General features: G+C 59.0%; 4 protein-coding genes across 4 annotated transcripts; all 4 read right to left on the reverse strand.

The window, feature by feature from the left end:
- Positions 1–5,587: 5,587 nt before the first annotated feature.
- Positions 5,588–11,999, reverse strand: OPRD1 (opioid receptor delta 1; the record flags this gene model as incomplete). Its single annotated transcript, XM_080632406.1, has 3 exons — positions 11,809–11,999; positions 6,776–7,125; positions 5,588–6,120 (listed from the first exon to the last, which is right to left on the reverse strand). The coding sequence occupies exons 1-3, from the start codon at positions 11,823–11,825 to the stop codon at positions 5,588–5,590; spliced, it is 900 nt and encodes a 299-aa protein (XP_080488532.1). The 5' UTR covers positions 11,826–11,999.
- A 10,891-nt stretch (positions 12,000–22,890) lies between these two features.
- Positions 22,891–29,219, reverse strand: TCEA3 (transcription elongation factor A3; the record flags this gene model as incomplete). Its single annotated transcript, XM_080632341.1, has 14 exons — positions 22,891–23,232; positions 24,000–24,071; positions 24,352–24,498; positions 25,002–25,145; positions 25,728–25,795; positions 26,150–26,301; positions 26,387–26,464; positions 26,679–26,759; positions 26,877–26,941; positions 27,074–27,146; positions 27,287–27,434; positions 27,642–27,747; positions 27,888–27,950; positions 29,151–29,219. 14 exons carry the CDS (start codon positions 29,217–29,219, stop codon positions 22,891–22,893), a joined length of 1,608 nt encoding a protein of 535 aa, XP_080488467.1.
- A 1,775-nt stretch (positions 29,220–30,994) lies between these two features.
- ASAP3 (ArfGAP with SH3 domain, ankyrin repeat and PH domain 3) lies at positions 30,995–46,654 on the reverse strand (the record flags this gene model as incomplete). The annotated part of the gene is made up of 26 exons (XM_080632479.1): positions 30,995–31,069; positions 31,525–31,647; positions 32,017–32,146; positions 32,575–32,785; positions 32,877–33,099; positions 33,210–33,317; positions 33,451–33,518; positions 33,593–33,708; positions 33,787–33,872; positions 35,084–35,264; positions 35,538–35,632; positions 36,101–36,234; positions 36,336–36,523; positions 36,613–36,661; positions 37,182–37,269; positions 37,476–37,545; positions 38,071–38,180; positions 38,396–38,482; positions 38,726–38,801; positions 39,460–39,545; positions 41,205–41,331; positions 41,549–41,598; positions 41,849–41,923; positions 43,065–43,210; positions 43,551–43,623; positions 46,529–46,654. 26 exons carry the CDS (start codon positions 46,652–46,654, stop codon positions 30,995–30,997), a joined length of 2,901 nt encoding a protein of 966 aa, XP_080488605.1.
- Positions 46,655–49,299: 2,645 nt separating this feature from the next.
- On the reverse strand, positions 49,300–56,108 carry E2F2 (E2F transcription factor 2; the record flags this gene model as incomplete). Its single annotated transcript, XM_080632497.1, has 6 exons — positions 49,300–49,785; positions 50,505–50,634; positions 50,788–50,946; positions 51,049–51,268; positions 51,502–51,589; positions 55,818–56,108. 6 exons carry the CDS (start codon positions 56,106–56,108, stop codon positions 49,300–49,302), a joined length of 1,374 nt encoding a protein of 457 aa, XP_080488623.1.
- Positions 56,109–61,412: the final 5,304 nt, after the last annotated feature.

A 61,412-nucleotide genomic window follows, 5' to 3' on the forward strand; every position in this document is an offset into this window, starting at 1 on the left:
GCCGGGTGTCTGGGAGCCTGTGAGGGGGAATGCTGCCGGACAATGCCCAATCCACACTGTACACCGTGACTGCTGAAAAGGGAAAGGGAACTCCTGCCTCCCACCCATCACCGCTGACACAGCTGAGCCAACCCCCAGGCAGTGAGGCCGGGAGCAGGTTCCCCCTCTCCCTCCTGCCTGGAGCAGCCACCTCCAGCGCTGCTGTTTGCAGTCCCACTCTTTCCCATTCCCTTTGGAAACCCAACAAAATCCATCCTACGGGTGGGGATTTGGTTATTTTAACTTGTTTTCCTCTGTCCTCTGCTGAGGAAGGAGCTGGATTTGCTGTTAGGGCCTTGCTGAGAAGACAGCCAAAGCACAGCTATGCATCGAGTCACTTGAAGCAGGCGGGCTCCCTCCCCATTGCCTCCAGTCTCCATCCAGCTGGTCTCGCTCCCTGTGCCCGGCCTGCCCCATCTTCTCTTTCCACGCTGCATTCCAGGTACCTGGACTGAGAAGAGGGCTCTGCAGAGTTTTGATTTTATATGTTAAGTTATAGCAATAGGAGGAAGCTGGGGGGGGGGGGGGGGCTGGTCCAGTGCTTCAGAATAGGTTGGGTTTTTTAAAGCAAGTGTATTTTGGTTGATTGAGGAAGAGAGGGGAAAGGCACGTGTAATCTTTTAACATTTGGAATAAACTGAGTTTTGATAAGCCTGGGGCTCCCTGTGCCTTGGGGGGGAGCTAGGGCCACCCTTTGGGTGCTGCGGTGCTCACAGCCCGAGCCAGTGCTGAGCACGGGTGTGCGGTTGTGGGACGCGGCCGCGGGATGGCAGCAGCAGAAGGCGATGGGGATTCCGGATCGCTGCCCTGGGAGGACCAGAGCAGGGATTGTCCCCCTGCGCTGGGCCCTGGAGAGCCTGCACCTTGAACGCTGTGTTCAGCTCTGGGAGAGACATGGAGGAGCTGGAGCGGGGCCGGAGCAGGGCAATGGAGCTGGTGCAGGGCCTGGAGCACTGTGATGGGGAAGGGCTGAGGGACCTGGGGGGTTCAGATGGAGAAGAGAAGGCTCAGGGGGGACCTGATCGCTCCCTACAAGTGCCTGAGAGGAGGATGGAGCCAGGAGGGGCTGGGCTCTGCTGCCAAGGAACAAGGGATGGGACAAGAGGAACCGGCCTCAAGCTGCACCAGGGCAGGTTTAGATGGAGCTGAGGACCAATTCCTGCCCCAGAGGGTGCTCAGGCATTGGAACAGGCTGCCCAGGGCAGGGCTGCAGGCACCGTCCCTGCAAGTGTTCACAGCCCGTGGAGACAAGGCCTCAGTGCCATGGGTTAGGGGTGGCCTTGGCAGTGCTGGGGTAAGGGTTGCACTGGATGAGCTTGAAGGGCTTTTCCAACCTGGGTGATTCTATGGTTCTGTGCTTGCCCCATCACCCTCCCTGTCTGAGGGGCCATCCCCGGTGTCTCTGGGCTTCCAGCACCACAAAAGGCCGGGTTTGTGTTTGGTGGCTGCAGTGCTGGACTCCAAAGGGCTCTTCTTTTCCTATGTGAACATGAAGCTGGGGTGTGGGCCCATGGGAAATGTTTTAATGCCAAGGATGGAGCCTGGAATTTGCCATCACTTAATATCACGGCTAATGCTGCTCTCCAGGGACCATCACCCTCTGTTTGATGCCCTGCTATCAAAAGTGATCTGCTGGTGCTGGCTACCTGATGGGGAAGTTGCTCGTTGTCCCGGGCCTGATTCCCAACAACAAGCTGGGAATGTCTTGTTTCCAAAACCAGCACTGGTGGTTTCATATCCCTTCCAGGGGGAAAAAACCCACCCTGAGTTGGTTTGCCACCCTTTTCCCATCAATGTCATTGCGATGCAGTCGGCTTTGTGGAGCTCTGCTGCTTTTCATGTGTCTTTGAACCTCACCAACCTATTTATAGCTAAGAAATGCAGAGAGAGACTTGATCAAGGGGGATGTGGGACTCCTCTGGCACTGGGGCAATGCTGACAAGAGCTGCTGCGAGCCAGGAGCCCCCATCCCAGTGCTCCCACTCCACCCCATCTCCTTTTGCATCCATCCCCCAGGTGCGGACAGTAAGGGTGGATGGAGCTGGTGGTACCATCCTGCGTGGTCACCCCAGCGCTGGATCCTACCAGGAGCTGATGCAGATCCCTCCTCCATCTCCTGCAGGGATCGTTCCCATCCACCCATCCTTGAGGGGCTGCTCCTGGGAAGGGGAAAACATCCCCTTGGGAGTTGGTATTTTCAGGAAAGAAGAGGAAAAAAAGGGGCTGAGGAGAACAATAGGGTTGAAACTATTGGAAGCTGATGAATCAGCTGTCATTGTCTTGGAGCTGGAGTGACACTTCAATGGGAAGTTGCTGGGAATTGGGGGAAGGATGAGCCCCTGCACGGGGGGAGAGGGTGGCTGAAGGAAAACAGCTCAATTGAGGAAAGGGAAGCGTCTCATTAATGGGGTTTTGCACCAACAGAGCGAGGTGGGGGCGTTTTGGGGGTGAGGAGGAGGGATTGGGGTCCTGTGGCGGGGCTGGGGGGGGACCTTGGTGCACAGCTGAGGTTCTCCATCACCAGACCCTTTGTCATTGCCAGGGGGGTCTTTGATCGGCGGCTCCAATCCCGCATTCCTGGTCCCCATCTGTTGCTATTGAAAGTGTCTAAAAGGCTTTTAATTTACAGACAAAAGATGGGAACGTGGGATTTGAGGCTTTTAGCATCTACAGAGGATGAGCCCTGGTGCTGGGAGGCTCTGTTGTCTCTGGAATGAAAGCGTTTTGTGTGATGCGAGTGGGGATGCAAAGGAAATCCACCTCTGCACTGCTCCTGCGGGATCTGCCGGGAGGGAATTGCGTCTCCCAGAGGGTCTGGGGGATGCTGAGTTGACAGCTGTAAAACCCCAGCCTGGTTTGGGTTGGAAGGGACCTTAAAGCTCCTCCAGCTCCAACCCCTGCCACGGGCAGGGACCCCTTCCACTGGAGCAGCTTGCTCCAAGCCCCATCCAAATTCCTGTCCTTAAGGCTGGGAATCTGGGCCAGTATATTCCAAAAGGCCAAAAATAGGGACAACTTCTCAGGACATCCCTTGGGGAGCAGGATCCTCGGGACACCAACCACCCCCTGGCTCTGCATGTTCCCCCCGGTCCCATTTGGCAGAATTTAGGCCTATGAAAGGAGGGAAGAAAAGGCCTAGAAATGATTCCTGGTGTTGGGTTTCCCTTTTCCATGAGGAGGTCTGAGCCAAGCAGCGGCTCCTCAGCGCTGAGAGCCTGAATCCAGCCCCGGCTGCTGGGAGCTCCCACCAGGAAAGCCGGCTTCCTTCATTTCCATGTGCATAATAATGCACGTACGAAGTCAGCCTCAACCTGCAGAGCAGACAAAGGAGCACGCAGCTTCCGAGTCCATCTCCCGTGTGGGGATGGAGCCTGCGATGCTCGGGTGGATCCATGGGAAACAGAAGGAAAAGAACGCTTGCTGCAAGAGCAAACGTGGTGTTAGACTGTGAAGATGTCCCTGGTGTAGCTTAGTACAGAAGAAATACCTTGAACTCCCACGGGTTGTGAATGAGGAGCAGCGTTACCGGCTCCTGCCACATCCTCACTAACCCCTCCTTACAGACCTCATCTGAGCCACAGCTGGAGCTGCTGGGCCATGAGAATACAACCGCATCTCCCCTCCAGGGCCAGCGGGGTGGTGCAAGGGCTCGTGGCCACCGGGGCTTGCAAAATAACCTCGGCTTGAGGGGCTCCGGCTTTCCCGGAGCTGGGTTTTCCCAATCCGAGCCATGAAGTGGGAGGGAGTTCCTCCCCCATCACCCCCCAGAACACCACCCTGCGGTGGGTCCTGCTCATTGCCAGTGCCCCAGGGCCAAAGGAGAGCTGAAGGTGCTTGCTAGCTCTGATTTTATTGATTTCTTGCTGTAGAAAGCACAGTTCCTGGGCAGAAATGACACCGAAAACCCAAAATCACAAGGGCTGGAGCTGCAAATATTGGCTGAAGCACTCAATGAGGTCCCAGCTGTGCTGGGGACCTGGCAGATCCCAAGCTCCATCACACACCAGGTGATCTGGCATCACTTCAATTCAGACAGCTACAGACACAGATACACAGGTACACACACACAGAGTGCCCTCCAAGCTGCAGCACGGAGGGAGATGCCCTATCCGTGGGTGATGGGGTTCACCTCTCCCTGGCTCCCAGTGTCCCTCAGCACCGCTGCTGCTGTGGTTGCAGGCATTGCTTTCCCGGCCTTCATTTGGGGTCGGTATTCCCGGGGGCACTGAGGTGGGTGAAAGCAATGATCCGGGGCCATCGCATCGAGAGTTAGAATCATAGGAACTAGGGATTTAAATGGAGAATTCCAGCTGGGACGCAGCTTCGTGCTGCTGAGGGGTTTGCCTCCAGGTGGAAGTGAAGAGCTGAAGGGAGGTCTCCACATCCCTCCCGACACCTTGGGCTCTCTTCTCCTGGGTTATGCCCCAGCCCTGGAGCCGATCCTGCCTTGTCTCTTCCATCCAGGGAAGTGCTGAGCATAAACCCCCCAAACCTCTGCCTCCTGCGGGCTGTGGGTCCTCCCTCAGTGCTTCCATGACCTCTGTCCCTGCTTGGGGCGTTATGGAATGACGGTGATGTTGTTTCCCCCCATCTTCTACATCCTGTCCCTCCTGGCCCTGCTAAAGGGGACCCAGGCAGTGCTGTTGTCCATCCCTCAGCCAACGGGCTGGGGAGTCCTCTTGGTCCTTCCTCATTCCTCACGTCCCCCCAGCTTGCTCCCTTCATGAGATCTTCCGCAGCCTTAACAGCTTTGGAGGCAGATGGGTGAGGAGCAGTTCCCTGTCATCCCGATGGATGCTGGGCATGGAGAACTTGGCATCAGCCAAGATGTGCTCTGCTTTGTGCCCTGCCCTTATCCATGTTCCCAGCACCACATCTGTGTCTAGGGCTGCCCTGGCTGCAGTTGGAGGTCTCTAAATAATACAGTGATGACAGCAACAGCACAAGGCTGTCCTCTGGGGACAGTCCCAACGTGGAGAACTCCAGTAATGGTTTTCCTATGGATGTGGAGCTCTTTGATAAGGGTCTCTGAGGTGGCATCATTTTCTCCTCCTGTCTCTGGCTTGGTTTTGGACCCAGGGGGATGGAGCGAGGCCTCACGATGTGGCATCACCCCCCGGCACAGCCCCCTTCAGCCATGGAAGCGTTTCCCCTCTTGCCAGGGGCTGTGGTGCCATCGTGGGCCATGCAGGAGAAGAAACTCATGGGCATCCAATCATGGTGTCCCAATGCTTGGGCCATGCCTTGGACCCTTGTTGTGTCTATGGGGCTGGCGCATTGTCCCTGGCAGCAGTGGGAGCAGCTCTGCCCGGGTTGCGTCTCCTGTTGGTCCTCTCCATCTCTCGGTGAGTCCTGACTCCCTCATCCCTGCTTCTCCGGGATGGAAAAAGCCTTTCCAGTCGCTCGCCCTCAGTGTGAGCACAAACCCAGCGGCAGGGCCCGGGCCACCGCTCTGCTACAGCTCCGTGGTGGTGACCTGGGTCACTTCTGAGCGCAGGTCATCCCCTCCGTGGCCCCGGCAGCCCCGCTGGAGGCTGCCCACGTCTAGTCATGCCGGCTTGGAGCGGGCTTCCGAAGGGGTGCACGTGGAGACGCGCTCCCGCGTGGTGTTCCTGGCCCGGGAGAAGCTGCTCTGGTCGAGCCGGGCTCGGAAAGGCAGGCAGAACTCTCGGAAGCACCTCTTGAAGTTCTCATCCAGGAAAGCGTAAAGGACGGGGTTGAGGCTGCTGTTGGTGTAACCCAGGGCGATGCAGAAGTGCAGGCTGGCCACCACGTAGGGATTCTTCTTGTCGATGTCCACCAGCGTCCAGACAATGACGAAGATGTGGATGGGCGTCCAGCAGATGATGAAGGCTGCCACCACCACCAGCACCATGCGCGTGATGCGCCGCAGGTTGCGGTCCTTCTCCTTGGAGCCCGAAAGGAGGCGGACGCTCTTGAGGCGGAGAATCATCAGCCCATAGCAGATGGTGATGACCAAGATGGGGACCATGAAGGCAAAGATGAAGACGCAGATCTTGGTCACGGTGTCCCAGTAGATGGGAGGGTCGGGAAACTGGAGCGTGCACAGCACCATTCCGTCTGTGGAGGAGAGAACGATCAAAGGAGGAACCAGTGGAGTGTCTGGTTTGCCTTCGGCTCAGTCGTGGCTGGGCATTGCCCATGCTTGTCATACACCTGCAGAGATACTCAGGACCTTGGTGCCAAGGGGATGTAGAGGGTGCAGTGACCCAGGGACTTGTTCCCTGCAGGGTTTCCTGGGCCATCCCCAAACTGGCTTCTCCCAGCCCCCGTGGTGGACGTGTCCCCATCGTACCTTCCACTGAATCATGTCTGCCCAGAGCTTTCCCAGCAGCCAAGGGTGTCTTTCCTAGCCCCTGGTGTCTTTCCTAGCCCCTGGTGTCTTCGCACAGGATCTCAGTGTGGGCCAGGCTGGGGACTTTGCAATAACACTCGGGATGGGTTTAGGCACCTGATTTGCACCCCAGGAGCTGGGGAGAGGCATTGGTTGCACTGGAGATGGGGAAGGGGTAGGACAATTTCTGGGACAGTTGCCAACCTCTGCAGCTAAGATGGGCAATAAAACCAAGCCAGTTTTCCATGGCTTATGGTCCCATGAAGGGGTGTCCATCGCTAAGCTCAAACCTGCTACAAGACCAGGTTGCTTGTGTATGATAGTTCACGCCTGGGGTGGACAGATGGGACAAGAGGGGACCTTGTCCCAGAAGCCACTTGCCTTTTGACTTGGTGACAGCCATGGCCATGATGGGCACCCCGATGAGGGAAGAGAGCACCCAGATGCAGACATTGATGATCTTGGCCTTGGCTGGCGTGCGGAAATCCAAGGCCTTGACCGGGTGGCACACGGCGACGTAGCGGTCCACACTCATCATGGTGAGGGTGAAGATGCTGGTGAACATGTTGTAGTAGTCAATGGAGAGCACGACTTTGCAGAGCAGCTTCCCAAAGGGCCAGGTCTCCATCAGGTACTTGGCGCTCTGGAAGGGCAGGGTGCTGGTGGCCAGCGCGTCTGCCAGGGCCAGGTTGAAGATGTAGATGTTGGTGGCTGTCTTCATCTTGGTGTACCTGGGGGTGGCAGAGAAGGGTGGTCAGGGCAGCATCACCTTGCCCAAGGACGTGTGTGCACCCTCAGTGTGATGAGGAGTGGGCACAGCCTGGCTTTGCTGGCTGCTTTCAAGGTGCCATCACCCTTAGTGAGGTGGCGATGTGCCCTTCTGCAGCACCGATATGCTCGTGGATGGTTTGAGTTGGAAGGGACCTTAAAGCTCCTCCAGCTCCAACCCCTGCCATGGGCAGGGACACCTTCCACTGGAGCAGCTTGCTCCAAGCCCCATCCAACGCTCATTGCCTTTATTTAAAAGCAATCTGAATTCATTTCAGGGAAGTCACTTCTCCAATGACATCAATTCACCCCATTTCCGGGCAGGAGTTGCACAATGTCCTTTACCTCCCAAAATATCCTTTATCTGATTTTCCAGGCAGTAAATCCTGATTCTCTCCCTTGCTTCCCTGTCGAGTTGACTTGCAGAAATTGGATGGATTACACCTGGAAAGAGGCCATCTGGAAGCAGCCCAATTAGCCAGGCTATTGCTCCAGAGCCTTTGGAGAAGCCTGCCTGCCTTGGCCATTGCATGGAGCACGCTGGTTCTGCTTGCTGTCACATCGTGGTGAGAGGAACACCAAGTCCTGAGTGCCAAAACCCTTCCTGAAGGGAGGAGGCAGTTCTGGTGAGGACCAGGGCCGGTGGGCACGGGTCTGTGTCCTCAGAGCACCCAGCCCTGCTCAAGGTGATGCTTTGAATGTCGTGGCTGGTTGGAAGTGGATGCACATCCCTGCTGCTGAGGGGGGGTTTGAGGGTCCCCAAAGGGCAGCGTGTTGGGGTTGGGGCAGCTCAAACCCTTCCCTTGTGCTCCCTTCCAGCAAGTTCTTGTTGCTCAGAGCAGCCTCCACAGCTCCAAGCTCATTCAGATGCACCCTAATTGAGCAACGAAAGTGTTCGTTTGAACACAACCATCTCCCTGCATGGATAAACCTGCCTGGAGCATCCCCAGACCCAAGGCAGAGAGGAGACAAGGCCTTGGTTGCTGGATGAGAGGATAATTGACAGAGCTCATGGAAGAACCCTATCGTGTGATGGGTGCATGGAGTAAACTGGGGTGAGTAGCTCCTATCTCGGATGGTTGTTGCTCTGCTGCCCTGGCCAGAGACCAGGAGAGCAGGTTGGTGTAGGAAAGATGTTCCTAGGCTTGGTGGTACCATCCACTCCCTTCATTTTAGCCTTTCCTCCATCAGAGGACAGAGACTCTTTGGGTTACACTGGTAATAGCACCAGGGGCTGCAAAATCTATTCCTCACTGGAAGAGCAGCACCCAGGCCCCTTCTCATTTGCCTTGGCTGCAAATGGCAGCCTCTTGCCCAAGGGTGGAAATATTAGAGTTGAACTTGGTCTTATTTGAAATACGGCATTAAAAAAAGAATTAAGAATGTCTTTTCCTTGAAAAGTCCTTTTCACTTCTCTCTGGTGTCATTTTCATTTCTCTTTTGTGTTATTTTCACTTCCCTTTGGTCTTATTGCCAGGTTTTGCCTCGCCTAGATGAAAAGCTAGTCATTTTGGGTAGATTCACACTTCTTTGATCTCTGCTTTGTGAGTACAGTGGGAAAAACATCAGTTATTCACACTGTGCTCTGCCAGGCGTGTTTGGCTTCTCCAACCCCAGCCACATGTGCCAGCAGCGGGGGGACAGGGCTGGATTCCCCTCCCCAGGCTGTGCTGGTGAGGGGAAAGCAGCAATGGGAATGAGTGGGGTGATGGAGATGACAGGGGATGACTGAGGTGATGGAGATGGTGAAGATGACTGGGCTGATGGGAACGATGGGGATGACAGGGTGATGGGGATGACTGGGGTGATGGGGATGGTCAAAGTGACTGGGATGATGGAGAGGATGGGGGTGATGGGGATAACTGGGGTGATGGGGATGATAAAGATGACGGGGGTGATGGGGGTGATAAAGGTGAGTGGAGTGCTGGGGATGATGGGGATGACAATTGAGCCCCCGGAGTTGGGGGTTCAGGACAGGGTCCAGCCCCTTTCAGGATTAGGCTTCAGGTCAAACCCACTGCACGGGGGGGGGGGTCCTTCCATCCTGGTGACTCCCCCAACGCTGCAAACAAAGCTGCCGCTCCAGAGAAGAGGTTTCTCACCCGCAGCAGAGCTGATGGAGCTCCGCAGGCTGCCAAACCCATCGCAATTAAACAAGTGCCTTGATTGGGAACTGACACACTTGAACGAAACAATCTGGAAGGTGCTGATGGAGAGATGAGGCTGGAGGGGATGGGGCCAACTCAGGGCAGCTCAGATTCCACCTGGGCTCCCAGCTCTTAACCCTCCGAACCTCTTGTCAAATAAAGAAGTGACAGAAACCACGTGGAAAACCCCTGGAGCAGCGCTGGGTGCAGCAGCGCTGCTGTGGGAATCTCAGTGCTGCATCCCCAGGCACCCAGGGCCACCCCTGGCAGCAAGATCTGAACCCGAACTGATCCCGTTTCAGAGCCTTATCCTGCATGGACACGGCTTTCCTGTCCTAAACCTTGCCAACAGACCCCTGCGGAACCGCATAAGGGTCAAAGGCACGTGCTGGGCTCTGTGTGTCCGCAGCCCCTCCTATCCCAGGGGCATTTATTCATTCCTTGGGAAATGCGTTTCATTCCAGAGAATGAGAGGGCGGTGAGGCACTGGAATGGGTTGCCCAGGGAAGTTGTGAATGCTCCATCCCTGGCGGTGTTCAAGGCCAGGTTGGACAGAGCCTTGGGTGCCCTGGTTTAGTGTGGGGTGTCCCTGCCCATGGCAGGGGGTTGGAACTGGATGATCTCAAGGTCCTTTCCAACCCAAACCATTCTATGAGTCTATGATTCTATGATCTGTTGGTGGGTGGGAAATGGGGGGAGCTAGAAGCCCTGACGATGGGATCTGTGGATGCTCTAGAGCCAGGCTTTCTAAAGCGTGGGTACCATTAGGTTACTCAGTGAGCTCAGTCAGGGAGATGTTGTTTGCACATGAAAGCTTTCTCTGTTAAAACGCCCCCCCTCAGAGAGCAGAGCCAGCTGGAGGGGGCTAAGGACTCTCACCCTTCACAGTGACAGCAGACCTGGTGGATGTCTCTGCAAGAATCACCTTCATTTGCTTTTTCAGACCAGGACTGGCTTTGAAAGCTACGTGTAGTGGATGACAAATCCCATTTGGTGTCAGGTAGGGGCAGTGAGTGACACCCCCATCCCATCACATCCCATCCCATTCTACCCCACTTCATTCCATCCCACCCCATCCCATGCCCATTGGCCACCCTCTTGGATGGTTATGAATAGGCTGCTGGGCAGCCTGGCGTGCCTCATGGGCACGTTTGAGGCTGGTTTCCTTCTCCCTGGTGAGTCACCACATCCATCTCGTGCGCAGGCAGTGCAGGGCTGCGCTGACCTCCTGCGAGCGTCGCTCTGGACTGAAAGTGCTGGGGGGGAAATGGTTCTAAATGGGCATTTGGTGGTTGCCTGAATCCAGCCGCAAGCACCAGCGGGGTTCAGCCCTCACTGGGGCTACAGCAAGCCCTGAGGTGATGGGAATTGGGGTTAACCCCATGGATCCTGGGCCCCTTCTGGTGTGGGTGCTGTGAAGCCCATTGCTGACAGTGGTGTGATGGGGAGCACGGCTCCTGCCTCTGCTGCTGCAGGGGCCATGGCGGTTCTGTGCTCTGCGAGGCTTGGCTTTACCATCATGTATTAACCACGGCCTCGGCCGTGTCAACCCGTCTCACCCAGACAGGGGCAATCACTGCTTTGGACAAAGGGGCTGTTCGTACAGGCAGGAAATGTTGCACCCCAGGACAAGCATATTCTGGGTACAGCAGCATCTCCCTACTGAAAAGGGGGGCATCGAGGGGTCCTGTTGCCTGTTTTGGGGTGCTGAGACTCAGAAGACCCCTCTCCCTGTGCAGGGAAAGCCTTGGCAGAGGCGCCTCTGCAAGCCAAGGTCCTGCACTGGTACCTGGTTTGCCCCTGCAAAGCTGGATGGAGTCAAAGCAGGGTTCAGGGTCCCCCAGGACCTGCTGCTGGAGGCGGTGGGGCTGTTGGGGGGCCGGGGGGCAGCTTGGCAGTGGTGCGAGCTGGGCTGGGCGATGCGGGCTCCTGCTCTTTGTTAGAGAAAAGCCGGCGTCAGCGGCTGCAGCAGCAGGAACAGGAGCTCCCAGCGGAGCCGGGAATGGGCTGGGTGGTTAATTCCTGCCGTGTGCATCTCAGGTGCCAGTGATGGAGCGGGCAGGCACCAGCGGAGCCTCTGCCCGGCTGCGGGGCTTGGGAGGCTCCCTGTGCATGGGGCAGCTCTTGGTGGTGCCGTTCGTGTGCTACCTGCTCCCAAGCACCCGGTGCACGGTCGCTCCCGCTGCCGCCTCAGTCACAGCACGCACTCAGTCCCGGTGCACCCTCGCTCCTGCTGCTGGTTCCTACCTGGAGGACGCTCAGCCCCGGCGCACACTTGCTGCTATCGCTCTCACACTCTGCACACTCACCCCTGGTGCACGCTCACTTCTGCTGCTGCCTCGCACACGGCGCACACCCGCTCCTGGGGCACGCTCACTTCTGCCTTGTCTCTTGCACGTGGCGCACGCTCACCCCCATCTCACCCAAGGTGCCCCGTTCACCCCATGCGGGCTCCCCGTGCCCCTCACTCGCCCCTTTCGCACCCTCCGGGGCTCTCACCTGACGATGCCGTACATGACCAGGACGTTGCCCAGCAGCCCCACCACGCACACCACGGAGTAGAGCGCGGTGATGACGATGGCGATGAGGATGGAGGTGGCGTTCTTGGCTTGCGCTGTCTCCGTGTCGTTGGCTCCGGGCAGGGGGCCCCAGGCGGTGCCGTTGCCCCAGGCGGTGCCGGCAGCCGTGGGCAGCTCCATGGCCCGCAGCCGGGGGACGCGGGTTCGAGTCCCGCTCCCGGCCGCAGCCGCCGCCTCTCTCACGGCGCGGCGGACGGGGACGCTTTATACACCCGGCGTGTCCCCCGAGCCACGTGCCCGGCGCTGCCCCCACCCCTGCCTGCCTCTTCCTCCTCCTCCTCCCTGCCTGCACCCCCTGCCTGCTCCCCACGCTTCCTGCCGGCTATTTCTCCCCCCCCCCCCCCGCTCCTTACCTGTCTCCCCCCGTCCCTGCCTGATGCCTTCCTCCCTTCTCCCTCCGTGCGTGCGACAGGTCCTTGTCTCCCTCCCTGGTCTCTATTTCCCCCATCCCTGCCTGCCTTCTCCGCCCTAATCCCTGTGTTCCCCCTCACCCCACTCTTCCTGCCTGCCTTTTTCCACACAGATCCCTACCTGCACCTCTCACCCCCTCATCCTTGCCTCCCCCCCATTCCTGCCTGCCTTCCTCGCCATCCCTGCTTTATCCTCCTCATCCCACCGTTCCTGCCTGCCTTCCTCGCCCCATCCCCTGTCTGTGTCCCCACCACCCTGGTCGCTGTCCCTCTCTCGCACCCCTGCCTGCCTTACCCCCCCCCCCCCCGCCCCCCATTCGCTGTCCCTGTGCCCTCCATCCTTGCCTGCAGCCCCGAGCATCCCGGAGGGCTCCGAGCTTGATGGGGGGGTTGGGGGTGTGCGATGGATCTCGGCGCTGTGGCTGGATCGGGATTTCTTTGTCTGGAAGGGGGGAGCACAAAGAGCCCCCCTCTTGTCCGCAAAGCAAAGCTGCGCTCTCCCTGACGCCCACCCTCCCACTGCCTTTTTTCTGCCTCCTTCTGTCCCCCCATATACCGGGGGGGGGTCTGGATGGGTTGGGGGGATGCTGAGGGGGTTTGGGGGAATTTGGGAGGGATTTGAAGGATTGAGGGATTGGGAGAGGGAACTGAAGGGATGCGGTTGGTGGGGGGGCTTTGGAGGGATGGGGGGAGATCCGGGGGGGAACATGGGGGGTTGCTGTGGGGTGAGGGGTTTGGAGGGATGCTGAAGAGGAAGTGGGGGAACAATTCTAGGTGTATGGAGGGGGGCTGGGGGTGTTAGGAGGGATGCTGGGGATGCTCCCCATCCTCGGGGACCCAATGGAGGTGGGGGCCCTCATTTGGGGTGTCTCCATCACCTCTGTGCTTTGGGGCTGGATTCATTCCTTGCCTCGTGTGCTGGGCTTGGCTGGGGAGGGCGGTGTGCTGCAGTCTGAGGTGCTTCGGGCTGGGGAGAGATGGAGCAGGGGACAGGGACCATGGAGCTGGGTCAAGCCTGGAGCTGGGCTTTGCAGTCTGCGCAGCTCCTGCAGTGTCAAAGCATCCAAACCGCTCATCAAGAGCCTCATCAGAAGGCCCGGGAGGGAATTAGCAGCTTCTCATTCATCGGCTGGTTCAGATGCTGAACAGCTCCTTGGCCGCTGCCGAAGGAGGCAGCGATGACGTGCGAAGGTTTCTGCTGTTTGGCTTTGGTGGTGATGCTCCTGGAGGGCTCATGGGATGGGGACAGACAGGGACTGGGAGCACAGAGGTGGCTTTGATGTGTTAGAACAGCTCGAGGTCCTGCACGTTGTTCCTCGTGGGATGCATCAGCCTCTGCCTGGAGGGTGTTTCCATCCATCCATGCGATGGCATGGCAGGGCAGAGACACGTGTGTGACACCCAGGACATGGGCTTTAGACACCTTCCCAAGCTGACACCAGGCTCCAGGCCTGGAGCAAGGAGCTGAGTCTCTGCTGTGCACATCTCTGACGCAGTCCTGCTGCCCAGCGCTCCCAGCGGGAAGGAAACATCAGGTAGGGAAGTGCAAAACAGCTTTTAAGTATGGATGAGGAGGGTTCATCCCTTTGCTTGGCTCCCGGCACAGGCAGAGACCCCCCCGTGCCCCTTTAACAAAGGGTTATCCACTAAAGACTCATCGTCCTGGCAGGTTCCAGCAAACGCATCCCCTCGGCTCAGCTCCGGTGTTTGAGTTCCCTCTTTCCAGCTGGAATGTTAAAAATAAAGCCGGTGGGTGCATCAGATACATGGGAGGCCTTTAAAGGGCTTTGCTGTCCATCCAGTTGTTGCTGTTCTATGGAGGGAGGTGCCAAACTTGGGGAAACTGAGGCAGAGAGGGCACGCTGGATGGGAGAGCATCACCCATGCCCAAGGACTGCACATGCAGGAGGTGAAGTGATGGCTCCTGCAAGCCCTGAGCCCCATCTCTGACACTGCTCAAGAACAAGGGAATTCTCTTTATACCCTGAGTTTTATCCATGCCCCTTTGTTGTGGGTCAAGTTCTGCTTTCCTCCTCCTCTTAGGAAGCTCTCTCTGGCATCAACGTAGCTCGTATTTCCTCCTCCACTCCCTGGATAGCAGTGGCATGCTGCTTCTCCCACCGCATCCAAACAGGAGGAAAGGAGTTAAATCAAACCGAGGTGATGAGAGTGATGCTGAGGCTGTCAAAGAGGAAACTTCATCCTTGACATGAGTTCCATCCGGGGGGATATAGAACTGGAGCGGCTCATGGCAGTGCTGTGATTTAGCTGAGGCTGTAAATGCCACAGGGCATATTTCGCCATGGTAAGACCCTCTTCCCCTCTGGAATTGATCATTAAAATGGCACCAGCATTGGCTCCATGGCTTTGGGTGCTGCTTGCTCTCCTTCCTCCCCATACTACACAAGCAGGTATTTCACTTGCCCAGGGTTTTGCTTTTAAGGACAATCCTGCTCAGACCAGGAGCTGAGCACCAGTGATCGGTCCTGCGGGGATGGGCACTGACTGAAATGCCACCGTGGGTGCTGCATCCTGGTTCCATCACTGTCCATGACCTTTCCTAACACCCTGGATGCTACCTGCAGGCAGGAACACATCACATGTGCAGGCACCTTTTATCTCCATCCTTTTGCCTGCTTTTCCACGTTCTCCCCCAAAGCAATGTCAATGGAGCGCCACATCCCCGGATGCTCAAGAGGAGCCAAAATAACTCCTAAAAAGTATTTTTTAGGCTTTAGGAAAAGCCTAAAAAGAGCAGGATGCATAAGAGGAGCTGGGATTTTCCCAGTGGAAGATGGGAAGTAGGAGACGGGATCTAGGCTGGATATCCAATAAACCACACACAAAAAGAGCAGGGCTGTGTTTGCACCTATGGGTGCTGCAGGGGGGCTTCCCCCCATCCTAACCTCATGGTTGTGCTCAGAGGCTTTCTGACCACTTGGGTTTCTCCTTGCATCCTGCTTTGCTTTCTGTAGGTCTGAGATGCTTTGGGGATGGCAAGAAAGGGAAAGAAAGGACCAGATGCTCTGCAAGCAGCAGCCCAACCACACTGGAACCCACCGAGCTGTGGGTCCAGGCTGCTCCCCAACCCCCGGCTCCCTGGGGCTCATCTCTTCCCTTCCCTCCACTGACAGCTCCAGGTAAATCAGCCTTGAAGAGCAAAAGGGCTGATGTGTGTGGTTTGTGCTTTCCCCACATCAACACATCCCCGTGTTTTCATACCTTGCAGGAAAGAACAAAGCCCATCCCTCAGGGGAGCTCAAATTAGATGAGGCTCTTCTCTGCCTCCCCATTATGCATGATTGAACAGCGAGAAGGGGGGTGAGGGGGGTGTTTGCAGCATCAGTTCTTTGCTGTTGTGTGCAGGGTACTTGCGAGATAGCTGGGCTGGGAGCTGGGGCAGGAGGTGGGGTGGGAAATCTCTGCTCTGCACTTTACAGCCATCCCTTCCCTGCAGGAATGATGCCACCAAGATGTTTTCCATGTCTCCAGGACACGAGGGAGACTGTTCCCTCACTGGGCTTAAGCTGGTGATGGTGCCCCGAGCCCCCTGCTCCCACTCAGGACTGAGCCCCTTACAGATACAGGGTGGGAGATCAGCTGGTTCATGCTGTTGTCTTTTCATCCCTAATTATCCTATTTGAGGGGTTTCAAAACCCTTTTCCTTTGTTCCTGGCTGGAACAGCAAACGTCTCTACCATGCCCCATCCCTGAGGGACTCGATCCCAAGGGAGCCTTCTTTTGTCCTGATGCTTGTTTATTTAGGTATTTTCACCACCGCCTCCTGGTCTTTGGCTGGCCATGGAGCATTGATTGGGAACTGGCAGCATCCCCCTGGATTTCAGGGAGCTGTGAGCCTGGATGTGTCCCCCCTCCCTTTCCCAGCTGGCTCTTAAAGGTGGCATCACTGCTTTCCATCAGGAGCATTAACAACCTGTGAGTCATCCTGTAAATGAACCATCTTGGAGAGGGGGGAGCATCAAAGCTGGATGCTGCTGCTCCCAGCTGGAGCTGTGCTGGAAAACGAAAGCTTTGAGCTGCTGGTAGAGGGAATTGATGTGAATATGAGCCCGGGGCTCCACAAAGGCGCTGGGAGTGGGTTTTCCCAGGCAGGGAGAAGGTTCCTTCAGGCTGGGACATGAGGACCATGTGTCCTTGGGTCTGGGGCTGGTTGTGACATGCTGGAGGGACAAGGTCCCCATCCATATGTGTGTGTATAAACACACATATTGCACCACCGAGGGACAGGGAGGAGGCTTACGGCTGGGTTTCCTAAGGGAATAACGTTCATTTGTCCATCTCCCATGAGTGACAGGGGATTTCATAGAATCCCAACCTGATTTGGGTTGGAGGGGACCTTAAACCTCATCCAATTCCAAGCTCCTGCTATGGGCAGGGACACCTTCCACTAGAGCAGCTTGCCCCAAGCCCCATCCCTTTGCCAGTGCCTGTTGCTGTACCAGCAGGACAGAGGTCAGTTAGAGCCAGGCCATGCTTATGGAGCAGGGGGGGATGCTCCTGCCATGCCCCACAGTCCCCACAGCCACGGATGTCCCATCACTGGCACATCCACCATGGAGCCAGTGCCAGGAAGGGATGGACACATGGATTCATCTCCTCCAAGGGCTCCAGGGCTGCCGGGCAGGAAGCTGGCGTTCTCTTTGATGCTGTGAATCCAGGTCAGTGCTGACCCAGTTGCAATCCCTGCGGCTCTCTGTGCCCGGTCCTGGCGCGCAGTCCGGCTCTTCTCCCCTCTGGTGCCTTTTGCTCCAGGCACGGAGCTCAGGTCTCCTCCCTACTTGTTCATGCTCCTCCTTCGGGATGGGGGAGGAGATGAAACCTCCTCTGGCTGGGAAAGCACAGGCTTGTGTTGGGGCTGAGGGATGGAGGTGGGGGGGGCTGAGCCGTGGGGCAGAGCTGCTGCCACCTTCCCGATCCATTGACCAGCACTGGGAGCATCCAGAGACCACGGGGATAGCACAGCTCTTCTGTGGCCATGGGGTTATCCAGGGAAAAGTAAGCGGCACTGGGGAAAGGAGTGGGAATACCAGTGAGGGCTGGGCTGGGGGGGCTTTGGAGAGGTGATTCTGTCTTTACTAGCAAAGAGGAGATACCCAGGCACATCCGAGCTGCAAAGGCTTAAACTGCAGCTTGAATCCCATCAGTAATGGGTCTTGGAGGAAACCTCCGGTGCTTGTGAAAGGCTGGTGAATGAGCACCCACCAAGGCCCTGAGGCGATGCTGAAGCACCCCTAAATGGGTGCTTTGGCCCTCCTGAGGGTGGGCTGGCAGCACCGTCTGAAAGGCACAAGAATTCCCCCTTTATCCCCCTGCCTGCTCCCATCTGGAGCCAACTCAGCCCAGAGCCAAGCTGCGAGGCACATCCCTGTCCCCTTCCTGCACACCACAGCCTTGGGAGGACCTTTACAGGGCAGGTTTCTCCTCTGGTTATCAGCTTGGGCCTCGTTTTCTTCCTGGAGAGCCCGTTCATGGCTGCAAACCTGCAGGTCTCAGCTGGCCTGGCCCTGGGGAGCTGCTGCCCAGCCAGCGGTTAAAGGAAGAATGATGGAGGCTGAACTGAGAGCAGTGGTTTAATGACTGGAAGAGCTCTTCCATGTCTGCCTGCCTGGCTAAATATAGAGATGTGTTTGCTAAACACAAGATGCTGGCATCCCTGCTCCGAGCCCGGCGGAGCGGCTGAGCCAGACACAAGGATTTAGAAGCAATATTGAATGACCAATGCGTATGGAAGCCTTTGGGCTGAAGGAAGCGCTCTGCTGACAGGAGCTGATTTACAGGGAAGAGGAAAACAGGCTGGAAACGGAGGTGGGGGTCCCTCTTCGCAAGGTTTGGGCTGCAGCAGTGTGGGGGGAAGGATGTGTTTGATGTGTAAATCCCTTCTCGCTCCCTGGTTCCAGAAGCAGCCCTCTTTGGGTCCTGTGCAAACATGGTTGTGCCTCTCCCACAGCACAGGTGGGCACAGAGCTTGGTCAGGAGTCCCTGTGGACCCTCCTGTCCCCATCAAGGCAGCGATACGCACGTGTCCATATGGATGGGTGACTGGGAGCAGCATCACAAAGGGTGAAGGGAGGCAACATTTGCACATAACCACCCTTGTGACGTTGCCCCAATGTGCTTCCCAATCCCAGAATGGCTTTTTCCCATCCTCCTCCTGCCCACAAAGAGATACCAGCGATGAGGGGGAAGAAAACTAATTAATAATTATGCTCTGTTAATGACTTGGGATGTTCCGAGGCTCAGTGCTCTCATTTCTCTCCTAAATGAGCATCTCTCCTTGTCCACCCTACAGCAAACCTCCATCCCCAAGGCTATGGGATGAAGCTGTGGGTGGATGGCAAAGGAACGCACTCTTTGTCACTTGCTGTAGCCAAGGCATCTTAGGAGCAAAGCAATTTTCCCTCTCCCTTTGTGCTTCTACCTTCCTCTGTATCCAAGCGCAGCCGGGATCCTCCGAGGGCCTGGATGACTCACCACGGCTGCAGGGGGGGGGCATTAGCACGATTCCTCCCAGGGCTCTGCGTCTCCTGTCACCAAGAGCTTTCCTCTTCCATTGAAGGAAATATCACCTTTGTACCTGCAAAACAGTGGGGCAGAGGGAGCACAGCCCCTTGCTGGGCAGGACAGCCTGATGGAGACGGGTGCTGGACCAGCGCGGGGATGCAGGGACTGAAGGGATGCCGAGCACCACAGCGATGTGACATTCACATCCCCAACACCAAGTTCTTGCTCTCCCCCTGAGCTCTTGCTCAACTGAAGCAGGTCCCTCCTTAGAGTGACCAAAGCAGCTTGGTCACCCCTTTAGCTGCAATCCCAGCCCGGTGGCGTTGCGGCTGAACACTCACTGCCTGCGCTGCAGGGTGCAGTGAGCATTTGCTTCCCTGACGGTGTCTGTCCCTGCCACACTGTGTGCAATGCGGTGGCACCGCTCCTGGGTCACCCCTTCCTTCCAGGACAAGCTATTTATACTTTCACTTTGGAAAGCCAAGGAGGCTTCTTGGGAGGACGTGGCCTTTGGTGCCAGCTGCTTCCCAAACGCAGGACACAGGGACCTTGGAGAAAGGAGGTGAGGCAGAGCCAGGGCACAACCCAACCTCCCATCCTGCGCATGTTTTGCCTAAGGAGCTCATCAAACAGGGTCCGCATTTGGCTGGGAAATGTTGGGATGGTGGGAAGGGGATGGAAAAACACTTCGGGGATGTTGCAGATGCACAAAGAGCATTTCCATGCAGGATGCACAGGGACATCCTCAGCCCATGCTGGCTGCTCTGCCCACACCTAAACCTAACCTAAGCCATGCTAACCCAGACAACAAAGGGCTCCTGCTCACCAGCCCTTTCCCCCAGGCACATGGCACTTCATTTTATCACTCCAGATTAAGCTGCTGCTCTTAATTGCCGAGTGCTCCTGGGCAGGGAGAACAAGAAGCGTCAGGGGAAAAGCCAATGTGGCATTTCTTATCATCTCCATAGCATTCAGGTCACCTTCCTGATGCGGATGGGAATCTGTGCGGTCTGGATGGAACAGGGAGTGATTTGATAGCGTTCCATGGGGTGTTTTCCCTGGCATCTCCTCCATTCTTGACCCTGCGAGGGAAGAGCACGATGGTTCCAGCTGAAAGTCAAGAAACACTGGTTTGGAGCGGGGGGTTATGCTTTTAATGGGGGATCTTTGCCCAGTTCTTCCTCCCCTATCTATTCAAAGCCTGCTGAGTGCTGTGGCTTTAGGAAGGCTGAGACCAAAGTGCTCTGCAGATTCAGCACACCTCTTTGGCCAGGAAACCAAAGGGCACAAGGCTTTTTCTTTAGGAAAAGTATATCCTGTCCTTTCCCATGCTTTAGAAGCAAAGGCCTGGGTCCACTTTAGGCTCATTTGGCGCATTTAAGTATCAGAAAGCCCAAGGAGGAGAGGTTGGGGGATGCTTTAGGGCACTGAATTGCACCCCTACAACTAATGGATATCTTGCAAATATTGCAGGTGATCAATGACTTTTCCCAGTTATTTTGCCAACAAACATCCCATCAGCTCTAATCCGTGGCTTTGCTCTGAGTATTCCAGCGGGCAGGTGGGGCTGGCTTGGGCAATCACTGTATTGTGTTCAGAGCTGTTCCGAAGCAGCTGATTCACTCCCATCAACGCAGAACAATGGAGGAGAAAGGAAATTGCTCCCTTTGCATCCCTGCCTGCAGCTGGAGCCAGCACTCAGAGGCTCAGCAGGTTTGTTCTCCCCCTATTTTAGTGATGTCTGTGTGGGTTTCAGTCCCTGGGGTGTCCTGCTGGGATCACCCAGCTCTTCCAGGCATTCAGGGACCCATCACCGCACCTCCGCATCCTTCAACGCCTGGTACCCATGGGATACAGCTCCAAGCAGAGGCAGCACCTTGTGCTCAGGGAAACCAAAGTTTTGGGGTGGAATTCAAGCAAAAAGGCAACTCAAAAGCCCTGCTGCAGAGGAGCTGAGTGCTCGAAAGGCTCTGATGCAGCAGATGTGGTGCCCCTAAAAGACACAGGCTGTCTATAGCTCTGGCTTCCATCTAGCATCAAATCCCCAGCTGGAGCCGGGCCTGCTCAGCTTTGGGGCTTTCAACCGCAAAATCCCTTTGGGATTTGGGGAGTGGCTGCTGGTTCCCTGAGCTCAGCACTGCTCTGATGCATCCCTGTATTGGGGGCATGGTGGGTGTTACCTGGCCTCCCCTCAGCATCCTCAGCACCATTCCTGCCCTCCCCAAACAACCGCAGCGCTGCATTGTCCTGCTTTTAAAAGCAAAGCAACTCAGCTCCTCGCAGGGATGGCCCCTTCCCGTGTTCCCCGTGCTGGGAATGCCAAGCATCACCTCGGGGATGTGACCCATAGGAGCAGCCCCATGGTGGTTTTCCCAAGAGGAAACTAGGAATGATGACGATGGCAAAGGTGAGCAGATAGATACTGCATGTGGGGTTTGAGGTCTGGAGAAGGCAGCGGGTGCTTGAGCTTGGTGGACAACTACCTATGACCTTAAGGGCCTTTCCAACTCCAACCATTCCATTCCATTCCGTTCCATTGATTGCTGAGCTTGCAAAGGACGGATCTCTCAATGGGGACAGGCAGGGTGGGATCTGCCCCAGCCCTGGCAAAGGGACATCAACACTGAGAGAGGAACTGGAGATAACATCTCTGAGTCCTTCTGGTTACAGGAGTGGTGACATTCCTTTGGGAAGAGAAGGGACATGGCTGCAAACAGGAGCTCAGGTCTCCAGGATGGGCTGTTGTACACCCTGGGGTCTGCTCTACACCTTGTGCATCCTCTAGCTTTAAAGCATTTCATGCACGTTTTTACCCCCAATGCACATTTTAGCAGCCCTGAAGTGAAGGGAGACAAAGCAGGAACATCCAAGGCTAAAAGCTGGGTGTATGGATGGCTCCGATGATGCTGGGGTAGATGCTGCCCCCCACCATCCCCTGCTGCCCCCAGTTCCTCACCCCAGACACAACCCTGCTCCCACCCGTCCTGACACACACTACATGGTGATGCCGCAGCTCAAGGTTGGGTTTAATGCCCAATGGGAGATGCTCCCATAGGCCAGAAGTAGCCCCCAAAACACTGCCAGCCTCCTGGGGGGCTGCGCAGCCACAGAATCACCCCAGAGAGGGTTCAGAGGGGTCCAAGAGCTCCCTGGTGCTGAGGGGGTCCCACTGTGCTGGGGAGCACAGGATGCGTGAAGATGAGCTCCAGACTCAGTTGCGTTCCAACACAATTCCCACCAGCCACTTCATCCCCTTTCCAAGTGCTTGGAGAGCCCTGGCCAAGGGTCCAGAGCCCACTTGGGATGGGGCTCAGGACTCACAACACCCCACTCCATCCTCGTCACTGTGCTTTGGGGACCAGGGGGTTTAGCGAGGCATTGAGCAAGAGGATGGGGAAATGGGGTTGCCAAGGAAACAAAGCAGCCAAAGTGATGGGTTTTTCTTTGTTAAGGCTGGAAAAATGCGGGGGAGAAGGGCAGCGGCGGCGGGAGGCTGGAAAACAGGGGGAGAACCCTGGGATTGGAATGGAAAAGAGGGATGCGGCCGTGCCTGTGTGCTGGATTCTGCCCCTGCGGGACAGGGCGGCCTGGCCATCGCTCCAGGCTGGTCCCCCCTGCCCACAGAGGCTGCGCAGGCACGGAGGGATCCAACATTTGCTGTTTGAAGGCTGGGGAGGGGACAGCAGGATCTCAGCCAGACCCAAAATGCCATCAACCATCCCAGTCTGTGTCCTCCCCATAGAGCAGGTCAGAGCCTCAGCCCTAGGAACAGTCTCCAAGAGCCACCCATATTCTGTTTCAACCCCTGGAAACAGCTGTATTGCCCTTGCTGTGCCCTAGGGATGGATCCTGCATCCCCACCTGGAGCATCCTCCCTGGGGGGACCCTTACGTTGATGGCAGAGGAGCCTCCAGGGGCACCCAGCTCTCCAGTTTGCCTTCTCTGGTCCCTTTCCTCCTCTGGGATTTCTTAGGGGAGCCATAGGGTGTGCAGACCAAGAGTAAAACATGAATGATCGCTTAATCCAACAGCTCTTCCATCCTCCTCCTCTCTGCCCATCATCAGCGCCCTTATCCCCCACCCATGGTCACCATGGGCACTGTGACCTCCCCTGTGTCCCCATCACATCCCACTGCTGCTGGTTGATTCTGGTGGTGGTGAGGGATGAGCTGGGTACCATGAGGCTCCATCCCGCACCTCTTGTAGCCAAGGGCTGTGTCTCCCAATCCCTTTCCCTGGAAAACCCTCCCATTGGTGGAGTTCCTGCCCTGCCGCGGGATACAGGGCACAGCTCCAGCCTTAAGTAAAGGTTTTTCATCACCAGGTGGGTGGTGGATGAGCATCAAGCCACTGTTATAGCCCGAGCTGGAGGCTGGTGGATCAAAGCCATGTTCTGGAGCTGGCTGGGGGCTCTTGGAGGACCATGAGTGAATGGATACACAGGTCCAAACACCCTTCAGAAAGCAGTCTGTGCCACAGAGGCAGTTCACACCTTTATTGCTTTAGCTGGAGGATTTTGCCCCACTCCTCTTGCCCCCCACATCCCTTCCTTCTTCCTCCTTTTAGTGCCCTTAAACCAGGATGGATGGTCCATGTGTCACAGAGCGCAGGGACATGGTGACATCCCACCAGCATCCAGGCACCCTACAACCACCCCATCTCCCTCTGTGTCCTCCCATTGTAGAGGAAGAAGGTATTTGGGTTAAAACCTGGCTATTTCCCACTCCTGATTTCCCAGGACGGTGCCATAACCCCACATCCATAGGGAATGTCCCTCCTGTCTGCAAACAGACCAGTCTCCCTTACTGAGGATGTGTCTGTTGGCAGTGGGATCCCAGCGCACCCCAAGCAAAAGGATGAACCCCTTGGATTCACCAGGGTCTTCCCAAGCAAACCCATCTGTTGCCAGAGCCCAGCTTCCTGGGGTGCAAGAAAACAGGGAGCTGGGGTGCAGGGACCGGAGCCACCGCATCACCTTCCTCCGCACCCCGAGGTGGCTGTCACAGCATCTTTGTCTCACACCGCATCCCTCCAGCCCCATGGCCGGGTACCATCAGCAGAACTGCAGGAGAAGCAGAGGGTGAGCCCTCACCCAGCCCCCTGGCACCATTCGGGGGGGCTCTGACACCTCCCCAGTAGGGATGGGGATGGGTTGGGGCGCCCGGGGTCAGGCACAGACCTTCCAGCGGTTCCCACACTCGTTGCACAGCACAAACGTGGTCATGGGCTCGTCGGCGCTGCGCGTCTGCACCTAGGATGGATGGGGCAGGAGGTGGTCAGAGGAGAGCCCCCCCTGCAGTCCTGATCCAGCTCCGGGGCAACAGCACAACAGGGACGTGGAGCTAGTGAGGCCATGGAGATGCTGTAAGGGCTGGAACAGCTCTAGTGGAAGGTGTCCCTGCCCGTGGCAGGGGGTTGGAACTGGATGAGCTTTAAGCTCTGTTCCAACCCAAACCATTCCAGGATGCTGTGATTCTATAAGCTGGGTCCCCTGGGAGCAGCAGGGACCCCGGGGGCTTCGCAGGGCTCACCTGGTTGTATGTGCAGTTCTTCTTCTTGCACTTGCCGCACTGGAACAGGTCGGTGACGGTGCCGCCCGTCTTGGCCATCTGGTGCTCCCGGATGGCCTCCTGGGTCATGGCGTTCCGCAGCTCCTTCAGCTCATCGCTGGCCATCTCCTGCCACCGGCATCGGGTCAGTGCTGCTGCCCAGGGCCTTGCAGCTCAGCCAGCACAGGGCAAAAGCCATCGTGGTCCAGCACCCTCCCCATCCTCTCCAGGATCAGCACTGGTCCTGCTCTGTGCTTTGCTGGAGGGCTCATGCCCATCCAGATCACCCCATCCTCAATCTGAAACTCCTGCCTGCATGGTCCCGTGGCTCCCCACGGAGGGAGCTGCGCTCCTACAAGCTGGATGTGGGGAACATCCTTCCATAAGGAATGGAGACCCTCAAATGTGACTGGTGGCATTCCACACTGTGATGGGCTGAGGGCTGCAGTGCCTCCTGCTTCCTCCCTGTGCCTGATGCTCCACAACCAGCACTAAGGTGGGACAGGGAGATGCTGGGACAAGCATCACCAAGCCAAAACCCTGCCAGCCCTTGGGCACCAACACAGCCGCCAAGAGCAGAGGCTGGGGAGGCAGCACGGATGTGGTCCATGAGATCCAGCCCCGTGTCCCACCTCGGCCGTCATGCGGGCGATGAGGCTGGGCAGGATGGCCCCGCACAGCACGTTCCTCCGCAGGCTGGGGTTCTTGGGGTCCTTCAGGTTGCTGATCCTGCTCCGCACTCGGTTGCGGTACTTCATATCCGTGCCCTTCAGCTCCTGGAAGATATGTGGGGTGCGTCAAGGAACTGAAGGGGGTGAGGTGGAGGGATGCTCCCTGGGGTACCACATGGCGGGGTCTTCCCCTCCTTGGGCTTTGGAGGGTGAAGCACAGTTTGGGATGTGGGGAGGGAAACAACCACATCGCCTTGCACCCTCTGACAGCCACAGTTGGGGTTGCACCAGAGAAGAGGAGGGGAAAGCACTTTGGGGTTGGTCCTGGTCTTGGGGGGCTGCCAGGAGACCCCCAAGCCTTGAGCTGGGGGTGAATGGAGGTGGCACCGTGATGAACCGGGGCTGGCAAGAAACATGGGTACCCACAGCAGGGTCACAGAAGAAGCCTTGGCTGGGGGTGGGTTTTATTGCCCCAGGGATGAAGGCAGATCCCTGAGCAGAGGGGTTTGGGGGAATGCACTGGACCAGTGCAGGTGCCCAGGGGATGCTCTGCTCAGCATCATCCTCTAACCGGGCTCTGGGCTCCCTCTGCAGGCAACGGGGCCAGCAGAGCCCATCACCTTGTCCCCGTCACCCTCTGTCCTGTCCCCAGCACCACTCTGGGGCCCAGTGTGTGGCCCCAGCGCTGTAAAGGATATGGTCTTCGATCTCCGATGCCATCTTCTCGCAGTTGACACCAAACTCCTTGTAGTCATCTAAAGGGCAGAGAAGCCAAGGGGTGACTTTGAGATGTGAAACCAGCGCCATCTCCCATGCACCGAGAAACCCCCCTGAAAGATGTCACTTCTCCCTCTCAACTTGTGCCAGGCACCCATCTCTAAGCAGCCTATTTTAACCCATCCCGAACCTCACAAAGAGCCCATCCCTGCACCCAGCCCTTTACTGGAGACCCTCCCAACCTCCTTTGCTTGCATTTTGGGGCTGAGCACTGATGCAGTTTGGGCCCCAGGGTACAGAGCTTTGCTTGTTACTGCAGGGTTGCTCCTCTTAGGGCTGCCCCATAGGAGAAACAGCCCGGGTTGGACTCCAGCACCCCAAGCCCCACTCACCATCCATGCGGAGCGCGGCCGTCAGCATCTCGATGCACTTGTCCCGCACCGAGTCCCCTGTGAGGTAACAGGGGGCCAGGAGGCAGGGGCTGGGCGAGAAGGGGCTGCTTGGGGTCCGTGGGGTCTCTGCTTTGGCCTTGCTGCTGTTGGCTCTGCAGGGAAGGACAAGCAGACCCCAGGGTCCTGGCGCAGCCCCCCAGGACCAGCACCATGGCACTGGGATGAGGCTTCTCCTACCTTTCCTCCTTGCTGTCGCTGGAGCTGCTCCGGGAGCCAGTGGGAGCTGGGGAAGGGCTGTTGCCCACAGAGGCTCTCCTGGGGGGGCACAGGAGGGGATGGCACCAGAGAGGGGCACACAAGGACTACGAGTGCTCAGAAACCAGCACAAGTCTCCCCAAGCGAGGATTTGTTCCCCATGGGAATGCCCTGGTGCCCATCAGGTCAGGTCTCCCAACCATCTCTACCCATCCATGGTCAAAGCATCCCCAAAGGGGGTCCCCAAAGCACCCCAGGAATGCCCCCTCCTTACCTCTCCCCCGACAGCCTCTTCTGTGGGGAGGAAGAGGAGGAGGTGGCCGAGGTGGAGGACCTTGAGTCAGCAGAGTCTCTCCTGGCAGGACAAGCCCCATGTCAGAGGTGGTGACAGAGACCAGACGAGGAGGACCAGACCCCATCCACAGCCCAGTGGGGGGACCAGACCCCATCCTCGTCCAGCCCAAGCACCCACCTCTCCTTCTTGCTGTCCAGAGGTGGCTTCTTGGAGGACGCAGTGGGGCTCTGGCCGTCACTGGCCTTTCTTCAGAAGCCCAAAGGAAGGGAGAGATGCTCTGGTGAGCCCATTGCACATTGCACACCGCATCCCAATGCCACCATTCCCCAGCACAGCCTCCCCTGGGATGGCAGCATCAGCACGGCCTTCAGCACGTACCTGTCCAGGCTGGCATCAGCAGAATGGCCCTGAGGCGTGATGGCACAAGAGCTGGACTTGCTGGGCTTCCTATGGGCACAGAGAGCAAGGCAGGGTCAGAGGAATAAATAGCTCTAGAGATGGATAACCCAATCCCAAGGAGTGAGCAGAGGGGTTTGTATCAGCCCCTCCAATGCTGGTGCCCCCCAGCAGCGCCCAGGAGTCCTCACCTCTCCTTGTGCTTCTCCTTGTGCTTCTCTGCTGGGTTCTTAGGGTGCTTCACCCCTTCACTGGGGCAGCTGGGGAAATCCAGCCCCTTCTCCTTCTTCTCCTTCTCCCCATCCATGTCCTTCTCCTTCTTCAGGGTGGTGGAGGGCTCTGGAAGCAGGGTTTGGGTGTCACAAGCAGGGCCCAAAGCAGCACTGGGCACCTGGGGAGCTGCATCTCAGGCTGGGGGATGCTCAGCCTTTGGGAAGGCAAGCACTGATTTACACTGCTCCATCCTGGAGCGGAAATGAGCCCTTGGAATATCCCTCCAAGGACGTATATGGATTTGGGGAAGGGGCTGGGGCTCGGGGGGCTCACCCAGCAGCCGCTTCCAGTTCTTGATGAGGATCTTGGCCGAGGCCACCACCTCTCCATCCGAGCAGTGCTTCCGCACCGAGTTAACAGCCACCCCGATCCGCGTGGTCTGGGGATGCGCAACAGGGATGTGCCCTTAGGGATGCGCCCTTAGGGATGCGCTGCCCAGCGTGGGAGGGATGGAACAAAACCCCCTCCATGGGGTGTCCCCCTTCCAGCACAGCTGCCCCCCAAGCCAGCCCCCCTCACCTGGAGCAGCTGGATGGTCATGGTGTAGTTGGTGAGGGACTTGAGCAGATCCAGAGCCCCTTCCTAGAGTGCGGAGAAGCCATGGGAGCTCCTTGAGGAGCAGGAGAGGAAGAGGGGGCTGCATCGAGGCAGCCCGTGTCCCCCTTTCCTCTCACCAGCATCTTACAGCTGCTCCCTGTCCCTTCCAATGCGCTATTAAAACCCCAATCCCAATTCCTGCCGCATGGGGTCACATCTCCCAGCTGGGAAGCAGGAGCTTCCCTTAAAGCTTGGGAAACCCTTCCATAAGGAAACAGCTTGGGGACCCCCGAGGTTCCCCACGGAGGGACATGCACAGAATGGCTGCAGGGCTAAAGACAGCGATGAAGCCAAGGTTAATTGCCAGGGGGAAGCAGAAGCAGAACCCATCGGGTTCTAAGTGTTGGCATCCCAACAAGGCACCGGCTCCACTCAGGAGCTCGCGCCGCGGCGGGGCAAAGGCCAATGGAACAGTCAAATATTAACTCTGCGGGCTGGGCTCAGCTCCGCTCTCCCACTGGCTCCCAAAGGGCCGGATCCTGGCACACCAGCACCGCAGCCGGAGCCAGGAGCCGTCTCCTGTGCCCTTCCTGCGCACGTTGCACACGCTCGTGCCACAGGCACCGGGTGCGTGTGTGGGGCTGGGGGGGTCACGGTGCAGCACCGGCCCCAGTTGGGTGCTGGTGGCCGGGCTGGTGGCCAAGCACCTGTCACCCGCGGTCCCCTGGCACCGCGGAGGGCCCACATGGCCCCGTATGTGCCCCTGAGTGCCCATATGTGCCCACATGTGCCTGCATGGCCCCCAATGAGCCCGATTGGCCCCAAATGTGCCCCCATGTCCCCACGTGTCCCATAGCCCCCAATGTGCCTGCAGGTCCCCAGATGTGCCCACATGTTCCCCAAGGTGCCACATGTCCCCCAATAAACCCCTGTGTCCCCCAATACCAACGGGCAGTGGGGTGCAGGAGAGAGAAGCGCAGATTGGAAGCACACTAAACCCCGCTGTGGTGAAGCTGGGGCAGCACAAGCAGCACCCCGGGGTGCTGGTGGGTGCTCAGCACCCCTTGGACCCACTCAGCACAAGCAATAGTGGGGGGGTGAAGAACACCCCACTCCCTTTACCCTTTTCCTTCCTCCCCTGTCCCGCACAACGCTGTAACAGGCAAACATGCATTTACACGCATGTAAATATACACATGCATGTAAATATACATGTGTGTGTGCCAAGGGCTTGCCCACCCTTACCGTGCTCTTCCTGGCCACCATCTTATCCAGTTTCTTGGCAATCCGGACCAGCTCCTCAGCAGGGCCCATGCTCGCGGCTCCCGGCTCCGGGGGGCAATCCCAAAGCAGAGCTGGGCACTGCCAGCATGGGGGGATACAGGCAGGGAAGGGAGAGGGAAGCGGGGTGGGAAGGAGCAGGGAGAAAGGGGAAAAAGAGAGGAAGGAGAAGGGAGAGAAAGCAGAAAGGAGGTGGGGCTGTCCCGGCCAGTCATCAACCCCTGCCAGGCGGGCGGAATAACACGGGGAAGGGCTAAATATAGCTGGGAATGACAGGCAGGGACACGAGGGCGGGAGGCGCGGGCTGGGGGGCACCCAGGGGTGCTGCAGAGGACCCCGGCGTGCAGAATAGGGCTGCAGCCTGGTTCCTGAGCTCTTTCTTCAGAGGCCATCAGTGATTTGGTTCTATCAGTTTAGGGGGTCTATTCTGAGCTTGGCATTCCAGAGAGTGGGAAGGTGGCAGGAGACTTCCAAAGCTCTTTGGAACTGTAATAACCAGTTCTAGTCATGACAGATAACTTCTGATCTATATGTCTATTTAGATTAGGTATAAGGAAGAAGTTCAGCCCTGTGGGGGCAGAGGGACATCGGAATGGGTTGCACGGAGAAGGTTTGGATGCCCCATCCCTGGCAGTGCTCAAGGCCAGGACGGACGGGGCTTGGAACTGGATAAGCCTTAAGGTCCCTTCCACCCCAACCCATTCCATGGTTCTCTGTGGTGTTGACAAGGAGGAGGCGACGCCTGCACCAGGCTTTGCTCTGCAGGACCCCCCAGGAGCACCCATGGGGACAGCACAACCATAGGGTGAGCACCCCAGGCTGGCTCCCATGCAGGGAGGACACCCATGAGTGCCCAAACCCCACCTGGTGCACCCATCCCCACACAAAGCAGTGCTCCCCCCATGCTCAGCACCCCAAACCCAGGCTCCCATCACCAATGGGCACTGGGAGGGCACAGAGACTCTGGTACCCATGTGCGAGGTGGCATCAGCATCAGGAGGGGTGGGGGCTGCCAGCCCATGGCAGGGGCTGTGCCCCGCAACGTGCAGCCGGGCCCTTACAAAACCCATGGTTTTATTAGAAACCAGACAGAAAACATGAACAAAACTGTTTGAGATGACACGTTTGACCCCAAAATGGGAATGGGGTGAGTTGGGGGGGGTGGCGGTAGGTAGCTCCCAAAGGGCACCAGCACGGGGGGGAACATTGGTCCCAAACCAGCTGTAAAATCCCCTTGAAGAGCCCCCCCAGGGCTGGGGCGGTGATCCAGCACCCACCCCAGGCACAGGATATGGGGCAGGAGCTCTATGGTGCCACTGACCCCCCCCCCAAAGCAGGGAATGGGCATTGTGCTGCATCCTCAGAGCCCACCAGGCCCCCAAGGAGAGGCCAATAAAAGCCCTTTGCTATTCCCTGCTCATCCCACAGGCTTCACAGTTGGGGCAGAGAAGAAGGATGGGGGGGACGCACCCCCAAAAGCCCCCAGGCTGGGAAGGGGGGGGTCCACGGCTCCCCAGCAGAGAAGGGTGAGGGGCACCCAGTGCAGCTCCTCCATCCCCAAATCCATGAGGACAGGAGAGAAGAAAGCCGCAGGGATGAGCAGGGGGACACCAAGGGATCATCTCAGCCCATCAGTGCCACGAGCGTGCCTGGTCTCTGCCCTACCCACAGGGCAGGCAGCAGCCCTTGAGCTCCGCACAGCCGCCATCCATGGACGGTATTCCCAATGGGAGGGGACCGGATGGGTCCCGGCTCTGCTGAGGACAGCGGGAGCTGCCTCAGGAGGGTGAAGGGGCCGTGGGCACCCATCAGTCCTGCAGGAGGTGCACGAAGCTGGCTGGGAACACTCCAGTGCGGGATCCATCGCCCTCGATGAAGCCAACCTGGGGGTGCAGAGGGAGGGGTCAGGCCATGGGAGCCCCAGCTCTGAGATAGGGCTGAGAACTAAACCTGGAGAGGAGGAGGCTCCTTAAGGGGAGACCTCAGAGCAGCTCCAGGGCCTGAAGGGGCTGCAGGAAACCTGGAGAGGGGCTTGGGACAAGGGACAGGATAAGGAGGAATGGCTTTAACCTCCTGCCAGAGGGGAGATTGAGCTTTAAGGCCCCTCCCAACCCAACCCATCCCATGACAGGACCTCTGGGGCCGACATCCCCATCCCCAAAGGGATTTAGAGAGGCAAAGCTGCGGTGACCCATCAGTGAGCGCCCTCCTGTACCTCCTCCATCACAGATGGGGCCATCACCCATCAGCACCCCCCCGTGAACACTCAACCTCCTCCAGCTGGATGGGGGGGGGGAATGGACCAGGATCGGGCCCCAGCATCCCTGGTGACCCTCACCCAGCTCTGCTCGTCCTCCTCCCGCGTCACCACGATCACCTCGCCCTTGGAGAAGGTGAGCTCCCGCGCCTTGTCCCCCCTGCAGTCAGCCACCGCCTTCACCCGCTTCTGCCGCCCCTTTGCCTGCAATGGGGGGGAGAAGGGGTCATGGGCACCCCCCAAAGCCACCCCCCAATGGGGGTGCAGGGATGTGATACCCCCGGTGCGTCCATCTTCCACCCCGGGATAAGGGGTAGGGGAAAGGGAAACGGAAAGGGAAAAGGGGAATGTAAAAGGGGAAAAGGAAGAGGGAAGAGGGAAGAGGGAAGAGGGAAGAGGGAAGAGGGAAGAGGGAAGAGGGAAGAGGGAAGAGGGAAGAGGGAAGAGGGAAGAGGGAAGAGGGAAGAGGGAAGAGGGAAGGGGAAAGGGAAGTCTGGGCATGCAGAGGGTGACCCCCCCACCCACCACCACAGCCCCTCTGAGACCCCCCCCCCCCAAAGTGTTGGCACTTACCGGAGCGAACCTCCTGGGCATGGGCACAGGGGGCACCTTGCTGCCATTGGGGTCCTCAGCGGGGCTCGGGGGGGACACGGCCTTGCCCCCCACGCCACTGATGCGCCGGTAGGAGCGGGTGCTCTCGGAGCTGCTGGGGACAGCGCGGACGGTGTTACCCTCCCTCTGACGCACCAACCCCTTCCTGCGGGGGCTCAGTGGGGCCAGAGCCCCCTCATGGGACCTGGATCCCACCCCACAGCCTCCTGGCTGCTGATGGCGATGGGCCCCATCCTCCCTCCAACAAGCCCATTCCCACCACAGCTTCCCAAAAGGGAGCCTGATAACTCACAGCGGGCCTTGGTGTCACCCCAGATATCCCGCATCACCTTCCCTAGGGACAACCCAGAACCTCCTCCCCTCCTGCATCCCAGAGCATCAGCTCCCCTGGGGACTCCAGGTCCCCTTTGCTCCATGTCCCCCATGCCTACGGGGGGGGGGCTGGCACGGGATGAAGCCAACCCATGCAATGAGCACCCCCCCCAGCCCCAACACTGGGATACAGGGGAATGTCCATACCCAAACTTGACAGGGGGGATGTCGGGGGCTGTGGGGCTCAGCTCTGGCCCCCGTCGGGTGTTGGGCTCTGTCTCGGAGCGGGTCTCCCAATACGCTGCCCTCCGGCTCTCAGTGGGGCTGCGGGCGCCGGGGGGGCCCACGGTGCCATCCAGGGCACCCCCACTGCTGGAGAAGTGGGGCTCCGACGCCTGCCAGGGCAGCTCAGGGCGCTCTATGGGACAACATGGATGGAGGGACAGTAACGACAGTAACCCATCGGGGGTCTGGGTGACGGGACACCCCATGGGGCCTCCCCCACTCACCGGTGGGGCTGGGTTTGGGGCGGGCGCTGCCCCGTGTGGGGTTTTTGAGGGGCAGCGGGGGGGGGATCTCCTCGCTGTGGGCCCGGCGGGGCGCGGGGCGCGAGGGCACCAGGATGCTCTCGTAGGTCCTGTTGGTGATGTCCATCCCCGTGCAGCTCCAGCGGGCCTGGGGGCTGGTGGCCAGCGGTGATGTGCCCTTGAAGGAGCGCTGCAGGGGGCTGACCTGGGGACAGGCACCCGGCTCTAGGGCTGCCCCACACCGGGGTCTGCACCCCCGCAGCCTCGCTGGGGATGTGGGGTGTCCCCATCCCCCCCATAACCCCACATGGGTACCTTCTCCTCCAGCTCGTCCTCGCTGTCATAGGGAAACTCCTGGGCAGGCTCCCAGTCGTAATCCACATGGACCTGCAGGGAGAGCTTCTCTGCCTGTGCCTGCTCCAGCTGCCGGATAGGGAAGGGCAGGAGGGTGTCAGGATGGGGGGGCAGGTCCCAGCATCCCCCTGCCACCACGCCGGTGCTTCAGCCCCCTCTGCCCAGCCTGAGCATCTCCCTCCTCGTCCTTCCTCCCACCTACCAGCTCCTCGCACTCGGTGTGCTTCAGCCTCCTCGCCACATCCAGCGCTGTCTCGCCCGCTGCGTTTACTGCCGAGGGACAAAGGGGATGGGTCCCAATCACTGAAGAACCCCAAACCCCCCTTCCCATCCCAGCCCCATACCCGTGGTGAAGGTGGCTTTGCCCTTGAGGAGCAGCTTGAGGCAGTTGGGCTGGTTGTAAAGCGCGCTGTAGTGCAGAGCCGTGTTCCCGTCCTGCGTCACCCGGTCCAGTGTCCCCCTGCAAGGAACTCAAGGCTCGAGGGCACGCAAGCATCAGCCCCTGTGGTCCTGCATGGGAAGCGGGCAGGGGACATACCCGTTCTGGATGATGAAGTCCACCAGAGGAAGAGATGATCTGTCAGCGTGGCGCACGGCCATGTGCAGTGCCAGCTCGCCCAGGTCCTGCCAAGAGATGGAGGGGAGGGACGAACCTGAGGATGCTCATTTCTCATGAGATAGAGGAAAGCTGGACCCAAGGATGCTCATCTCCCATGAGATGGAGGAGAGCTGAACCCAAGGACGCTCCATCTCCCATGAGATAGAGGAGAGCTGGACCCAGAGATGCTCATCTCCTATGAGATAGAGGAGAGCTGGACCCAGAGATGCTCATCTCCTATGAGATAGAGGAGAGCTGGACCCAGAGATGCTCATCTCCTATGAGATAGAGGAGAGCTGGACCCAGAGATGCTCATCTCCTATGAGATAGAGGAGAGCTGGACCCAGAGATGCTCATCTCCTATGAGATAGAGGAGAGCTGGACCCAGAGATGCTCATCTCCTATGAGATAGAGGAGAGCTGGACCCAAAGATGCTCATCTCCCATGAGATAGAGGAGAGCTGGACCCAAAGATGCTCATCTCCCATGAGATAGAGGAGAGCTGGACCCAGAGATGCTCATCTCCTATGAGATAGAGGAGAGCTGGACCCAAAGATGCTCATCTCCCATGAGATAGAGGAGAGCTGGACCCAAAGATGCTCATCTCCCATGAGATAGAGGAGAGCTGGACCCAGAGATGCTCATCTCCCATGAGATAGAGGAGAGCTGGACCCAAAGATGCTCATCTCCTATGAGATAGAGGAGAGCTGGACCCAGAGATGCTCATCTCCTATGAGATAGAGGAGAGCTGGACCCAGAGATGCTCATCTCCTATGAGATAGAGGAGAGCTGGACCCAGAGATGCTCATCTCCTATGAGATAGAGGAGAGCTGGACCCAGAGATGCTCATCTCCTATGAGATAGAGGAGAGCTGGACCCAGAGATGCTCATCTCCTATGAGATAGAGGAGAGCTGGACCCAGAGATGCTCATCTCCTATGAGATAGAGGAGAGCTGGACCCAGAGATGCTCATCTCCTATGAGATAGAGGAGAGCTGGACCCAGAGATGCTCATCTCCTATGAGATAGAGGAGAGCTGGACCCAGAGATGCTCATCTCCTATGAGATAGAGGAGAGCTGGACCCAGAGATGCTCATCTCCCATGAGATAGAGGAGAGCTGGACCCAGAGATGCTCACCTTCCCAAGGCCACCCCTGCACCCAAAGGCAAACCCAGAGCATGGGCACCCAAAGGGGGCATCCCACGTCTGCTGCCAGGCAGGGAGAGCAGAGCACTCACCTGGCCCTCAGGGCTGACCAGGGGCTTGGCCAGATCCTGCCCCTCAGCAAAGGCCTGGAGCAGGGCCAGGAGGTCCCGGCCACGGATGGCTTCCCAGAGGCGATGGGGGTCCTCGTGCCCGCTCTTGTGCACGTAGCGGCGCTCCATGTACTTGGCCACGATGTATTCCTTGCGGGCAGCCCTGTGGGAATGGAGCTGTGGAGTGGGCTTGGATGGACACAGGGAGAGACCCTCCTCATCGGCACCGCTGGGCTCCTGCCTCCTCCTGAACCCTCATGGTCCAAGCACGGTGCAGATCCCCACTGAAACCCGGTGATGACACCATGGTCTCCTGCTTCTCCCATCCCAAGCCATCTCAGAGCCAATGGGTAGCGGCATGGGGATGAGGACTGAGCACCATGTGCTCCTCTTCCTCCCAGCACACCCCGAGCCCACTGGCCAGTGACCAACTCACATATCGCTGCTGGCCGAGGGCTTGGGGCAGTCCTGGCTGGGCAGCGTGGCCTCCATGATCTCATTGAAGCGGGTATTGCCGATGTTCACAGCCAGCTGTGGGCAGGCAGGGATGGGGCAGATGAGCCCTCCTGCCCACACTCCTCTGCCCCAGCCAGATCCCCATCTCCATCCTGGAGACAGAGGGAAGGAACCCACTGCATCCACACAGGACCTCCCCGGAGCAGCATCTCCCCCAGGGATGATGCTCTTCCATGGTAGGGTAAGTCTACCCAAGGGGCTGACAGCATCCCCCCCCTTAGCAAGCAGAGACCCCCCCCCTTGCCCAAAGCACCACAGTGGGGGCTGGAAACTGCTGCTGGGGAAACTGAAGCAAGTTTAGGAGCACTGGAGCAAAGCGGGCACAGGTGGGATGGAGGAGCAGGGATGAACTCTGCACCCCAGCAGGTTTGGGAGGCACAGAGGATGATGGCAGTGGGTTGACACCAGATCATCTTGAGGTCCTTTCCAACCCGAACCCATCCTCTGGCTCTGTGATCCCCAGTGGCTCAGGGAGCAGCTTACCAGCAGCTCGGAGGTGCTGAGGACATCCAGGGTGAGAGACTGGATGCGGGAGTAATGCACGCCCAGCTCCCGATGGATGCCGGAGCACTCGATGCACGTCAGGATGCCCAGGTTGGTGGAGAGCCACGTAGGGTCTGGGGTGTTGAGGGGCTCAGCATCACCACCCAGCCCCATGGGATGCTGCAAACCAACCCACAGCCAGGGAGGTCGGGGGACACCCCAAGCCCCAACCTACCCGGGGCCCCGCAGTCACAACACTGCTTGTTTCCAGGCATGTTCTTCACCTCGCTGATGACCACCTTGGTGAGCTCCTGCAGGCCACCATCTGCCCCACCGCCCGCTGCTGCCCCACCGCTGCTGGGGTCCCCCTTGAAGGCATTGCTCAAGGCTTCATCCTTGCTGTTCTGCAGCACCGAGACCCACCTGGGCAGGAGGGAGCCGTAAGGATGGGGATGGGGGAGGAAGAGCGGGATCAGGCGCTGTAAGGAGCAGGGATGGGCTGTGGCACTTACACAATGCACTCCTGCTCGTCCTCCGCTTGGAAGTGGTACGTCCTGTTGTCTGTAGGGGTGGGGAGAGGGGAAGAAGGTGAGGAGAGGGATTTGGGGGTACTGAGGACAGCAGGAAGGGGCTGAAACTACTCCAAAAGGGGCTGCTTTAATATAAAACTAAATCAGACTTAGAGAGGGGAGATTTAGGTTGGATGTAAGAAAGTTCTTCCCTGTGAGGGTGGTGGGACACTGGCACCCTGACACTGGACAGGGCTTGGGCAAGCTGCTCTAGTGGAAGGTGTCCCTGCCTATGGCAGGGGGTTGGAGCTGGATGAACTTTAAGGTCCTTTCCAACCCAAACCAGAGTGGGATGCTGTGATTCATTGCACATTGCTCTTCCATCACCTAAGCCCTCTTGCAACCTCTTTTTCCCTTGAGCTTGCTCCACCTCCTTGCAGAAGTTGGTCCTTCCGGGGACATGACCAGAACCAGGTGAAAAGGACGAAGGCTGGCAGAGGACCAGGCAGTGCTGGGAAAACCCAGGGACTTCCCATGGGCAATTCCCATCGGCACGTGGGACAAACACTCACGTGTCACCAGGTCGAAGCACTTCTTCTCCTCGGCGTGGGGCCGCACTTGGCAGGTCAGGAGGTTCAGCTTGACAGGGGGACGGTTGATCTGCAGGGTGTGAGGATGGAGGCAGGTTAGGAAGGGATCGGGAAGGGCTGGGATGTGCAGCGCAGAGCGCATCCTTCCCATGGGAGCTCCAGGGGATGTTAATCCCTCTTGGGATTAGGAGGGTCAGACTCTCTCCAACCCTTTGCAGGAGAACAGGGCTTGGAGAAGGGAGGGTCAGGGCTGCAGCCCCCTCGGTGGCCCCTCACCGTGCTGTGGGAGATGGTCAGACAGCCATACTTCACCCCACACTTCCTCTTCTGCCACACTTTGCGGATCCTGAGGAGGAGGAAGAGGAGTGAGGATGCACTACATGGCCCTCACCACCCACATCCATCGGCCTCCCAGGCCACCTATGGAAGCTCTCATGAGAACCCAATGGCTTTCTGGACATGTGGTTGTGCTATTGGACTGGAGACCCATAGCCAAGGACACTGAATCCCCAGCACCAGGTACCCAGGAGAGCATCACAAGAGAAGCACCAGAGCCTCCTGGAGGTCTTCAGATAAGAAATGAGCTGATGACACCAAACCATTGGCAGGGGAAGGCTCCCTGCACCACCTCCAAACCTCCTCCTTTCCAACCCCTGGGTTCTCCCCCAGCCTGGGCAGACATCCCATTTTCCAAGCATTGACGGATGCTTAAGACCAGATGGGACCAATTGCACCTGAAGACCCATCCAACAGCAACCAAAAACCTCACCCCAACAGTTCCACCTCGGGGGGCCTCCCGTGAGCATGGAGCTCTCCCAAGCCCACAGCAACACCAGGCTAGAGCCAAGAGCTCTCTGGGCACCATCCTCACCCATCACTCTTCTTGTAAAGAAACCCCGACTTCTCCGTCCCATACTGCTTGTTCCCTTGGTGCTGGTGGATGCTGTAGCCACTGCCGGAGTTCTTCCTGCTCAGGTTTTCCTAGGAAAAGGCATTTAAAAAGCAAAGTGAGAAGCGCAGAGGTGGCTGCTGGCACCTCATCATTACATGGATCCAGGGGTCCCCATCCCCTCCCAGCCTCAGAGCACCTCTCACATCTCCTGCCCTGGTGCTCCCTCAGATGTCCCCATTGGTCCCCTCCTTCCCCATCCACCCAGCACCATCCCGGCTCCCTGCTGCCCATCCCGGGATCTCACCTCCTTGTTGTCCAGCTGCAGGATGCTGCGGAGGGAATCACGGGTCTGTGTGAGCTGCTTCACCTCCTCCTCCTGCGCTTGGTGGAGCTGGGAAGGGAGGAGGCTGATGCTCACTGCTGCACTGAGTGCGGGCGGTCTCAGCCGATGCCCTCACTGCTGCACTGAGTGCGGGCGGCCTCAGCCGATGCCCTCACTGCTGCACTGAGTGCGGGCGGCCTCAGCCGATGCCCTCACTGCTGCACTGAGTACGGGCGGCCTCAGCCAATGCCTGCACTGCTGCACTGAGTGCGGGCGGCCTCAGCAGCTTGCGGGGGACATGTGGGGACGTACCGCATGGAGAGACACAGCGAGCTTCTCAATGAAGGGGTAGAGGTTCTGGGCAGCTTTCCAGCCGTCTTGGAAGAAACTGGGCATTTGTCCCATGGGATTGAGATGCAGATGGGGAGGATGGAGAGGAAGAAAGAGGATCTTTGAGAGATGCCGTGGCACGAGACCATAGCAACACACACATACACACCCCCAGGGAAGCTTTATCCTACTGGGACCCCAATCTCAGCCCATGGGGTCTGGATACCCCAAGTATTTGGGGTGCTCGGCAGGCAGGATTGGCCTCTGGTGCAATGCAATCTCTGGGTCACAGCCCCACACTTGGCCAATGGGACTGTCCCCTCCCTTGCCTCAGTTTCCCCACTCGAGAGCAGGAGGTGATGACATGGCACCCACACGCTGCTATTCCAGCCTCATGGAGCAAAGGGAAAAGGCAAGTGGATGTTAATCCTCATTCCGAACACCCTCACTATGAGCCCCCTGGCTAACAGCAGAGCCACTCAGCTGAGCTCATCCCTGGAAATCAATCCAGAAACCAAATCATCGGCTATATCCCGAGCCAACCCCTTTCCCGCATCCCCCACGGCCATGTTTACAGCTCCTCAAGCCAACAAAGCACGTTTCAACTCCCCACCATCGGGTACAAGTGGAGAGCAATGGGCTTTCACCAACAGCTTGATGGGGCTGGGATGGGAGAAGGTCCCAGACCCTCATGGGCTGACCCGAGCAGCACCTACTTGTGTTGAGCATGGAAAAACTTGATGAGGCTCTGCAGGAAATCTGGTCCCTGCTTCATCTGGGACTCGCTGGCTTTCAGCAGGTACTGCAGGAGGAGGGGATGCTCGGTGAGGTGATGGAGACAAGGCTGGAAGCATCCCAGAGGAAGGAGGATGCGCACCCCAGCCCCTGCCTCCCCCTTCCCAGCACAGGGAGGAGCGTTAAGACACTGGCTGGGGACCACCCTCAATAAAACCTGGCTCTGGAAGTCCTCCAAGCCCTGAGCAGTTCAAGGACCAAAGGCAGGCGCCCGGGGCTCCCAGCCAAGCATTCCTGTCCCATCATTCCATGCTTCTGGAGTTAATAAATAACCCAGATCCGAGGCAGCTCATGAAGGGAAAATGAACTGGTTTTGAAGACATGACCCCTTGGCTCCAAACAAACCCAGCACCTGCAGCACATCAGCCCTGGAGCTCTGCGATCCACACGGAGCAGTCCCGTGGGATGGGGAATTTCAGCTTCATGCATCCAACCCATCCATCAGCTGCAGGCAGGAAAGACCCAGAGCCTTGCTCCCCCACAGCAAAGTAAGGGAGGGGAAGAGATTTTCCCCTTGGAGCTCCGATCCAGCCGGCACAGCTGCTGGAGGATGCTTTCCAGTGGGAAGCAAGGGGAGGGGAAGGCAGCTCCAGGGGCTTTCCATGGTGGGGAAGCACTGCAGTGGGATAAAGCCTTGGGGATGGAGCCCCCTGGTACCCCAGTCTGAAAGGGTGGTTGAATGGCTCCATGCAAGCTGGAGATGCAAAGCCAACCACGGGGCTTCCAGCTGGCTGAGCCCCACAAAGGGATGCTCCCAGCGCTGCCTGGATCTGAATCCAGCTACATCCATCCATCCCCATGCCCTGGGCGTGCAAGATGGCCCACGATGAGGAGATGCAACCATTCCCATGATGCGAATGCCATCATACCCCCCCCATTGCCAGGCAAGCAGCAGCTCCCGTGCACACTGGCACACACACACCCCCGTGCCAGCGTTGCCGGCAGCGGTCCCTCCCCGGCCGGGATGCAGCTCCCGTTGTTCCCAAGCACTGTTGTGTGTTTTACAGTGGTGCTATTCAAGGCAGTGACTCATCTGGCTGGGTCCCAGCTCCCTGGTCCCGCTGCGGTGGGTGCAGCATCCTCCCTGCACCCCTTTGCCAGGATGAGGGACACGAGGCTGCAGGCTCTGATGCTGCTGCCTGGTCCTCAGGGATGTGGCCGACCCCTTGGGACAAAGCACTGGGGACTTGTCCCCTACTCTCAAGGTGCTTATGGGGCTGCTGGGGTTCCTCTTCGCTGGTGAGGCTGACATTGGGTCTCCAGCCTTCACCTATTCCTATCTCAGCTGAGAATGGAACCCCCGTGATGTGGGGCCACTCATGAGACCCCCTAACCCAAAACCAAGAGCTTCTTGAAGCGGTTTTGAGAATAGGGTCAGACCACAAAGCCAACCTCTGGGTGTGACCCAAAAAGCTCACTTTTTGCCCCAAATGCCAGCCTGTGGGAGGATGCAGGTGGAACCCCGGGTACCTTGCCGCAGCGGAACCCATGGGTACCATTCACAGGCACATCCCAGAGACCCTAACTTGGGGATGGGGACCCTGGAACGATGCAGGGATGGGATGGGAACGGAACAGCGAAGGGTCCCACACAGCACCCCATGGGGCTGCTTTGGTGCTGGAGACACAATGAGACCTTGATGTCTCCAACCTGGCACTGCCCCTACCTCGCACATGTGGAGCTGGAAGAGCCGCCGCTCCTTCTGCGTGTCCTCGGCCACCTCGGCTGCGGACGGCTCTGGCTGGATGACCCCGGCCAAGCGGGCTCGCTCCTTCTCCTTCTCCATCTTCCCCCTGTGGACAGCACAGAGCAGGTCAGAGTCGTCTCAAGGGGTGTTGCTGCAATGGGGATGGGATCAGGACAAACATCTCCAGCCCCTCTAAGTTGGGAAAGGCTGGATCAGAGCCGTCCTGATGGCAAACTGGCACCAATCAGTGCAGCCCCCGGGACAAAACACCTTTGTGCAGAGCGGGATTAGGAGGATTGTGCCTGAGGCAGCGGGTTCCTTACACTTTGGTCTCATAATCCTTCCAGGCTTTTTCAATCTGCTTCTTGGAGTCCTATGGGGAAAGGGAAGAAGGGATGGCAGGCATCAGGGAAAGTGAAAGCTGGTGGCACTGAAGCAGCTGAAGGCTTTGCTCTCCATCACTGCACCCTGCCCTGCTCCTTGTCCCCGCCCCTTGCCCTTGCCATTCCCAACCTCATTCCACCATTCCCTGGGCAAAGGTCCCTTCTTCTGGCCGGGGATGTGATCCAAGCCTGTAGCAAGGCTCTTGCTGCAATACGGGCACAGCACTGGAGGGGACTCACCAGGCGCCCGTCCTTCAGCTGCCCCTTGAGCAGGCTGTCCAGGGGGAAGGAGACGATGTTGTTCAGGTTCTGTACCTGTGAGGAGCAGAGACGCGGTCACCCCATAGGGTCCCCCTCTCAGGGCAGGTGAAGGAGCCAGAGCCCCGCATCCCTCCCGGTGCTGCCCTGTGAAGGGTTAAAGAGGCTGGAAGCAGGGCTGGAGCCGGGATGCAGGCACCGGGCAGGCTGGGGCCTGTTGGAGCTGGCTGCAAGATGTCTGACGTGGGGCCCTTCCCACAAACCACATCAGCGCCACGGCTGCCAAAAGCAAAGCTCTTCCCTTCCATCCAACCCCGTCCCTGTCCCCTTCCTCACAGCGCGGCACCCGCTGATGCCACCAGCCCCTCCATGGCCCCCCCGATGCCAAGGAAGCATCCCCCTTTCCTGGGGTTTGGGGGCAGCAATGCAGCCACTTCCGACAGCTCCAGGGGGGAAAACCTGGCTTTTGGATGCACACACACAACCCTGCTCCGGGGGGAGCACAGCAGCGGGGGGGGGGGGGGCAGACCTCCATCAGGATGGATCCCACAGATCCCCATGGAGCGTGGGGATCCGGCCAGGCTGGGATAGCCTGGGATGGGGAAGGGGAGGAGCGGGGAGGCCCGGAATGGGTAACAGGGGAAGATGCAAGGATCTGAAGGGGAAGGGCAGCAGAGCTAAAACTCCTTCTGCAGAGCCAAAAACACCCATTGGAAAGGGGACGTGAAAGGGACCAGAGCGGGGACCAGGGCACGGAAACACCCCCCCAGGGCTTTGCATAGACCCCGAACCAACTTCTCCAGCGGAGCCATTCCTGAGGTGGGGAATGCGCTGCCGGCTCAGCTCTGCGAGCTCAGCCTGGCTTTGATTTACTTCTTGGCAAGCGAGATCAAGAGCTGCAATTGATGCGAGGGGGGAAAAACCAGGAAGAAAAGGCGGGGGAAGAGAGAAAAGAGCAACTCCAACCGCCCGGCGAATCCCAGCGGAGCCGGGAATGAGCTGTCAATGCAGCAAGAGGCGCATTGGATGGGTTGGAAGCAGGAGGAGTGTGTTCCCGAGGCTGGGATGGGGATTGCTGGGTCGAGGGCAGCTGAACTGGGAGGCCTGGGGTCACGTTCCCAAATCCATCTGGATTTGTTGGCAATAGGTGGATGCAGAGAACAGCCGGAGCGCGGCGGGAGGACAGGGAGCAGCTCACCAGGTTCTTGAAGAGCGCGGTGACCTCGCGGGTGAACACGGCCAGGTTGAGGAAGCCGGTGGAGAGCTCGTGGTTGTTCTGGGAGAGGTGGTTGTTCCCGAAGCTCTCCAGGGCCTCGCTGTACTGCTCCTCATTCTCCACGTGGGCTGCATGGGGAGACACCAGAGAGGGACATGGTGACCCTGTGGCATCACATAGAGAGCATCACCGAACCATGTCCCACCAGCATCCGTCTCCCCATCCCTCCACAGCAGGACAGCAGTGCTCTGCCCTAAACAACCTCCCTTGGAGTGCTCCATTTCCCCTTTTTACATCTTTTTGAGACAGTTTTTGGCATCTTATGACACTGAGAGGCTACAAGCACCCACATCCCACCTATGGCCACCCCGCTGCATCACCCCATGGTACAGTGTTGGATGCAGGATGAGACCCATCACAGAGCCCGGTGGTCCAGGGATGCCCATTCCCTCTCGAAGCACAACTCACTGAGCCCAGAGACGTGAATGGCTTTCACATATTTCCTGATCCTCTGGAGCACGGCTTGGTCCCCATCCAGGCTCTGCGGAGAAGGAAAACAAGCGAAGCTCAGGAGCCCTGCCAAGCCCAGCCAGCGCTCGGCCCCACTGCTGCTGCTCTGCCATGCAGATGTGTGGGGCAGCAGCCAAGCTCCTGGTGCTGCAAGAGGAGCCAGAGGCACCCCAGGAACACCCGGGATGCCCATGGCTCTGGCTCCCCCAGAGAGGTGGGCTGGAGCAAGATGTAAGGGGTGAGAGGCTTGGCCAGCACGGCCAGCACCCCTTTGGATCCCAGTATCCATGGGAAATGCCTCCCTGGCTCCCACCAAGGAAGGGATGAAGCATCCATCACACAGCATGACTAAACCACCCTGTGGCCATGTGTCCCTATGGCCAGTGAGAGCCCTAGGAGGTGTTCACCTCCCCACAGAGGTCCATGGGAGAGCCAAAACCAGGACCTACTGGTGCCCAACAGGGACCTAAAGCACATAAACCCCACAACTTGGGGGGCTTCCACACGCCCTCTTCCTCACTCCATCCCTCCCGACCCCTCTTTGCCCCCACCAAGCACCAGGACAGACTGAACCCCAATGCCAGCCCAATGCCAACCCGGCCACTGTTGCTGCCTGCAGAGCATCCAGCAAGGGTTAAGGAACACCGGCCCCAGCCATAGGAAAGGGTTAAGGGCGTCTTGGCTGCAGGTACCAGAGGCATGATAACAGGCTGGAAATATTTAGAGGGCGTGAACATGAAGAAGGGCAGGGATGAAATCACGGAGGAGCTGCAATAAAGAGGCTTCTCTCGCTTCTGCTCTCAAGGCTGAAGGGTTTGGGGCTGATGTCAAGGCTGATTTCCTGACAGCGGGGTCAGCCTGGCCCCGGAGCCGCTCTCCAAGGCCCTCCTGGTTGGATGGGATGCTGCAAGAGGAGCTTTGGCCGGGATGAGCCGGCTGGGAGGGGACTGGAGCCGAGGCAGGATCATCTACAACGCAATGCATCTGCAATGGGGAGGATACTGGAGTGCCCCAAAGCCTCCCAGATCCAGGCAAACCAGGCTCTCTGGAGCATCCCATGACTTGGGAGGGAAGCCAGGGCTAGGTTTGGAAACCTGGTGTAGCCCCAGGAAGGAGAAACTGAGGCAGCTCTGGATGCATCACTGTGCAAGTCGGGGGAAGAAGCTGCTCCGAGTGTCCAGGACAGTGTAGCACGAGGCTGAATGGGGCCAGTGCAGAGCAGGGATTAAGAATGCTCTGGGGAAAGACACAGCAGCTTTTGGGAAGGGGTCCATAAGTGGGGCCAGGGCAGGCAGAGCCCGGCACTGGGGTGGGAAATGCAGAGGAAATCACTGCACTGCTCTGGGCATCGCTGGCATCCCTGATGTGCTGAGATGGATGCTGGGGATATGGGCTCCAGCAGCACCAGGACAACCCTCCCACAGCACCCATCACCCCCAGACCCAGGCAGCGATGAGGGCTCCTGGTCTGGGGAAGCTGAGGACATTGGCACAGCAGGATGGAAGCATGAGGGATTCCCAGCGGCGATGGAGGAAGGGACGGATCCATACTTGCACCACAGCCTCACTGGGATGCTCAATGGGGCCATTCTTCTGCCTTCCCCCCCTGCTGCTGGCTGGTGCTGCCCGGTGAAGGAGCCACTGTAGGTGCCAGGGAGCAGGGTGACAGCCCTATGGGGCTGGGAGCAGGATTCAGCAGAGGATGGCGTGGGGCTGGGACTCCTTTGCTTGGATTTCCCACTTCCCCTCCTGCTGGAGCATCAGGACATCAAAGGCCTGGCAGAGCTTTGGACCCCACAACCTCCAGTGGGATGGGGGGCTCAGGCCCATAGCCCCCCCATGGCACACTCACGACTCCCAGCTCTCAGCCACGCTTACTGGAGCTCTACTGAGCAAACCCCACAGAGATCCCTGCTATTCCAGGGGGATGCCTCTGCTCCTGCCCCCATCGCTGCTTCCCCCTTCACCTCTGGAGCAGCCAAATGAAATCCCTGCTGCTTCCTCCTGCCTGGAGCTGCCTTCCCCATTCCTGGCTGAGAGGAAGATCCAACACATGCTGGCAGGGACCAGGATGCTCCATGGTGCATCCCCAGCCTTCCAGGCCTTGGGACACCCATCCCGCTGCCCCCGGGGATCCCAGCACCTGGGGCCCCACGCTCCCCACCAGCCCTGGCTCTCCTTCAAAGCCATTCCTGCACTAAGAGGAGTTGGCAAAAGCCACGGGACCAGCTGGAAACCGCCTTTATTCCAGGCGGGAGAAGGGGGATGAAGGCACCCCCACCACCTCCTCCCTGCCCGCAAATGCGGCCGGGCTTTATGGGCAAAGGGATTGAAAATGGCTTTAATAGCATGGGGGAGACCACACGGACACAGCAGCACACCAGGGCTGGCTCCAGGACCTTCATAGCGGATGGGAGCCATGAGGCTGATGCTGTGCCCAGCCCCGGGGGAAGCCCTGGCCCCTGGAGGGGATGCCCTGAACCAGGCGGGGATGCTCTGGGGGTTTAGAGGGGGACCCGGAGCTGGAAATTAACCCTTTACAGGAGGTTGAAAGAAGAGGTTTACCCATTTCTGCAGTCTTTGGACTCAGAAAAGCACCCGCTGAGGCTGCTCAGGGGATGCAACCGGCCCGAGGGTCCCAAACACTCACTTTAGGGTGCCCAAACCACTCACTTTAGGGTGCCCAAACCACTCACTTTAGGGTACTCAAAACTGCGACTTTAGGGTGCCCAAAACACACATTTTAGGGCGCCCAAAACACCCCCTTCAGGGTTCCCACCAGTCGAACAGGGAGGGTCTCAGGCTCAAGGGACCCTGACAAACTGAAGCCCAAGGAATGAAGGAGCCCCGCGGGCGCGGGACCGGTGCTGCGGGGTGTGTGTGTGTGTGTGTGTGTGTGTGTGCGCTGAGGCGGGAACCCCCCATAACCCCACTCACCTCTTCCAGAGCCCCCACCGCCCCCCGGCACTTGTGCATCTTGGGGGCGAAGGCGGCCGCGGTCGGGGAGCTCAGGTCCTCGCCGGTCACCGCCAGGAACTCGGCCACGCTGAGCTGCTCGGGCATGGTGCGGGAGGCAGCGGGGCTGCGGGGGCTCCGTGCGGAGCGCCCCGGGGTGCCGGCGAGGCCCCGCTCCGCGCCCCGTGCCCGGCCCCGGGAGCTGCGCCCGCCCACCCCCCACCCCGCGTCATGCGGGAGCCCCGCCCGGCCGTTAAAGGAGAAGGGACCCGGCGGGGTTCGCATCGCGCAAAGCCCCCGGCTTCGGGGAACGGGGGTGGCGGGGAGGCAAAGGGATGGTTGGGAAGGGCTGGGATGGGAGGGATGGAGAGGGGGGAGAGGGATGTGATGGAGGGCATGGGCTGAGGGTTCAGCCTGGAGAGGAGGAGGCTCCTTAAGGGGAGACCTTAGAGCAGCTCCAGTGCCTAAAGGGGCTGCAGGAAACCTGGAGAGGGGCTCGGGACAAGGGCCTGTAGGGACAGGCCAAGGGGAATGGCTTGAACCTGGCAGAGGGGAGACTGAGATGAGCTCTTAGGCAGAAGCTCTTCCCTGTGAGGGTGCTGAGGCGCTGGCACAGGGTGCCCAGAGAAGCTGTGGCTGCCCCATCCCTGGCAGTGTTCAAGGCCAGGTTGGACACAGGGGCTTGGAGCAAGCTGCTCCAGTGGAAGGGGTCCCTGCCCGTGGCAGGGGTTGGAGCTGGAGGAGCTTTAAGGTCCCTTCCAACTCAAACCATTCCATGAGCCTGTGAGTTCAACAAGGACAAGTGTCAGGTCTTGCACCTGGGAAGACACAATCCAAGAGCATAGCAGAGGCTGGCACCAGCTCTGTGCAAAGGGACCTGGGGGTCCTGGTGGGCACAAGCTGAATAGGAGCTGGGGCAAAGAAAGCCAACAGGACGCTGAGGACTTCACCAAGGCCATTACCAGCAGAGACAAAGATGCCACTATCCCACAGAGCCAGCACTGGTCAGGCCACACTTGCGATACTGGGGTCAGGTTGGGTCCCATGGGTAAGAGGCCCCCAAAAAGACAGGCACCCCGAGAGCCTCCCTTGGGGGACACTGGGGTACCGCGGGGCTGGGGACAACCCTTTTGCTGGGGTGGCCCTGCCACCTCCTGGCCAGCCTGGGGACTGCGGGGGGGGGGACAGACATGGCCTTGGGACACCCCCCGCTGCGCCGGGACACGGAGATGGGACCATGGATACAGAGCTCTGTGCCCATCACCCGGCTTACCTGGCTCTGGGCTCTCCTGCGCCTCTTCTCCCTCCTCCTCCTCTTCTCCCTCCTCCTCCTCTTCCTCTCCCTCCTCCTCCTCTTCCTCTGCCCCACCAGACAAACCCCAAGTACCACGGGCTATCATCAGATGCTACTGCGTACTATCAGGCATCACCGGATACCCTGGCCATCCCTGGGTACCACTGGCCATCATCAGGTACCTCGGACATCGCTAGGTACCCTGACCATCACTGCATCCCCCATCACCAGGTACCACCAGCATCACTGGCATCACCCAGTCACGGCGTTACTGGGCAGGAGCTGGCAACCCGGGGCAGCCCCATGGGGAAGGACCCTCCATGGGCACAGCCTCACCGAGATTGGGTTGCAATGCAGCCACCCAACCAGCCCTCAAACCCGGTGAACAAGCCCAGCCCATCCCATCCCAAACCCTGGGGCTTTTCCCACACTCCTGGTTCAAGGGGCTCAAGCTCGGGCAAAGGCTCATCCCAACCAGATTTGGGCTGGAAATCACCAGCCCACAGCAGGTCAGACCCGTTTCCCTCACTCCAGCCACAGCTTCACCTCAACCTCATTTCCACCAGCTCCTCCAGAGCAGGCTGGCCAGTTAAAAAGCCCCCAAAACAGGCTTTTTTACACCGAAAACAGGCGCAAAACCAGCCCAACACCTCCCTCCTCCAGCATTTTGTTGCTTAAAACAGCCCCTTCTAACTCCAAAGTTCTCTTTTATTTCGTTTCATCCCCTCCCGGGCAGAAAACATCAAATGCCACAAATTTTCCCATGCCAAAAACACACTCACCCACAGCACCCGAGAGCCAACCCACAGCAGAACCAACCCAAAGGAAGGAAAACTTCAGTACACTCACTTGAAAACCAACCCCATCAGCGCCGTGCCAAAGGGGGGGCCCATATAAATACAGTGCAATAAGTACATCTATCTTACAACAGCACAACTCAAAGTCGTATCTGGCTCCATGTCCAGGGGCTCATCCCGTGCTGCTTCCCAAGTCCCTCTCCATGGGGTTTAGTAGAGATTTTCCAGCCATGGAGTGGGAAACGGCTCAGAATGAGCCATGGTGATTCCAAAGAACCAGTCTAAGTGGGGAGTGGTCCCAAAACATGAAACCCCCCCTGCCCAAGGCAGCCCATTCTGGACAGGGGTGTCTCTACCACCCTAACCCACCCCATGCACCCACAGCAGCCCCACAGTGGTGGGAGCTTATAGTGGAGAGCACCAACACCGGCACCCCATGGGACCTGGCTGCATCCTTCCCACATCCCTGTGGGTGACAACCGCAGCCCTGAGGTGACCACTGACGCAGGGCAAACCCACCCAGGGTGGCCACCATGAGCGCCCCATCACCACCCTCATCGCCCCAACCCACCGCACGTTGCCCAGCCGCCCCGCAGAGACCCCGCGCGCTCAGCACACGAGTGACCAGAGCGGGACCAAGGCAACGGGGCTGTCCCTGATGCTCAGTGCTTCAGCAGCTCCCCCAGGTCGTACGCCTCGAAGAGGTCACTGACGCCCTCACCCTCCAGCCCCCAGAGGTAATCGTCCTGCCCCAGGGGGGGCGAGAAGGTGACAAAGGGCCCCGAGTCCAGGCTGGAGGAGGCGCAGGGCAGCTGGTCCTCGGTCTGCTGCAGGAGGTGATGGGGTGAGCCCAGGAGCCCAGCTTCCACCTCCAGCAGCGAGCTGGGCCCCCCCGGCACACAGAGAGGCAGAGATGGGGGTGAGGAGGGGGTTCCTGGGCCCCCCCAGCTCTGAGGGATGGAGCTGGGGGGCGGTGGGGCTGGCCCAGGGCTGTTTGGCAGGGAAAGGGGGATGCTGTGGTGCCATGGGGAGGTGGCAGTGGAGGGGATGCTGTGGTCCTTGGTGGGGCTGTCCTCTGGGATCTCTTCTGGGCAGAGGTACACCTCAATGGGGCTGGTGGTGCTCTTCAGGTGCAGCTGGAAGTTATCCTGGAGGGGCAGAGCAAGGCTCAGAAGGGCACCCATATCCCACCCCACTGCCCCAGTCTGTGAAGTGGTCCAAGCAGAGTGCTGCAACCCCCGAATGACCAGCCCAGGGTCAAACAGCCCCATGGATACACCCCAAAACCACCCAGGGCCATACTGGGCTGCACCCTTGGGATGCCCCAGATACATGGAGCTGTTGGAGCAAGTCCAGAGGAGGCCACGAGGATGATCAAGGGCTGGAGCAGCTCCCGTATGGAGCCAGGCTGGGAACATTGGGGCTGTTCAGCCTGGAGAAGAGAAGCTGCGTGGAGACCTCAGAGCAGCTTCCAGTGTCTGAAGGGGGCCTACAAGGATGCTGCAGAGGGACTCTTCATTAGGGACCGTAGGGACAGGACAAGGGGTGATGGGTTCAAACTGAAACGGGAAGTTCAGGTTGGAGATAAGGAAGAAATTCCTTACTGTGAGGGTGCTGAGGCGCTGGAATAGGTTGCCCAAGGAAGCTGTTGCTGCTGCATCCCTGGCAGTGCTCAAGGCCAGGTTGGATGGAGCTTGGAGCAAGCTGCTCTAGTGGAAGGTGTCCCTGCCCATGGCACTGAATGAGGTTTAAGACCCCTTCCAATCCAAACCCTTCCATGATTCTATGGTTCTATGGTGCAGATGCACTCACAGCCTGGCCCTGACCCTGCTGCAATGGGGGGAACAGCTCCCAGCCCCACACACACCTCACTGAAGTCCGGCACCTCCAGTTGTGTCTCCGGAGGAGCCTTCACAGCGATCACCGTCTGCTCCTGGAAGCTGCTGATGGCACGGAGGTCCTGGTAGGTGACATAGGCCAGCGTGGGCAGGGATGGGCTATAGGAAAAGGACCAGCTGCAAGCAGGATGGCTCGTCCCTTATCCCAGCAGCATCCTCCAAACACCCCCCCACTAGCCCAGGGAAAGCCACCTGGAGGAGGAGCTCCTTCTCCTGTCCTCCCTGCCCTGTGTCCCTATCCAGCAAGGATATCTCTGGTTGGCTTCGTTGTCAGTCAGCTGCCGGAGCTGCAGGTCGCAGTCCTGCAGGACCTGGTCCAGGCTCCTTTCCATCCTGGCCAGCTCTGCCAGCTCCCCCCGCAGCGCCTGCTGCTTCAGCATCACCGCCGTGTCCTCAAAGATCCCCGTCCCCCTGCGGACAGAGAAGGCACCTGAGTGATGGCGCATCCCAAACCACCTCCCCTGCGCCCTTTATCCCATCACATCCCGCGCCCGCCTCCACGGCATCGCCTACATCCACTGGATGTGGTTCTTGGACTTCTTGCGGATGAGCTGGATGCCCTCCAGCACGTTGGTGATGTCGTAGATGCGACGCTTCTGCACCCCCAGCACCTCGGCCGCTCGGTTGAGGTCCACGACGCCATCGGGAGACTCGTGCAGGAGGCGGATGAACTTCTTGGTGAGCAGCCCCAGGCTGGTGTCGTAGCGCGTTTTCTCCCCAGGAGACTTGGGAGCTGCAGGGAAAGGAGGCGAAAACCCCATTCGGGACAGGGCTGGGAACAGGAAACGCTGCGCAGCCCAAACCTGGTACAGAAACAACCCAGCCAAGGGAGTTCTGTGCCAGGGCAGTGAGCAGGAGCAGCCCAAAGAGCACCTTGGCTGGTGCTAAAGGGGATGCGGCAGCAGCTCTAACAGGTCCGTTCCTCTCCATGCTCCCCTGTGCCCCGTCTCCCCCAGCACCACTTACTCCTGGGGCTGGGGACCTGTGCCAAGGTCCTGCCCTTCCCTTTGGGCGTGCGGAATCCGGGGCCCTCCAGGTCCAGCTTCCTCTTGGCCTGGAGCAGGAGAGAAAAGCCCACACTGGGATGGAGCCAGGCACCCCCCGGGGCCATGGGCGAGCCCTGGGTGCCACAGCCTGTGATGAAAGCATGGAAGGGAATAGATTGGGCTGGAAGGGACCTCCGGAGGTGGTGGAGCCCAATGGAGGTTTCTTGCAAGGGGCTCATTCGGATGCAAAACCCATTGTGGGAAGGGTTCCCACAGCACCCAGCAGGGAGGGAGGAGATGGGGGGGTCCCGGCTCCCCCCATGGCAGCCACAGGGGATTTCCCCCTGCTCCCAGCTCCTGGCACAGCTCCTTAGGGATGAACCCTGGGAACGTGGTAGCTCCAAGGCTGGATCCTTGCCCTCCCACCCTGGCAGATGGGGTGCGGGGTTTCATCACCCCCCCTTGTTCCCTTATTCCTGGCCATGGTTGGAGGCAGCTGAGGGCAGTCAGCTGCTGTGGGGTGCCCCACACATGTGCACTCAGCTGGAGGGGAAGTGGGGGGAGTGAAATGGGAGGGGGGGGCACCCCCCACACACACTGTCCCTTTGCCAGGGCTAAGCAGCAACAGGAAATCACCCCCAAGGCACCCCCAAAGCATCACCTGGGGCAAAGAGACCCAGGGAAAAGGGGGGGGTCACCAAATCACATGGAAATTCCCCCTCCCCAGACCCCTACATATGAGCGGGGGGGTTGGGGCACACACACAGCAACACAAAGCAGCTCCCCAAGCCCCATCCCATAGCCCCCCTCCTCCAGTACCTGCTCCCAGGCCGCGCTGTCCCACAGGGTCCCCCCCAGCACATCCCGCATGGTCCCGGTGCTGGCTCCGACTGCGGCTCCCTAGGGAGCGCACCCCAACGCGTGGGGAAGGGTTGGGCACCTCGGGGGGGGGCAGAGGCGCCGGGGGCTGTTTTCCGCCCCCTCCAGGGAGCCAGGTTGGGCTCAAGCTCCTGTGGGAATCTGGTCCCTCCCTCCCTCTCCCGGAGCCGGTTTTCCCCAGGGAATTCGCCTCCATCGCCAGCCCTGTGCCCTCCCCCCCGGGCTGCCGGCACCCCAATGGTTAACACTGAGTGCATGGGAACCACCTGCCCCCGACCAGACCCCGTGCATCTGCCAGAGCGATTCGGGATGGGGGGAGCAGCATCCTGCATCCCCCCTTCTCCTGGCACCCAAACCCTTCCTTCACCACACACCCGTGTTCCCACCGCCAGTGGGGAAACTGAGGCACGGAAGCAACCACAGCAAATCCTGGTGTACCCCAGCCTCCTACAAACGCCCCCCAGGACCAGAGCCACCAAAGGTGATTGCCCATCCCTATTGCACAGGAAGGGGGAGGAAAGAGGACCCCACATGCGCTGGGGCAGAGGGGAGCCTGGTGGGCTCAGTGGGGGGGGATGCACAGCAAAGGACAATGGACAAGGGGGTCTCTCCTGTGTCCCAGCTGCCGGACACCCCCCCCCCCGGGCAGGATTAGGCACACGACAGCTGAGTGGGGCACAGCGAGGGGCTCCCAGCACCCTGCCAGGGCTCAGGATGATCCAGAGCAGATGGGGGGGGAAGGACCAAGACCCCCCCACTTGTGCCGCTTCCCAGAATGGAAGGACCCCCCAATATGATGCTGGGGGTGAGAAAAGAGGCTCAGCCCTGGGGGGGGATGAAGGCAATGGGGATGGATGTGGTGAAGCCGGGCCCCCAGCCAGCTCTGCCTGCCAACAGCCCTCAGTGCCGGGGGCTATACCCAGCCCCAGCATCAGAGCACCCCTGTCCCCTCCGGGGGCTCCTGCTGCCAACAGCACCCGCTGCCTTCTCCGGGCTTGCCCAGGCCCTGCCTTTGTGCCACCCCCCCCAAGTGCCACCCCCTGTGCTGGGGGGGGGGGGGGTGGAAAACCCAGCAGTACCCAGGGATGGGTGCCCTGGGATCACGCCACCATGCCAGGGATGCTGCTCATGACAAGGGGCTGCTGAATCAGATCCCCCCACCCCGGTGCAGCCTTTGGAATGGATGAGAGCCAGTGGGGATAGGAGGATGCAGAACCCCCAGATTTGGGGGGTTTCAGCCCCATGGTGGGCAAGGGAGGGAGAATGAGCTCTGGTGTGGAGCCAGGGAGGAAGGCAGTACCCCCACCCCGGGTACACTCCCCGCTCTGAGATGCATCCGGTATCTCCATCCCCATCCCAGCACGGATGGTTGGAGACATTCCCTGGCAGAGAAGAGCTGGAGGCTGTCAAAGCCCCTCTGAGGGCAACACAACAGCCACCACCTTCACACCCATCCCAACCCTGCACCCCCAAGCCCCCCACTCCTGTCCAGGCAGGAACATCCTTGATGGAATCAAGAAGGGGATGGGATCACCATGGGTCACCCCAGCAGAGCTCCAGCCCAGCACCCACAGGGTGCTCTTTGCTCTGCCCTGCCAGCTCACATCGAAACTACAGCGGACTCTGAACATCTTTATTCCAGCATGGAGGAGGCAGGGACATCGCTGGGTCCTTCACAGCGCTGAGCCCTCCAAAACCCCACAACCCCTATAGAAACCCCATACGCCATGGTAAATAGTGAGGATGGGGTTGGCACACGCTAAAATCTCTGCAGGACACTCATTGCTCGTGGGGATGAACACATTGACCTGCTCCAGGACCCTCAAATCAGAGGGGAAATATACATGAGATGAGGAACAAGCCATCCCTGTTCCCCATGGCCAGACACAGGGTGATGGGCTCCTTCCAGCCAGCCCAGCTCAGTTATCCAGCACAAATCCAGCAGGGAGATGGGAGTGGCAGCAATTACCCTGCTCGGGAATGGGGAGGAAACGCTTATTATAATGCTTGCCTCGGATCTGCACACAAAGGTTGTGTCATAAATGGGGTGTGGGGCTGGGAATGGGATAACAGCATCAGGGAATGGGATGGGGACACCACTTGCAAGGCAGTGAGGGGGATGCCCCCCAGGTGTCACGTGAGCCCCCCAGATCCCCGTTCAGGGCACAGTTGTGGGCAGAACACCCTGCGCATCTCCTGGCCAGGTGATGGTGATGCGAAAGAGGCCCTTAGCCCAAAACCAGCTCCACAGGGATGCATGGAAATGAGACCCTGAGGTTTCAGGGTGCTTTTAGGGGAAGGGGCAGGTGTCTCCTTAACCAACAGTGCAGGATGCAGCATCCACATGGTTCAGATGTGAGATGCTGGACAAAGAGGACACATGGACAAAGAGGCTGGAGAGGAGACAGGTGGCTCCAGAGCCCCCCCGGGACAGGACTTACAACAGCCCAACCAGCCCCAGCCATGGCATGAAGGGGGAAGCAAAGGCACCCCCTGTCCCCAGCAGTGGCCATGGCCCAGGGAAAAGTGGGAATCAATCCATCAATGAAGCCTTAAAACCTCCCTCAGCCAGAGGGAGCTGGGTCGGGGATCCCCTCCAGGACCTGGGAGAACAGAGGCTCACAGTGAGGGCTGGATGCGCGCCCGGGCTGGATGCAGTGGGTGGGAATTAAATGCCAGCTGCCAGTGGGGACCATCAGGAGGAGGGATGGGATGGGATGGATGGGATGGGAAGGGCAGAGCCACCCGTGCACCCCAATACCAGACACTGGCCTGGTGCCCTACTTGTGCCTCAGTTTCCCTGTTTGGTGGCAGTGGACTGGGTGACAGGGACACAGGCAGGCCCCTTGCCCATGGCAACCCACATTGCTCTCTGCTTCAAAGCCTTGGGGTGCCCCATGGAGGATGAGCATTGCTTCAAACCCCCTTCTCCCCCCAAAAAAACCACAGGCATTGCAAGCTCTGCTGTAACCGCAGCAGGAACCGAGCTTGGGCGGTGGCGCTGAACCACCCCTTGTCCCCACCATGTCCCTGGGTCCCAGCCCCAAACCCCATGTCCCACCCTGGGGGTCACAGCCCCATAGAGCAGGAACGGTGCCTCCCACCCTAAGATGGGAAGAGGTTTGCCAAGCCAGAAAGAGGAGGAAAAAGGCCTCCAAAGGGTGAAAAGCAGAAGCCGGGAGCCAGCTCTGCAGGGGCAAAGGGAAGTGGAGAAACCTACGAGCCATTTCACTGCCCCTCCTGATTTCAAACCTCCCATCCCCAAAGCGACACCTCCAAGGGGCGCAGACCCCGATTGAAGCTTCAGGATTAGGAAGGGGAAGGTGCTGCGTGTGCTGCGGTCACCCACAACGCACGGAGCCCCCCAGCGCCCCCCTGAGCCGTGCCCGAGGAGGGGATGGGGCGCAGACTCCTTACCTGCAGCCGTCCCGCTGAAGCCGAGCGGAGGGTCCTGAGCTGGGGGCTCTGGGGGGTGGCATAAAGAGCCCCCCCCCGAGGAGCGGGGCCGCTGACATGGGTGTAGAGCTGGGTGAAGCAGGCGGCGGGTAACGGCGGGGTGCGCAGGCTGGGCCCCCCCCGCCCGGAGGAGCCCATCACAGACATGACCTTCCTCGGGTGGTGCCGGTGCTGATGATGCGGAGGGGGGGGCAGGAGGATGGGGCCCCCCCTCCCCGCGGCGGGGGACACTCCCCTGGGGAGCCGCAGCATTCAAAGTCCTCCCGAGGAGCCTCCGCCCGGGGGAGGGATGGGGCAGGAGCACCCCCCGCGGGGGGGTCGGGGGGGGGTCACCACCTCATTTTGGGGAGGGAAGAACCCCGTAGAGGAGCGCCCAAAACCGGGCGGGAAAAAGCGGGTTTAGCCCCAAAACGTCCCCTTGCGCTGGGCCCCGCCTGGGGCCGCTGCCCCCCCCTCCCCCCGCCACGATCGCTCCGGTTTAGGGGCGGTTTTTTTATTCTTTTTCTACTTTTTCCGGGTTTTCGGGGTGGTTTTTTTTTAAGCGCCAAACGGCGTCCCGCGAAATTCGGATTTCCCGCGGAAAACGCCGCGAGCTGATTGGCTGGCGGCGGCGACGCCACGCCCCCCCCTCTCCCCCCCACCTCTGCGGCAGGCAGCGGCTTCGGGAGGAGCCTTAAAGGGGCCGCGCTTCGGGGGGGGGGGCTGTATGCAAAATAGGGGGCGTGGCCTCTTGGGGACCACCTGCTCCTATTGGGGGGGCGCCTGGAATGGGGTTACTGGGATTGGGATCGGGACTGGGATTCATTTATTATTAATTACCTATTAAAGCCCCCGCTCCAAGCTGGGGGGTTCCCACACTCACATTCCCATCTCCCCCTCCCATTCCCAATGAGGCGGGGTGGGGGGGGGCTGCATCTATCTGGGAGGTGAACGATTTCGGGGTCCTCCATCCTGAAGCTGTCTGACAGCAATCCCCCTGTTTGGGGGTGCAGGGACCTCGGAGGGGTGCCCCCAACCCACCAGCCCAGCCCCAGCCGTCGTGTCCTTGGAGTGCATCAGGTCTTAGCGGCAAAGGGGAGGGAGGAAAAGGGGGCGAAGGGCCCCCAGTTGAGCCCACAGAGTGTTTTGGGGTACAGCAGTGGCAGAAAGACCCAAGGCAATGGTGAATCCCTGGGAGAGGGCAAGTCCAAGACTTACTGGGACCAGTAAAAGGCCACCACAGCCACTGATGGATGCGCCACAGTTGATTCCTGCTGAGGAGTCTCTGTACCTTGTTCCTCCCCACCAGCTGGTTGCCCTCCATCCATTCTTTCGCCTTCTATGTTCTCTCCGGACAAGGCAGCTTCATGTCCAGGTCTGGGACTGGGGATGTTCAGGTGCAGAGATGGACTTCCTTGCAAAGACAGACGGACACCATGGCCTCTGCTGTGCATGAGGATGGGCACCAGACCCCCAGATTCCCCCTCAGCTTGGGGGAGGACACCAGGAGCCTCAGATCCAGGCCTCCCACCACGCAAGGGCTCTGAGGCAGAACAAAGAACCTGGCAGCAGTGAAGCCACTGCTCGGCTGGGCACCACATCCCTGTGCCAGGAGCACATGGACTTGGCATGGACAACGCACCCAGACCTTCATCCTTCCCCCTACAGAGAGAAGGCAATGGCTGCCTCCATTGCAGCGCACAAAGACAGCGCCGTACCCAGCAGGGTGGATGAATCAGTGCCAGTGCTTTGGACTGGAAAGGACCTTAAATCTCCTCCAGCTCCAACCCCTGCCACGGGCAGGGACCCCTTCCACTGGAGCAGCTTGCTCCAAGCCCCTGTGTCCAACCTGGCCTTGAACACTGCCAGGGATGGGGCAGCCACAGCTTCTCTGGGCACCCTGTGCCAGCCCCTCAGCCCCTGGAGATGGAAATTCTGGCCTTTGAACTGCAGATCTCTCCTATGACCAGCTTCGAACTGCTGGAAAACCTTCACTTCCAGTCTCCTCCACTTCACCCATTGATGTTTTTTGGCACCAAGATCTTCATGGAAATAGAGATGGGGATGCTGGCACCTTCCCCACACTGCAAAGGATGCTCAGCATCCCCCGATTCCCGGCACTGGGGCTACACCGCACGAGCAGGGTCTGGCCAAGCTCCTCAACATCGGTGCTGGGTGCTGTAAACGCTCCTCCAGCATCCCCAAGCCTGCAGGGAGGTAGGATGGACCAGTGTGTCGGGAAAGGACCATCCCCTACAAGAAACCTAGAAAGGGGCTTTGGACAAGGGCCTGTAGGGGATGGCTTTAACCTGCCAGAGGGGAGACTGAGACCGGATTTTAGCAGCTGCTGGAATCAGCCTTGTGGCATCGAGGAGGTTCGGCCTGAGCCGCGCTCTTCCTCCTCTGCCCTGCAGGCGGCAGCAGCGAGCTGCGGCTGCGGGTTCCGCTCCCCAACTCCCCCGGCCCAGGCATTCCCGATGGGGAATCGATGGGATGCAGGGGCAGTGGGATGCAGAGGCGCGGGGATGGAAGGGCACGGGGGAGAACAGGGAGATGGAAGAGGGAAAACGGGACAAAGGGATGGAGGGACACAAGGACGGAGGAATGGAGTGTGGATGCATGTTCTTGGCTGGATTGGAGTGTGTATGCATGTGCGTGCATGTGTACACATGTGTGTGTATGCACGTGGGTGTGTGTCCCTGTTGGCTGGGTCGGGGTGTGCATGTGTGTGTAAGCATGTGTGTGTGTGCGTGTGTGTGTGTGCATGTGTACACGTGTGTGCGCATGCATGTGTGTGCATGTCCCTGTTGGCTGGGTCAGAGTGTGCATGTGTCTGTAAACGTGTACGTGTGTGTGCATAAATGTGTGTGTATGCATGCATGTGGATGCATGTCCATGTTGGCTGGGCAGGGGTGTGCATGTGTGTGCATGCATGCACGTGTGGATGCATGTGTGTGTACATGCATGTGCATGCATGCCTATGCATGTGCATGCATACCTATGCATGTGCGTGCATGTGCTCCTGCTGCAAGGCACACATGTGCTGCAGCCCATGTGCATATCGACGTGCTTTGGAGGAGCACATGTGCCGCTGCCGCCTTGTTGCGGGTGCACATGTGCTTGCTGGTGCACATGTGCCTGCCAGAGCATGCACGTGTGTCCAAGCATGTGTGTCCAAGTGCATGCATGCACACGCAGAACGCGTGTATACGAGCGGAGCCACGCGTGTCCGCACACACAAGCACATCCATGCGCGACCGATCCCACGCGTGTGCGAGCGCCGCATCCGCCGCGGCTGGCGGGGAGCCGGGAGCTGGGATCGGGGGGGCCGGGCTTGGCCGGGGCAGGCAGCGGGAGCAGGAGCAGGAGCAGGAGGAGGAGGAGGAGGAGGGAAGTGCGGCTCAGACAGCGCGGCGCCAGCAAACACCTGCAAACAGCTCCGGGCACACAATGGCAAATACAGGTGGGGAACCGCGGCCGATTGCATCAGACTCAGTCTCTTGCCAAGAGGCGATTGAAGCCGGCCCGGCCCGGCCACCGGCACCGCGGCTGGGGCACGACCGGCCTTCACCCCCCCGGGTTAGTTACTGCGCTCCTCATCCTCCCTTTGGCACCCGTGCGATGGAGCTGGGATGAGCAATGCTCAGATAGGGGGGGAAGCAGGGGTGTTTCTTGCACTACTTCTGCCCCACAAAGTGAACCCCAGCCCCGGCAGGGCAGCAGCACCCACTTTTAGTTGTGATTTTTTACCTTTTTATGTCTTTTGGGATTTATTTCGTTTAAATTAAGGGTTCCCAAGGGAAGCATCGGTGTTATGTCACAGGGAGCAGGCTGGGGGTCCAGGCTTGTGCTCCCACTCCCACTCCACAGCTATCCAGGGGACCAAACAAGGTTTGTTCGCTCCCCAGGGTTTGGGAATGGTCGGGCGGCTGTTCCAGGGAAGGAACAGGGATCCAGCCAGCCAGGAGGCTTCCTGGGAGCCAAACCCCATGGGGACAGGACCCCCATCTCTGCAGCCCCGGTGGCTTGTCCACACTTCTCCCAGTAACCCCAGCCTCAAACTGGGCTCATCAGATGCTCCCATGGGTGCAGGATCTCCACCAGCATCACCCCAGTCAAGGGATCCACCCTGATTTGGGATGCTCACACTGCAGGGAACCCCATTTTGCAGCTACTGAGACCCAGCCCCATCCCCTGTCTCATTCCTGGAGGGCTTTTCCCACCCATCCCAATTAAATCCCTTTGGTCCATCAGCACTGAGGACCACAACACAGGGTCAGCATGGAGGACCCTCACCCCTAACTCCCCCCCCTTGGCTTCTCCTCCCAAGCTAAAAGCCAGTGGAGATGGCAAAAACCTGGGTTTAGCCATTAGGCAACACAGCTCAGTTCCCAGAAGTGGTGATTTCCAGCTCCTGCTGCACCAGGAATAACCCATCCCACCCCATCCATGGGTGCCAAGGGGTAACCTGCCCTTGGGGAGCCTGGGAACATCACGCTGCAAGGAGGCAGGGATGTTCTCAGGGGTTTAAGATCCTGTTGGTGCTTTCCAGATGCCCCATGCACTGCTTTTCCCCATGGGAATGCCCTCAAAGAGTGCTTGGTGGGTGCTGGCTGCCATGGGGATGGGGGCTGAAGCCAGTGTGCATGGGGGAAGGTTTGCATCACCCCGTGCCCCAACACCCCTCCTGCCTCCTTCCTCTTCCTCCTCCCATCCTGCAGCCCCAGCTCACCTGGATGCTGCAGCACATCCCGATGCCATGGGGTGAGGACCCACAGCAGCGAACCCAGAGCTCAGCAGAAAGGATAAAGATGGTGCTACAGGTGTGGGGAATGTAACTTAACCCCAGCACCTTCCCTGCAGAGCAGGATCCGGCCCAGCTGTGCTGCAGCCCAGCCGGCCACTGGTCACATCTGCTCCAGAGCCAAAAGGAAAACACAGCAGGAATCCTAGGGGAGGGAAAGGCATTCCTGTTCTCAACATCCCTTCCCTGGGGTGCTGCTCCCCCTTAGGCACCAGGGGGAAGGGGTTCTGGATCTGGATGCCACCCAGGTCATGGCAAAGCTTAATAAACCAACCCTGATGAGAGCCCAGAAACTCTCAGCTCAAATCCAGCCGCAATTTAAGTGGGAAAGAACGGGAAGCCCTTAGAAAAGCATCTTCCCCCCCCCCGCCCCGGTTTGCAGCTACACCTCTAGATGGTCCCCGGGGCTCAGCAGCTTCACTTCTTCCCTATCAGATAAGCAGAAGCAGCACCCAAAATAGCTGGCAGCCAGCTCGGGCCGGGAGAGAGCAGCCTAGGGTTAATTCCTCCCATACCTGAGCTGACATTTCAAAGCTATTCCCTAATGAAGAAGATTGCTATTGTAACCCTAGAAGTTAGGGAAGGTTTGGGGGGGGGGGGTTGTCCCACCCCCTAACCCCAGAAACACGCATCCAAAACGCTTTTATTCTGTCAAAAACGGTAACTTTTATAAAAAGTCCGATAAAGTCAAATACAAGGCACGTCCGCAGAAACTCACCTTCCTGCACAAAAGGTACAAAAACGTTATACTCTAGTATAGAGCTCCACAATAC

Source organism: Psittacula echo (genome assembly GCF_963264785.1).
Source record: "Psittacula echo genome assembly, chromosome: 21".
Lineage (NCBI taxonomy): Eukaryota > Metazoa > Chordata > Aves > Psittaciformes > Psittacidae > Psittacula > Psittacula echo.